Source organism: Plectropomus leopardus, chromosome 19 (assembly GCF_008729295.1).
Source record: "Plectropomus leopardus isolate mb chromosome 19, YSFRI_Pleo_2.0, whole genome shotgun sequence".
NCBI lineage: Eukaryota > Metazoa > Chordata > Actinopteri > Perciformes > Serranidae > Plectropomus > Plectropomus leopardus.
This window is the reverse complement of record NC_056481.1, coordinates 7,675,475-7,734,572: the sequence shown is the minus strand read 5'-3', so window position 1 is coordinate 7,734,572 and position 59,098 is coordinate 7,675,475. Positions and strand designations below refer to the sequence as shown.

At 37.1% G+C, this 59,098-nt stretch overlaps 5 protein-coding genes across 5 annotated transcripts in view; all 5 read left to right on the top strand.

The window, feature by feature from the left end:
- Positions 1-1,891: 1,891 nt before the first annotated feature.
- LOC121958874 (matrix-remodeling-associated protein 7-like) lies at positions 1,892-7,730 on the top strand. The gene is given in 5 exon segments (XM_042508034.1): positions 1,892-2,320; positions 3,543-3,789; positions 3,901-4,003; positions 7,617-7,690; positions 7,693-7,730. Coding segments are annotated over 5 exon segments (726 nt in total). The 5' UTR covers positions 1,892-2,056.
- Positions 7,731-8,210: 480 nt separating this feature from the next.
- LOC121958436 (alpha-N-acetylgalactosaminide alpha-2,6-sialyltransferase 1-like) lies at positions 8,211-22,135 on the top strand. Its single transcript, XM_042507344.1, is given in 10 exon segments — positions 8,211-8,504; positions 9,508-9,766; positions 9,974-10,136; positions 11,529-11,558; positions 11,561-11,690; positions 16,590-16,728; positions 16,812-16,915; positions 17,790-17,873; positions 18,452-18,551; positions 20,041-22,135. Coding segments are annotated over 10 exon segments (1,311 nt in total). The 5' UTR covers positions 8,211-8,406; the 3' UTR covers positions 20,245-22,135.
- A 6,628-nt stretch (positions 22,136-28,763) lies between these two features.
- On the top strand, positions 28,764-37,704 carry LOC121958434 (5-hydroxytryptamine receptor 3A-like). Its single transcript, XM_042507343.1, has 10 exons — positions 28,764-28,842; positions 29,553-29,713; positions 29,952-29,996; positions 31,537-31,646; positions 32,759-32,928; positions 33,608-33,768; positions 34,069-34,279; positions 35,167-35,331; positions 35,638-35,723; positions 37,152-37,704. The coding sequence occupies exons 1-10, from the start codon at positions 28,791-28,793 to the stop codon at positions 37,368-37,370; spliced, it is 1,380 nt and encodes a 459-aa protein (XP_042363277.1). The 5' UTR covers positions 28,764-28,790; the 3' UTR covers positions 37,371-37,704.
- A 570-nt stretch (positions 37,705-38,274) lies between these two features.
- LOC121959138 (5-hydroxytryptamine receptor 3A-like) lies at positions 38,275-50,574 on the top strand. The gene is made up of 12 exons (XM_042508327.1): positions 38,275-39,118; positions 42,420-42,488; positions 42,688-42,738; positions 43,994-44,196; positions 45,357-45,401; positions 45,543-45,652; positions 45,822-45,991; positions 47,115-47,272; positions 47,817-48,027; positions 48,114-48,290; positions 49,467-49,552; positions 49,664-50,574. The coding sequence occupies exons 3-12, from the start codon at positions 42,699-42,701 to the stop codon at positions 49,892-49,894; spliced, it is 1,431 nt and encodes a 476-aa protein (XP_042364261.1). The 5' UTR covers positions 38,275-39,118; positions 42,420-42,488; positions 42,688-42,698; the 3' UTR covers positions 49,895-50,574.
- Positions 50,575-52,740: 2,166 nt separating this feature from the next.
- LOC121959031 (5-hydroxytryptamine receptor 3A-like) overlaps positions 52,741-59,098 on the top strand; it is a 7,268-nt gene continuing 910 nt past the window's right edge. The window contains exons 1-12 of the mRNA XM_042508212.1: positions 52,741-52,780; positions 53,097-53,174; positions 53,285-53,362; positions 54,442-54,602; positions 55,056-55,100; positions 55,261-55,370; positions 56,153-56,322; positions 56,513-56,673; positions 57,260-57,467; positions 57,588-57,767; positions 57,957-58,047; positions 59,004-59,027. Coding sequence (XP_042364146.1) covers positions 52,741-52,780; positions 53,097-53,174; positions 53,285-53,362; positions 54,442-54,602; positions 55,056-55,100; positions 55,261-55,370; positions 56,153-56,322; positions 56,513-56,673; positions 57,260-57,467; positions 57,588-57,767; positions 57,957-58,047; positions 59,004-59,027 — 1,346 coding nt within the window. The remainder of the gene's footprint in view (positions 52,781-53,096; positions 53,175-53,284; positions 53,363-54,441; positions 54,603-55,055; positions 55,101-55,260; positions 55,371-56,152; positions 56,323-56,512; positions 56,674-57,259; positions 57,468-57,587; positions 57,768-57,956; positions 58,048-59,003; positions 59,028-59,098) is intronic.

Below are 59,098 nucleotides of genomic sequence, written 5' to 3'. Positions count from 1 at the left end.
ACTAATGTTTGGTTAAAGTGACATAGATTTAAGCTTTTTATTCTAAAAATATTAAATGAAGGAGTAGATCATTTTCAGAATTTCTTAGCTGAAATATTTGCTGAAAATTGAGTTTGATCAATTCTAAAAATGATACATAATTTTAAATATCTAATTTGCAAATTATGAATATAGTTTTCTCATATTTTTCCCCTGGCTTTTTAAAAATAATTTTCTAAATCTACTAATTTCTTGTAATTTGTGGAACATTTCTTACCAAGTTGACCATTGCCTTTTTTTCCCATGTTTTAGAAAGAAATCAATTTGCTCAGGGTTCAAGGGTTTAAATATTTGTGAAAGGCGTCTGAAAGTGGCACAAAAAACAATACACATAAACACAAAAGTGATGTAGCTCCAGGTTTCAAAGGGTTAACTCTACTCTACTTGCTTATAGTTTATTGTCCACATTTTTTCATTCCAAAAGCTTTTTTTTTTACAAGCACAGTTGAAAATCTGACAGCCCCACAGCAGCTCAAACCGTATGCAGCCTATCAGACTGTGTCAAAAAGCCAGCAAGCGACCTGGCAAAAAACATAAACAAAAACAAGCAAACAACCAAACAAAACTGAACAAGCAAAAAACAAAAGCAAAAGTGGCAACAGCACCTACAAAAAAATAAAAAACCACAACCAAACAATGGACGAATACATACAAATTTGACTTAATAAATAAATAAATAAAAATTAGGATTAGAGGGTTTGGTCTTACAGATCGTAAAATTACTATCTACCTGCAACAGGTGAATTTATGTGCATGAGTAACTGCATGCTTTATCAAAGTAAAATGTTTTAATGTGGTAACTATTTCATCTGTTGTTTTCAGGACATGGTTACTAAAAAGGATTACGATATTGGGTTCTATTCATCTACTGTGCCTGTATTCATATAAAATACTTTTTCAAGTTAAGCTATTTTTAACATTGCATCATATGGAGCCAGATCAAGGTCCAAAGGTTTGTTAATTTGAAAAAAAAAAAAAGACAGAAAAAAATTTAACTGAAAGTTTTTCCACCTTGAATTATTACAAAAAAATCTGAAAGTGAAAAAAAAAGATCTGAATCTAAAAATATAAAATCCACAACTGAAATAGTAAGACCTTAAATATTAAATTATATGGCCTATAAGTGAAAATCAGTTTATTTAAAAGAATATCAGATTGAATCAAAATTATATTTAAATTGAAATGAACCTTTTCCTATACATTTATATTTTTAAAAATGTCACACACACACACACACACACACACACAATATATATATATTCAGGATCAAAACTTATTTTCAGTTGCAAATTTAATTTTTTTCAGTCTCAGAAATTAATATTATTGTTATTTTGAAATTAATAAACCTTTTGGCCTTATTCTGGCTCCATATAATTAGTCCAGTCTTGAATGTGTGAATCCCTGCTGTCTCTCCGTTTACACAAAATCAACTTTTTGGCAGCTAAAAAAAAAAAAAAAAAAAAAAAAAACCAGCAAAAGCTACAGACATCCACTTACGATGTTGTTGGTGAGACAATCTTGACATTATACAGAGGACAGGGTCACGCAGGTTTATTGTCCACATTAAATCCCCGGTGCAGACTGATTGGAAAGTGCGTCCTCAGGTGAGAACACCTGTACTCCTGCACCCTGCTTGACTTTATCAGCCTGCGCCTGCAGTACACGGGTCCTGTCACAAACCATTAAAGCCTCCGGTCTGTGCGGTTCACTCACCGTTGATGGGATTAACGGTAAAAGTTGAGAGCTGAGCACGTTGCAGAGTGACGTGCCAGCGCACCTGATCCGCCCGGCGGCGTGTAATGCTCTGCAGACACGGGGGGGCGGGACCGAGGATGTGACGTGCCGCTGGGAGAGGAGATTGTACCATATCCCGTAAATGCTGCTCGTTAACGCCGATGTTTGGTGGGGATTATTACAGGCGGCGTGATGGCCAACTGTGAGTGAATGCAGCCGCCTCAGGTGAACAAAGAGCGGGACAGAGAGTTACAACACACGCCTAATAATCATCCGCTGCAACATGGATCTAACTTTTGTTTTATCGGCTGTTATATTCACACTTCTCGCCATCGTGGTCGCGACGTCTGTTTTTAATGGCTCCTCTCCGACAGCCGATTTTGTAAACTATTTCGGACACAGAGGAGACGGGGGATTAGACCAACCGGGGCTGAGGCAAAATGGCTATTTACCGGACAAGAAGAAGAAGAAGAAGGCGGAGGACGACTGGTGTCAGATGAGCAGCAGCTCGCACGATCACTGGGATGTAGTGAAATCTGTGCTCTCAGTAAGTAATCTGAGGTTTTTTTTGTTTTTGCATTATGTAATTCCCCCTTAATCTGTTTTACTGACTTCCCCTCCCACTCAGATACAGTTTGCATGGTCAGTCAGAGGTGGATGTATGGAAGCAAATGAGAGGCAAAAGTATTTTAATTTTAGCAGCCACTGAATACTTTATATTTGAATTTAAACACAACTGAGTGAATAGCATTGGAAAATAGTATTTTGAAAACTGTGTATCCAGATTTATTTGTTCTGAATTTGCCTCTTTGAAACTAATAATGAACTTGCTTGATTTGGAATTTCAAAAGCTGATTTAGAGTATATTTCTTTGTCATTGTGCACAAATTCAGTTCCAAAAATTCTGATTTTTTTTTATTTAAGAGTCAGCATGCTTAAATACAATTGATGCAATTTAGACTTAAAAAGAAAAATCAAAATAAACATTAGTCTAATTCTATTGGTCAAATTTAGATCCCAATTTAATAAATAAATAAAAAAACAAATAAATCCAAAATTGAAATTCTTTCATTTGGATTCATGGATCTGAACTTGTAAATACTGAATATGTATATATATATATATATATATATACATATATTTGAAATAAAATAAAAAATAATTATTGCTCTGATTTGCTTCCATACATTTCCACCTCTGTGGATATTTCTTGTAGAAGACATCCCACTCATCTTTGTTGGGGTGCTAAAAATAACAGCCAACAGTTAGAATTTAAACAATATAAACTTGCCACAACCGTCTTATATTGTGACCTTTAGCCTGAATTGGTAGAAAAAAGCTTTGTGGTTTCACTCTTATTTTGAAGTCTTGGGTTTGACTGATAAAAAACTGGCAGGATGAGATGAGCCTCCTCCTCACACCTCTCAGGTCAGGACCGTCCCTGGCCTGTTTTTAGCCAATTAAATGCCTGTTGGGGATATTTGGATGTCTGCCTGTAGAAAGATCAAATCAGCACTCGGGGGAGCAAAGTATGAATCGATAACCTGACACCTGCGCCAAGTGTAGACCAGATCAGCATCCAGGAGAGGTGAGAAACACAAGTAACACGAGGAGCTAAATCTCTGCAGCAGTTTCTAATCTGGGCCTACCTGCAAGAGGGAACGCACAGATATTTCATACGTTTTTTAAAAAAAATACACTAATTTCTCAAGTTTTGGGGGAAGATTCTGGTTTGATTCCCCTCGCCTGACCCCGTAATTCTCTGACAGGATGAGGCACATCCCCACCCTCACTCTGAAGAACTGCCAGCACCAGTTGAGTGCTCCTCCTCCACCTCCAGCCTGTCCGTCCCCAGGCCTGGATGTAGACGGACGAGCTTAGAGGTAGACTCGTCGTCCGAGGCCTCGTCGGGAGCGAGCCGTAGGTCATTTATTGGGCTCTCTGATAAGGAGCTCCTAAAGTGTGCTTTCTCATACCCCCAGACTGAAGGAGCCACAGAGAGCCCGGGGATCAACGGTGAGCACTTTTACCAAACTGTTGAGTAAAATATTCAAATAAACACAAACTTTTTTTCCTTCAAAATAACAGCTTGCTATAGTTTTTTAATAGAAGTTTATTCTTCATCAGATAAATTGGGAACAAATGATTCCTTGAAGTACGTCCCTGGAAAGGCGCGATCCCACCACCTGCAAATGATGATGTCCTCGGAGGAGCTGGAGGAGGAGCAGAGGTCAGTGCAAATTATAAATGTGGCTGCCGTTCTTAATATGGCGTCCTCTATAAAATGTTTATGAGTATAGAAGCAAATAAGAGACAAGTATTTTAATTTTAACAACCACAGAATACTTAATATAGAAATTAAAACACCACTGAATTCTCAGCATTGAAATATTTTACAATTAGTTTGTTCTGAATGTGTTTCTAAATTTAGATTAAAAAAATATTACAATGTCACAATAATATCACAATAAAAAAAAATACACTCTGCCTTTTAAAAGAAAAAAATCTGATTTTGACCAATGAAATTTGAGACACCAAAAAATCTTAAACTTGAATATTTGGATCCGAATTTGTGAACGTCAAATAAAAGTATATTCAAATTCAGTTTTTGAAGAAAGAAATTTCGTATTTTAATTTCAAATAGGTGAATTCAAAATTGAAAATTCACAGCATTTAAATATTTTACTTAAACCACATATCCAAATTAGTTTTTCTTCCTCTGAATTGACTTCTTTGAATTGAAAATATTAAATTTCTCTAATTGCAGATTTAATGTTCACAAATTCAGATATGAAGATCCAAGTTTCAGAATTAAAAAAAAAGGCTTGAATTTTTGAACACTGACAGAAATAAATACAAATTCAGCTCTTGAAATTGCAAATCAAGAAATTTCAATTTTTTAATTTAAAAATTTAATTACATTTTTTAAAAATTCAGAACAAATACATTCAGATACATGGCTATCAAAGTAAAATATTTCAATGCTTTGAATTCAGTATTGTTTAAATGTCAATATTAAGTATTCACTGGCTCTTAAAATTAAAATACGTTCGTCTGTTATTTGATTCCCTAACGAGCCATGAAACAGAAATGATCATGGAGACCCCTCTAAAACTTTTTTTAGTGGGTGGTTAGTTAATTTATCGTAATTTTAGCCTAACTGTTTTTTTTTTCTGAGAAAAATGTCAATATTCCCAACAGCCCCATTTTTTCCCCTCTGCTATTAGGATTTAGCTTTTTCTTCATAACGATATCCTGCGTTTTTGTTTGCTGACAGTAGCGTCCATGTTGTCGACTTAATACCTGAACGCCAAGAAAATTGTGTTCACGACTTCTCATGTCGCAACTACAATCTCACATGATCCATTTGACGGCAACAATAAACGATCATCCACAAAACAACATGTAGGGAAATATTTTGTGCCTTCTTTCAGAAAGTAAAAGCAAATAGAAATGGAATAAAAATAAATATATGAAATAAAATAAAAATAGTTTACAAAAAAAAATATAGTGGGACAGTAGGACTTTTTTTCACAAGCGTTCAAACAAAGGTTGTTTTTTATAAATGGCTTATAACTGATCTAAAAGCATCCGTAAACAATGTGTTAATTATTGTTCTGCTCAGCCGTTTTGTACGTTTTGAATCATTATATCTTTATTGAAAATGTTTTGACCTGACTGGGCTATCTCGGTTTAGATATGTTATGCAAAAAGAGTCCACTAGATGCTGCTGTTTCTTTAGAAATCTTTGATGGTGATTGATCATAAATGTTGTTAAATAATACTTTTAATTGCATCCATAATAAATAATTTAGTGAGTATGTTTCTAAAGCCATGCTCAACTAAATGGTTGAATTGTTATTTGCTAAGATAATAAATGTACAATTTTTGTGAAAAAAAGGATGGATTTTCACTGTTTTTATACCATATATTCAATGTTATTCAATGTTATACTTGTTTAAAAAAAAATCGGTATGTTTTTTTCAATTTTATTTTTTTTTTACCATATCTGAGATACTTTCAAAGTACTGTGCTGGTAAATTTCTAGAATACATACATTCAAAATAATACTAGCTGTTAATGCTACTTATTCCATGGTAATTTGATATACTACCATACTGCAAGAATTACTTCACAAAACACTGCATACACCTTCACTTGTGGTTTCTGGGTTTGATATCCCCCTCTGTAAAATACTAATTTCTTTGCCGTAGTTTTGCTAAAAATATATATTTTTCATCCATTCTAACATTTCCATGAAGTTCTCTTGTTTTTGTGTAGCTGCTCTGTCCTCAGTCCAGTGTCGTTTAATCCTACGCTGTCTTCACGTGTGTTTGTGCGTCGTTGGCGATTCACCCCCTGTTTATCTGCTGTATCAGCCCTCCTCTTCAGGCTAGACTGAGTAAGGCGAGATTGAGTCTCTGCCAGGCATTAGCTGGAGGATGAATGACACGAGACTTAAAGAAAACACTAGAAGCATTCGGAGGCTGCTGCTGCTGCTGATGCCAGGGGATAAAATGGAAACGTAACGAACCTGCATGCCCTGCTCTTATCATTGCAGGATACACTCCAACGCAGACTTTAACTGTCTGTAAGCCTGAAAAAGGAGCAAATGTGTGGTAAAGTATGAGTTATTCTCACCCGTTCATCTCAGGGAGGTCACTTTCTGGCCATTGTGTGAAAAACTCCAAAGTTGTTTTGCAGTGATTTTGACCTCATTAGGGTTTTTTTATTTTTATCCCCAAGTGGCCATGAAGCGACTGATACACATCCCACGACCCACCCCCCCCGCTGCCCCCATTATTCCACATTAGACGTGTGCTTCTCAGGTGTCGCAGCAGGTGTTGATTGTGTCTCCAGTCGCCGGCTCTGACAGAAGAGTGTTAGTTAATCCTCTCAGGACGCTCCTCTCTTCTGCCACAAGGAGGACTCAGTGTGACACAACACACTGCTGACATGACGGTCGCTTCCAAAAACCGTTCGGTCATGCTGGAAAAGACGGTGTTTGTGCTATGAGAGGAGGAATAAATCTCGTCTTATGTGATGCCAGGCAACACTGATAGAGGACCTTTACAATAATCAAACAATATTCTTCAAATATTGCACATGATCTTTCACTCTTATCAGATAACTGCAAGTCCTGTCCAAAAATCTGTCTTCAATTTGGTGAAAAATTGATCCTGACAAAAGATTTTAAAAAGCCTTAAATTTAAGTGTCTGAGACTTGTAGATGCCATGTAGATACCAGCATTGTCTATTTGTCTAATATATATGTGTGTGATTATGTGTATATATACGTAAATAAATTTAAATAAATAAAACTTGATACGGACTATTTGTGTATATATACGTATATATACACATATAGTACGTATCAAGTCCTGGAGGGAATTTTAATCAGATTTTGGCTCCTTGAACTCAAGAATGAAATGATCACAATTTATATTTATATTTTTGGCAATAACTCAAGAATTCACACCTTAATTATAAACCCCACCCCCCCAAAAAATTCACAAATGTCTAATGATGAAGTGATGACATCTTATATGCAAAAGGTCAAAGATCAACTTCATCAAAATGTTCTGCAAAAACACTTTTTTTTGCCATCACTAAAAGTCATATCAGAAACATAAGGGGAGACATTTGGTCAGGTACTGAATTAGTGACACTAATTTTGGGTGTCGTGCTGATTGTAGAGATCGTCCGTGCTGCCGTGGGAAGATGCGTGTGAAACATCCATGTTTTCACAGACATGGATGTTAGTGCGTACTATAGCACGGTTGTAATTATCGTTCTGGTTCTTTCTCTCTCTCAATGTTTCTTAAATATATTTTTCTTCGCAGGGTGCAACGTGAGCAGCTGACTGCCATCTTCCAGCTGCTGAAAGACAACAAGGAGACATTTGGGGACGTGTCGGAAGAGACATGGAGGAGCAGCTCAGGCTTTACTCCATCTGAGACTCTGTGTGTTTTGGGATCCATCCTCTGACATCATTTCTTAAACCAATGAGCGCTACTGATGGACGACGACCTAATACTTCAATAAACTTGTTCACAGTATTCATCGCAAGCTGTACAGTCCACTCAGCAACCATTCATGTTTTAATACTTTGTTTGTTGTATTTTTTTTGTTCCACATGCCACGTGAGGATGAAACCAAAGCTTCTGGATCTTTTCCAGCACAGAACAGGATTTTCTAGTTATCCATAAAGGACTTTTGTTTGTGTAGTTTTATATTATGATAAAATTAAAAAATGTGTTAATTTATGACATAACTTTTTTTTTTAATTCAATTTTATCATAAATTCTGTAAAAACTCCTGTAAAGTTATTTCTGCATAACCTTCCCTCTGTTGTGTAATAAACCACATAATGTGTCACGGTGAAGCTGTGTGTGTGTGTGTGTGTGTGAGAGAGAGAGAGAGAGAGAGAGAGAGAGAGAGAGAGAGAGTAATCATGGGTCCATTGTGTATTTGTATCAGTAAAGTAGGCTGTGGCCCTGCCCAGTGAGGTCTAGTGACAAAGTGTTTATATTGCATGTGGATTTTCCACCTTGGCACAAATACCAAGTGGGAAAGCAAACAATCACCAGCTTTTAATTTGAACAGCAAAGTTGCCGGTTCTCAGTCTCAGGGATGACGCTCCCAAAGACCAGGATTTTTTCTTTGATGCTTCTCAGCTCAATTTTTGTACTAGTTCTATTATCATGGGGACTTTTCTCAAGAAATATTAGGTAAGTTGTATTCAGACAGACTTAAGAGGGAAGAACTTTTCTGTATTCTTGTCTTTTCTAAAAAAATGTTTTGTGATTTTTTTTGTATTAGTATAACAAAATGTAATGTGCATTATACTTTGCTTTACACTTTTTATAGAAACGTACTTTTGCTGTTAATTAATAAACAATAAAATTAGATTTGTCTTTACAAAACGGTAAAGAAAAGGATGATATTGTGACCTAAAACAAAACTAACCTCACAAAACTTAAATCCCATAGCTGGGGTTTCAGCACTTAAGTTTCCAGATCACAGACGGCCCCCTAATTCTCATCAGTTTTACCTGGATCCTTTAACCCTTTGAAACCTGAGCAGAGTGGCTTGATGGCTTGATTTCTTTCAAAAACATGGGAAAAGAGCAATCAGCAATTTAACAAGGAATTAACCAAAACATTTGCATAAATAAAGAAAACAGTTACAAGAAAATTGCCTAAAAATTACCAGTTAAAGAAATTTTTTAAAAAAAGAACAAAAAGGAAATCACCTGAAAAAAAAAGCTAAAATCACAAGAAAATCACACATATATATTCTAATTTTAAATATGTATATAGATTTTATATATATAATGATAATAATCATAAATATGGGTTTAAAGGTTACAGGACATTTTTCCCTATTATTAAAAAAAAATATCTAATATTTCTCTCGTTTTAAAAATTCATTTTCTTTCCACATTTTACCAATTTCTTGCTTGTTGTCTTTTGCTCATATTTTCGAGGTCGCAGGGACAACATGTAGAAACTTCAGAGAAAAAAAATAAATAAATAAAAAAGGAAAATTAGATTTTTTTTTTTGTTCCAACATTTATGCACTTACCATTGTCTGTATTATTTTTCAGTTGCTAATTGTATTAAATTGTCCTCAAAGAAAGCCCAGCCCATTTCCAGGAACAGCAATTTAATTTCCAAAGTGCCTCGCTAATTTTGTTGCATCTCTTTGTTTTCTGAAAATCTTCTTCATCAGCTTTGCTACTGTCTCAGGAATAAGCAAACACATGTATGAGGATATAATAGGAAACTTGACTCCACACGCACATGCAGCTGAAACTGTTGATTCCACTAAAACAAACCCAGTGACGAAGCAAAAAGCGGCTCAGATGAGCGTCTCACATGCAGTTGTGGCTGAGACTCCGATGCCCATCCTCAACAGAAGCTCCTTTAAGAAGTGTCCTCAGTGGGATTTTGATGATGTCTATAACCAGGACGCTCCACCCAGACTGTGGGTAAGCATGCTGTGGCAAGACAGGACAGAATAATTATAAATGCAATAAGTCATTTTTTTGTTTGTTTTTTCCCTTAAAGCAGTTATAATTACTGCAATTTACCAATATGTTGCAGCAATCTGTTTGACCTCTTGCTGTTCATCCTTTGGGAATCTTAGTTTATGCTTTTTTACCATCATAATTAACCATTTTATCCTGTGTTCTCAGACCTGTGCCGAGTCTCTGAGAAACTCTGAGGATGAGAGCTTCAAGAAGGCTTTCCTTCCCAACATACGTCTGTTTCTGCACAAGGACAACATCAACATGAGCGAGTGGAACCGGCTCTCACATTTTAACAATCCTTTTGGTTTTATGCAGTTCCCCTACAAAGGTAAGCTTTTCTGTGTAAGACAGGTGTGTCAACACTGTATTTCATAATCACTATGTGTGGTGTGTTTGTGAGGCAATGGAAATGTAATTATGGTGGAGGCTTATTGTTTCTGTTCCAGCTTCCTCTTCTTCCTCATGTAGAAACTACTAATCTTACTTTTTTTGTTTAGCATTATGAGCAAAACTTAAACGTCAAGTTTTAAAACCTGCTCCAGAGATCTTCCTGCAGTTTTGTGCATAAATCATGTAAAGAAAAACATTTTTCTTGAGGAAGAATGATGGATTTTTGACAACATAATGAGAAACTTACATTACAATGGATAACGAGACGAGCCGATGCGTCAAGTGTGCCCACAGAGAACTACCACCTTGTGCTGGCTGCCACACAGACGCTGGTGAACAAGAGCAACTTGATTACCATCCGTAATAAACCTGTTTGTTTTTAACAGGTTTATTAATGATGGTAATCAATCAAACCAAACACACAAACCAGCCTGTTCTGCTTTCCCCAGGTGGCTAAAAACTACAGTTGCTGCATGTGTAATAAATGGGTCACAGCATTTTGACTTTTACATTATTAAAACAGCTTTTGGAAATTTTGAAAGATGCAGTGGTTAACTTATGTTTAGTTTTTAGTCTTTTTAAAAAAATTTTTTTTACCACATTGAAGAATTGACTGTTTATTGTTTTATTTTTTATTTTTCTATAGTTACATCTTCTATGTAAAGCTTCTTTGATGACTTATTGGTATTGTTTTTAATGTTATTATTAATACTGAATAATTCTTAAAAACACTTAGTTATGTTTTAGTTTAAAATAGTTGGTTGGGGGGCTAAATCCCTGAAGGAAAAAAATCAATGTCCTTGTAAAAATAAGCTCTTTTTTTGTAGCACACGGGTGTCTGAAAAGCTACTGGAAACACAGCAATGATTTACTAAATAACAACTGGTTTTGTTTTGTTTGGGCCTGAGCAGTGGTCTGCATCTTGGCAGGCGTCTCACCTAAGTGACAAAGTCAGCTCATATTGTTTTTCACTTTAAAAATCAATCTTTTTTTAAAAAAAAAAAAAAATTATTAGAAAATACAAAAAACACCCAAAATCAAAATTACAAAAAAAGAAATTAAAAAAATCACCCCTTTAAACCACCAAAATTATTAAAAATGAAAACATACTGAAACTCAAAATTATTTTTTTTAAAAACAACAATTTTCCATTGACTAGACAAGAATAGCAGTTTATTTATCATTTATTTATAGATCCCATTATCACAAAAACATATACATGTAGTGTTTTTAAGTTCCCCATTTCTACCTTCCCACAATTTTCAAATAAATCAAAGTTTGTCCAGGTTTCAAAGGGTTAAGTATGTATGTATTTGGATTGTTTTTGTAGAAGTGATGAGTGCAGTGAAGTTGATCCCGAAGCAAAAGAGCCGCTGCTCTTTCCAAAGCCAGGCAATGGCGGGTGTATCCGCTGTGCTGTGGTGGGCACCGGGGGGATCCTCAACGGCTCCAGAATGGGGGAAGAAATTGACGCTCACGATTACGTTTTCCGGTAAGAAAGAAACCATTTTTTTGTTCCGCCTCCACTGTGGGGCAAGAATATTTAAAAACAAATTGACAGATAAGTCATTGAAAAATGATATTTCTCTGTGCAAAGTAAAATATCTTTGCTCAACAGCCGTCAGAGGTGGCCAAGACAATATTTAGTTATGGCAGGGACCCTTTGTTAACATAATTTATGCACACATCGATTGCAAGATGGCATAAAAAATCCTCCTGTGTGTACAGCCTGTCGACAGTCACCATCCGTCACATGCTACTTTCTAGTTTAAATATTTCCCATTTATTTTAACATAAAGAGCATAGAGTATTTAAAGCTTTATTAGTCAATCAACTCTGTTGTCCTGTGGGTGCAGCGCAAGCACTGAGCAGTAAAACCTGTATATAGACTTAATCCCAGCTGACTAAAACAAACTTTCTATCATGGGTAAGTGATAAGTGTGGTGGAGATTATGGGTGGTTTCTACAGTTTGTTCAGTGTGGGTCAATAAGGAAGCCACTGCAGGATGCTTGAATGTTATGTTGTGATAGTGTGTTTAAAAAACCATTTGTCTCTTTTGCACTGCTGCTGCTGCTGCTGCTGCTCCGTTAATAATATCAGTTGAACTCATTCGTTTAACCTTTTGAAACCCGAGCAAATTGGCACGATTTCTTTCAAAAGCAAGGAACAAAAATGTATCCCTTACAGATGATCAACAAAAATTTTAAATAAATAAATAAATGAATAGATAAAATATGTAATGGGAATAATAATAATAATAGATTTCCGGACATTTCCCCCATTGCTTTTTTAAAATTATTACCCCAACAACATTTTCTCTCTTTCTCTTTTTAAAACAAATTTTCACGTAATTTGCTTTCCCTAATGTCTCGCAATTTTTGGGAAATCAGGTTTCAAAATGCATGTGAAAGGCTTTTGGACAAAGCACAAGAAAACAGAAGTTTTTCAAGATTTCAAAGGGTTAAGCAGTTTTTATCTTCAATGCCTAACACCTTTTTACAATTATAGCCCCCAAACTATGAATGAACTTTTACAAAAACTGTCACATTATTCGTACAGAAATACATTTGACAGAAAATATGTGTGAGAAAGTCTTATTTCTCTCAAATTGCTTGCTCGTAGTGACAGGGGAGTCTCTAAAAAAGTGGGATCTCTTTGACTTCAGGAGAATATCTGAGTAGTTCTGACGCTGATTAGTGAAGTTTATAGGAGTCATCATCTCCCAGGTCACTGATACACTATACCTTTGTCACTGATATCTCCTCTCATTTGAACATAGCATAGTTTCCACACGTAAAATCAAATTAATTTCATAATTCTACAGCAATCGGTTTTTGTTCTGGCTATCTGAGTATCCCTTTGGGAACCAAATTACATTTCAGTTTGCACAATCACCAGCATGACTGGATTGTGAAAATTAAAAATTGCAGTCTACAATGCTTGTACTAATGCAGGGCTGAGACGGCAAAACCACACCCATGGTTATTTTAAAGTAAAGTTTTAAAGTTATTTTCATAAATGTTACTAACTGTAGCTTTAAAGTTAAGTTCCCTTTAACTTCAGCATCCTAGTTGACTGTTTAATGAGGAAACAGTGATGTTTTTGTTGCATGTAAAAACAGCCAAAGAGTTTATACAACATTACAAAAAAGACAAGAAAAACAGATTCAACCTACAAAACACACGACCTGGAGAGAAACCTAAATTCCAGCTGTAAGGAGACCTTTGAAGGTATTTAAATGTTTCTGTGTCATTACAGGCTGCACGGAGACATTATAAACCTGTGATTAAGTGTGATTGCAACATGGATTGTGTGTGCTGGAAACTGTGGAGTTTTTATTAGCACAATCAGACCTGCAGCAAACAGTGTTACTGCTGCCAGTGAGGTGTATTATGCTCTGTTTGCTTATCTTGAGGTCAGAGGTCTAGGAATGATTACGTCTCGGAGTCAGATGAGTAAAATATTGATACTAGGCTCACATGACATGGACTGTGGCCCTTGGGAGTTTTTTTGTGATTAAAATACAATAGGTGAGGAATGTTTACTGATGAATGTATAGATGCTTGTACCTATATAAGAAGATATGCATGAGTTGTAAGGGAGAGATTCACATTGGTCCCGAATCTTCTCCCAGGCAGACCATGGTGCCTGGTCGTGCAGCCTGTGATTAAGTGTGATTGCAACATGGATTGTGTGTACTGGAAACTGTGGAGTTTTTATTAGCACCATCAGACCTGCAGCAAACAGTGTTACTGCTGCCAGCTACAAGAGAAGAAAGCTAATAATGAGCAAGTGTCATAATGAGTAAACCTCAGTGAGTGAAACCCTTTAATGTCCTCCACTAAGAAAAAAGCTGTGGAATTATTTTTCATTGCATCTGTTGGAGCTATACTTACAAAACAATAATAACAATAACAATTATTTTTTAGATAAAGGTCTCTACTAGGCCTCTAATAGCAAAACACACGGACAGGGAAGGAGCAATCAGCAGAGTTTTATTGATGATGTGGTTTGGGGGATGGGGGCCAGGGACTGTGAGAGAGCAGGGGTTATCCGAGCTCGAGGAAGGAAGGCACTGGAGGAAACACAAAGAAAGCACGAATGAGCACAAAAATCTTGATCCAAAAAAGCACAAAACACTAGAGACATTTCTCAGAAGAGACAGCTGATCTACCAGGGCCGGCTCTACACAATTTGGTGTCCTAGGTGCCCTAACCCTAACCCGCACCTCCGCACCCAATAACGACACATGTCACTGTTTATTTATTTGTAATTTAATATATATATATATTTCTAGAAAGAAAACACTAAGTGAGGGCGCCAGTGGGCATAGAAAATTATTATTTTATCATTATTTTCCCTCGAGGAAAGAAAGGTGGACTGGCGGTGTGGCGGCGCCCCTCCAGCAGATGGCGCCCTAGGCAACCGCCTTTATCGAAAAGTGATATAATAACATAATTCTCTGCTGTATAGTTGCTGCTGGTTTTCCGTCATACTTTTATACTTTGACCATAAAAACAGGTATTAACTTGAATTCTATGTGGCATTTAAGAAGTCTTAAAAGGCTGTAGTTTGTAAGCACTCAGCCAAATCAGAATGACGTTATCAGAAGGAAGGTGTGATGAAAGATGAGTTGCGACATTTTGACAAGGAACAAGGAACAATGATAGTAAGGACTGATAATAGCCTGCCAGTAATTCGGCTGGCCCCAAAATATCATGGGTAAATGAAATACTCTCGAAACATTGTGTCGGTTTTTGCTTCCCTGTTCTTTCAGAGAGGCTGAAAATATTGAGAAACTACTTTTGACACAAATATTTAATCACACAGGTGTGGTTTTTATTTTTTGTGTTTCTTTTCTATATTCAGCTTCTTTGTCTATGCATTAAAATACAAACATTAAATCACTTATGTGTGAATACTTCATGTATGTAAACCAGATTCTGATTTATACAAATTTGAGGACTTAACAAAAATGGTTTTTAAGTTGATTTGGACGCCGGTGACTCATGACGTCACTTGGACTTGAGTATTTTGTATTGAAATATTTGATACCTTCCCCTAAACCCGAAGATTAAAGAGTACGTGTTGAAATGAACGTTCAGTTCACAGGCAGCAAAATGTGTGACATCTGCGGCACTCGTGGATGTATTAAAGAGAAACTGCACTTTGCTTTGTGATCAAACTGAAGATTTTAAAGTAGCCTTAATTGTGACCATCCAAAGTCACGCTGTGTAGAAATGATGCTGTTAAATGAGCTCCTTGATGTGCTACACTCTTAAAATAGGAGAAGTGCTCAATGACACTGATTTTTAGCAAATTTGTAACCAAAAATAGGGAGAAATACATCAGACTTCAATTGGATTTTATTTGTTTAGCTCTGTTCATATGAAACAAAACTGGAAAGCAAGGGGTTTCTTTTAATAAAACCAAAACCCCTCCAAAATAAGAGTACTTATTAAACCCAGGAATTGAGGAAAAGCAACCATAGGTGAGGAAACAACCGAGGCAAGAAAAAAACTGTAGATAAAATAAATAAATGCTCTTAACAGCTGGCTAGATAAGAAATAAGTGAAAGGATAACAGCAGAAAATAGAATAATAAATGTGTTAAAAATAAAATGATAAAATGATATAGCATCTAGTAAAAGTTAAATACACTAAAATGTATTAAAAATAGTTAGTTAATAATTAAGTAAATAAATAAATAGGCTAAACAGTTAAAGTTCAATTTAAAGCCAGACGAGGACATTTCTAGGATTTAAGGTTATTTCTAGGATTTTTTGTTCTGCACCGTTACCAAGAAATAATACAGAAAGTTCAAATGGACTCAATAAAGGATTCATAAAATAAAACCATCAGAGTCTTGTCCACATTAAAAGTATTCAGTCTGCGCAGAAAGTAAAGTCTTTGCAGTCGTGTTGAAGTCATGAGTCAGATTTTGTTTTTTGGGTTTTTTTTTTGGCACTGCGTTGTGCCACAATGGTTCACAAAGACAGCGAAATAACTTTGGATGAACTCAGTGTGTGTGTGTGTTTTGGTATTTAATGCTGTTTAACTGACCCAGAGCTAGTCATCCAACCATTATTCCTTTGTTTGCTCACCTCTCACAGCCTTGCTTGAACCAGCCACCAACCAGCCATTTTTTTTAAAGAAATCAAAACAATTTCCTTAGGTTTCAATGGTTTAATTGATATTTTTTATATATTTTTAATTTTTTTTTTTTCATATTTGTGTTTTGCATATACGTAACCTGACAGTTACCAACAACTGCCGTCATATTTGATCATGCAATAAACTTGATTAAGATTCTTTGTGGGTATCATATATATTGGTTTCTGCTTTATCATTGAAGGCCACTCTATTTTTTTTTTTTGTGTGTGTGCGGCAGGATGAATGGTGCAGTCATTGATGGTTTTGAGGAGGACGTAGGAAACAGAACTTCGGTGTATGTTCACACAGCCCACTCCATTACAGCATCGCCATATTTCTTCAGGAAGTACGGATACAAAGCTGCCCCTCACGACGAGGTACTCAAGCTCGGCCGTAATGTGCAATGTTGTAATGTGTAGTTTGTACCCGCCTTCATCTTTCATCCTCTTCTTTTGGGCAGGGTATAAAATACGTGATGATCCCTGAGGGGATGAGGGATTACAATTGGCTTCGGGGTCTTCTGAGAGGAGAAAGGATTGTTAATGGCTCATATAAAAACACAAGGTGAATATCAACTCTCTGTATGCAACAGAAGAAGGCAACATGCACGCACAAACATAAAAATACAGTATGTCCCAGGGATACCATTTTTGCAAAATACCAGGAGGCCAGTCACAGCAGCCCCTTACATGTTTGTAGGATCTTAGGACATTTTTGGGTTTTAAGGACATTTCTCAGATTTTAGGATGCCTCTAGGATTTTAGGACATTTCTCTGATTTCAGGAAGTTTCGAGGATTTAAGGATGATTCTAGGACTTTTAGGACATTTCGAAAATGTTGGGAAATCTCTACCATTTTAGAACATTTCTTGGATTTTATGACATTGATCAAATTTTAGGACAAGCAATGTATGACATTTCTAGGATTTTAGGACATTTGTACGATATAAGGACATATTTGAGGACATTTAGGATATTAGGAGGTTTATAGGATTTTTGGATGTTTTTCAGGTTTAAGGATGTTTCAAGGATTTCAGGACAGTTCTCTGATTTTAAGATGTTTCAAGGATTTTAGAACATTTTTAGGATTTTAGGACATTTTTCTTATTTTAGGATGTTTATAGGATTTTTAGGACATTTCATGAACTTTAGAAAATTTCAAGGATTTTAGGAAATTTCAAGGATTTTAGGATGTGTTTTGGATTTTAAGACATGGGGCCAGCTGGCACCCTATCAGGGGCCAGATATTAAATCGAATTTGACTGATGAGTTTCTAAAGTTACTTAATGTACCAAAATAGTGTCTTGAGTCATAAATATAATTTAATTCATTCAGACTCCAGGGGATATATTAACTGCTGCACGGACAATAAATGAAAACAGCCAACTTTGCAGCTTTCTTTCATCATCACCACTGACTTTTGTATTTCAACCCCACAGACCGAGGACGTACTACTCCGGGCAGTACAATGAGTCCCGCTTCTATGTTCTGCACCAGGATTTCCTCAGATATGTTCGAAACAGGTCCTCACACAATCCTACACAACTCTTTTAGTTTTGATGATTCATGATTACAGTGATAACAATCAACTGTAGAATGTAACTACGTTCATTTACTCGTGAACTTTCAAAATTTTGAGGTGCACTTGCACTTTTTTGTGCTGCTTTCACTCCTACATTTATTTAAGAACTTTAATAATACCAAATATAATAAATAAATGAATCATGATGTGTTGTGTTTTAAGACAAAGCTTAAAACTGATCCCCAGGGGGGTTTTCTTGCTGAACAAAATGTTTAGGTAACATAAAATGTTGTGTGCTACAGAGCTTACTTTCTTCAATAATCCAAAATCCAGAGGAAAAATCCCGTAGGCTTTTTGACAAGGAAACCAGGGCGACACTAACTTCTAGGTTGGCCTACAAAAAAAGTCAGCACTGTATGTGAAGCAGAAAAACAAAATTAACAACAATAAATAAAATGTTTGGTAACATTACAAACGACAATGTTGTCGTCAATTTGGAGTCTATAGTTTGTCTTGTCTCATATGTAGATTTTTAATGTGCACTAACTCTGTTCATATGACGCCGTTTATTGCCCACAGGTTCTTAAAGTCGGCTCATCTGAATGCTTCATACTGGGCAATAGTCAGACCAACCAATGGGGCATTCGCTATCTTCCTGGCTCTGCACACCTGTGACACTGTAAGTTAATATTACTTAAACTTGTCCACATGCTAGAATAACGTGCAATCAACCCAAAAACAATAATGCCTGTGCAAATTCAATGAAGTTCTTTTGTCATGTTGGACACACTAATGCGAATTCAGAGCATTGCTGTCAAAGAGCTTAATGCTCAGTCAATTTTCCCTGAATAAACAATGGTCAATGATGACAAGAACTACATATAAAGAGTGAGAAAGTACCTGTTGGTGAGCAGTAGGGGTGATGGGTGGGTCATTATTATGGGTTATTGTTCAGCTGTTCGTGTCCGATGTGAATGATACATTCTCATTGGTCAGTACTGTTCACATATGACACGCTAAGTATGTTCCTGTGGCTGCTGTTGACGTTTACACCAGTTTAATGCATTGTACATTTTCAAAATACGCTTCTGTCTTTACGGGCAGCACGGTGGCGTCGTGGTTAGCACTGTTGCCTCACAGCAAGAGGGTCCCTGGACGGGATTCGGTCCATGAGTGGGAGCCCTTCTGTGCGGAGTTTGCATGTCCTCTCCGTGTCTGCGTGGGTGTCCGGCTTCCTCCCACAGTCCAAAGACATGCAGCTCAGGTTGATTGGTGACTCTAAATTGCCCTTAGTCTCAGTCATCCCTGTTCCTTAGGTGTGACTGTGAGCGTGTATGGTTGTCTGTCTGTATGTGTCAGCCCTGCGATAGTCTGGCGACCTCACCCTTCTGCCCAATGACAGCTGGGATTGGCTCCAGCCCCGCCCCCATTACAACATTTGTAAAACACCTTGAATATATTTCCTTTTGCAGCAACAAAAGCATATTGCAGCAACAAAAGCACGCCTGTCCAATACGGGCTTTCCAACTGGCAACGTTTCAGCTGCATTATAAACTGACACTGCCTGGTGGCGCATCATACTGCCGAGAAATGTGGCTTGACCTTGAAATGAGAACAAGCTGATGTGAAACCAAAAGTCATGGTAGTTACCAGACTTTACAAAACTACACAAAGTTTGTACGTTTACGTCACTTGCATCCTGTTCATTATTATTTTAACCAAAACCTTGTTTTCATCCGAAACTAAATCAAGTGTTTTTTCTTTTCTAAACCAAACTGCGACAGTTTTCCAACGTTAACATGTTTGAAACTACGACTGTTCGTAATAGACTCTGCTTTTGAATCCTTTTTGTGTTGCCAGCACAATGTTTCACGCCCACCAGGTAATGCATTTTTAAGAGGTCGTGTCATATATTTCTGTGAGAATATGTCGGCAGTATAAAATCATTTATACAGACATTAAATCTCAATATATATCTTTACAAATTCATAAAAGAAGAATTCCACCTGTAGGAAAAAGAGTTAGAAGATCAATGCTCTATCTAAATCTCAGCATGAAATTAAAAAAGCATATTTAAAAAAAAACAATGAAAAAAAAGCTTTTTTCTTTGAAATCTTTTGCTGGTGTGTTATTCTCAGTCGTCCCTGTTCTGTTTTTGTCATTCTCAGGTGAACGTTTATGGATTCATAACTGCGGACTACAAAAAATACAACAACTACTATTGTCAGAAAAACATCAAAACTCGTGTCATTTTCTATGCCAATCATGACTATAACCTGGAGATGAAAACATGGAAAAAACTACATGACAGCAAAGTACTGAAGCTATATCAAAGACCGGACTCAGAACCAGAGACAGAAAAGCCAAGGTAACACTGACACTGTCACACTGAGAGTGACAGTAATGGCGTCTGGAATCTAGGTCATTTTTTTAAACTGTTATTTTCTTATTCTTTATCCAAAAGATATGACTTTTCTTGATTTTTAAAAGATATATATTTGACCCTCTTTGATATAAATGTGGTGGACATATTACAAGTAACACATCTTTTTCTCTTTTATTGTAAATCTGTATCTTTTGTTATGTTTTTATATTTTATTACTTTGTAAAGCACTTTGAATCACCATGTTGTATGAAATGTGCTATATAAATAAAGTTGCCCTTTCTACGTGCACACAGTTTAGAAACTATTGACTCCAACATGAACATAAAGTTTAACCCTCAGTTTTCTTGTGCTGCATTCAGACACCTTTCACTAGTATTGAAACCTCTGACAGCTCAAATAAAATTATTTTCATTTCTTTCAAAAACATGGGAAAAACATAATGGGCAACTTGGCAAGAAATGCCCCACAAACTCAAAAAAAAAAAAAAAAAAGAAATAAAAGGAAGAGTACGAGGTGTCTAAAAGATGTGGGTAGTTTCATGTAATCGTGTTTTCACATTTTTTTGTTGTAATGCAGTTGCTGTTAATCTGTCAGTCTGTTTCTGGTTTGTTTTTTGTTCATAAGGCAGCACATTGTGTATTCTGTGGCTATAACCTTGTGTAACATCAGATAATCTGAGTCATTGTAAACAATGTTCATACTGTGTGTGGCTTCATCGGTTACTTCATCCTAAGTGAACCACAGTCAACAGTTATAGTCAACGCAACTAGTTCCAGTATATCTGATGGGACGGGTAACATTTTCATGCCATCAATTTAAAGAATTAATCTTAAATTAAATGTGATCAGTTGGTCTGATGGTTGGGCCACCACTAGTCATAAAGCTTTGTCTAGACGTTCATGGTTCCCAGAAGATGAAACTTGATTATTATGATGATCTCCTGATCTGTCAGCAGTTTAAAGAGTAACTTATGTTTTATTTCAACATGTTATATGTTTAAGTGACTAAAAGGAGCTACAATTTTTGAAACTGGTCCAGCATTGAGCAAGAGGGTGGCAGCTGGCAGTTGTGAAACAAGCTGCAGTGTAATCAATCTGGGCATTTGTACATCATCAAATTACATCCACTAAAAATATTTGCAGGATCTGATTGTTATTGTAAGTGTCTGACAACACGTAAAAAGAATTCCTTCAGAAACAAACCTTTTTGTTTAACCACAATCAGCCCCAAAACTGTATTTAAACCCACCAGACTCAGTTTAGATAAACAATAATTTAAGGATGTATAGAGCCAGAATATTTTCATATCTAATTGAGCGAACTAAGTGTTTATTTCAACCAAACAGGAGTTGGTGATTGTTGAAACAGTGTTAATATGAAAAAAGAATATTTTTCTGAGTTTTATTTCGTCTCTATCTACTTTGAGTGAAGTGTGTTTTACGATGATAAAATTACTGTTTGTCTAAATGGAGTCTGGTGAGTTTGTCTATAGCAATTTTGGGGCTGCTTCAGGTTAAACAAATGCATTTTGTTCTTTAAAAAAAGGTAATTTCTGAAGGAATACTTTCCATAATGTTGGCAGACAATTATTACAACAATCTGAGTCTGTCGGTGGCAAAACAAGCACATTTAATGGATGTAAACTGATGGTAGACAAATGCCCCCAGTGGTTACACTGCAGCCTGTTTTTCTGCTAGTCTTCTCATTTAATACTGGACCAATTTTTTCAAAAGAAATGTTGTTCCTATTAGTCACTTAGGATGCTAGTTAGTTAGTTTTTAAATCTGAAGATATGATATACTTAACCCACAGCTAAGACAATAGACTTAAAACTGGAGATGTAATAATTTAAATATATAATAAATTCTTGACATTTGATGACCCAAGAAAGTCTTTTAATTTAATCAAATAAAAAGGTAATGATAATAATAATAAAATAATAATATAATAATAATAATAATTTAGTGGTGGGAAATGTAATAAAACATATCCATTAAGATACAGCAATAATAAACTATATTAGATATTAGGGAAATTATTATTGCTGTATCTTAATGGATATGTTTTATTACATTTCCCACCACTAAATTAAAACACAATTAATTTAGGTAAGTAGATTTCCTGAACAAAGTTACTGAAACAGATAGCACCACCTGCTGACTTATTAGAGATACCACCACAAAGTGAGAGTAAAGTAAATCACCTGATCAGATAGGTCTCCCAAGAAATAAATGCAATAATTAATTAACATAAATCAATTTATTGCAGCCCACTCCCAGACTTTTCAGGGGAAAAAATTAATACATTAAGGTAAAACAAATGTCAATTTATTATTTGCGTTTTTAAAAAAATACTTTAATGCTTTGTTTTAACAAAAAAATTGTATTGTAAAATATTGTCCTTTATAGCGTTACCTACTTTTTCACTAGTAGATATGCCCCTTTCTTGTTTATTATTATTATTTGTTTATTTACTTATTTTAATGAGACATATTAGCTGATGAAAATGTGATATTAATGTTTTGGGTTTTATTCTAGAATGTGATAAACTATATAAGTATTCTTTTGAATAAATAGTTTGACATTTTAGTAAATATGCTTATTAATTTTCTTTCTGGGGTAGATGAGAAGACTGAAAGCCTAAATTGTAGGTAAATAGCCAGCAGCTGGATAGCTTAGCCTAGCAAACTAGAAACAATGCTAAAGCTGACCTGTCTCTCTCCTAAAACTCACTTTATTGATCAAGAAAAAACTGCAAATTGCTGCTTTTACTCTTCTATTGGTGTGTGGATTAAGTAAAGGAAATATTACTTTTTAATTAGTGAACCTTTAGGTTCTTTTGGAGCCAGGCTAGCTGTTTACCATTGTGTACAGTCTTAAGCTAAGCTAAATCAGTGCTAAGTTATTTTTGCAGTCTACAGACAGATTTATACACTTCAGTTTGTGACTTTTTCTGCTTCTAATATGTGAATATATACAGTTATCAAAGTGTGACCATGTTTAAATATTATTAGGGGACCATTTTTGTCAGATGTGTGATATAACGGAGGTCCGTAAGGGTCATATTTGCTATTTAGGTCACAGACTCTAATGGTAACCGAATGCGATGTAACACCTGTGACCAAACATCCGGGTCACAGCAAGGAGTGCTGAAGGGACTGAAAAACCGATCCAAAATTTATGAATTTTTAAAAATCAGTGCAAATTTTAATCCTTCCCGTCAAAAAAAGTGTTTTATTTCAATTTAATATAATAATTGAGTGTTTACTTTTTGCCAATTCAAATGACGGCTAATGGTCAAAAAGAGGTCAGAGGTGAGTCAAGCTACCTGCTGCCGTCATGGCGGATAGTCTTATCGTGGAGCGCAACAAAATAAGTACGAAACGTCAAAAACTAGAGAAAAACGATGCTGTAAAGGCCACCACGAAGGTAAAACACCGGTTAAATTACCTAAAAGTAACGGAATTGCGCTGAAAAGTGGAAAACCTGAAAGTGGATTTTACGGACCTGCTGTGAGGAATGTGTGGACTAACGTTACATAACTTCTAACAGGTAAGTGGTTAATTATTATTTTATCTATTTAATTGGACTGTTGCTGTGTTTCCGGAGCATAAAAACCTTTTTTGTGATGTCGAGTGGGCTACATGTGTGAGCTGTGTGAGTGGATGGAGTTGTATCTCCTTGTTTTCTGATATTCTTATACTATTTTGTAAAATAAAATAAAATAAAATATTGCTTTGATACAAATCTCAGTGTTTACTGTTACTACGAGGCTTACCCGAAAACAGTATAGAAAAGCATATTCAAATATATAAAGTACATCCAATAACTTTCCTAAAAAGATAACAAAACAAAATCCCTCTGGCTCTGCTAATAAGATGAAGTAAACGTCTGAATAATTTAGTACTTTTTTGAGGTTTTTAGTTTAGAATTTTCAACGGTGGTCGGGTATGTTAAAAATATTAAAGGAGGTTTGTATTGTAAGCCAAATATATTTTATGTATATAATACTTTGCCAAATAATAATCATCAGTCATTACTAATTATTAATTAACTATGTATTTCCATTAGCCCAGAAACTATGATATTAACAATAAATAATAATATATCAAGTTTAATTAGTTTGACATCTTTTTCCAAATGTTTTGACTGTTTTGGGTCAATGCAAACAGCAGAAAGTCAATAGCTGTGTTTGGTGTGTTACCACAGGGGGCGTTGTTCTGCATAAAAGCTGCAGGCTTTGAGAAGTCAGCAGTTCACAGTAACCTATGGCTTTATACATTTGTCTATTTGTCAATGAGTGTTTCCTTATTGGTGACATGAATGACCGGTAATCTAGTTATTAGCTACAAACATGGGCAGATTTGAATCGATCTTAGCATCCCTTCAGGAAATGAGAACATAGACATCCTGTGTTGCTCAGATAAGGTTCTGCTGAACATCAGCAGCTGGCTTGTTTTGCCTAATTCACATCGCAATGTACTGTATATGTTTGTATGTACATGTGTATATGTGCTTGTGAATTTACTGTATGTGTATGAGATATATTATTAATGTGTTTGTGCTTCAAAACGTTTTTTTTAAATTGTTGCATCATGAAGTGAAGGCTTCTTTATGTTCCCTCTGTGTGTGTGTGTGTCAGTCAATGGGCCTCATGCAGGAAGCATTATACACATATTTTCTCTTATATTTGTTTGTATCAACTATTTGATCTTATCCTGTTTGTAAACAATCTATCGTTCCCATTTATATTGTGCATCCCCAATTCCTACCTTGCTTTTTCTTTCCGTTTTTTTGGATGGACAGATGATTGAGGACTAGGTATGGGGTGATGGCTGCAAGGTAGATCAGACTCCAAGCTCATGTATTGTAGTTTGCATGAACCATAATAACACTCATTTTATCTGTTTGTCAAGAATTTCATTCCAAAAAGTACATATCTTATAAAAGTGATGCAACAAGGGAAGTTTGCTCTTTTAGTGCAGTATTTATCTTTTCTCAGATTCTCCCCTGCATTAGTGAGTTAGCTTTCATTGCTGATGTTATTCATAATTCATATTCTCTGTGGTTGAGACCTAAAAGTATCAATAATTAATTTTATCCTGTGGCTGATAATTAACGTTTCTAACTGTGAGTCAGAACCATGTTGGTTGGTGAGTGTTTGAGTCACTTTTAACTGAAGTGACCCCCGTTTCAGGACACGACTGCAGTGTAATGCACAGTGTTAAAATGTGGGAGCACTGTCCTGTTGCAGTCTGATCACTGGATAGATCATTGAATAAAACATTCAAAAATCAGTTTTGAAAAATGCATTGAAATGCATTTTGGGTATGGTTGCACTATATCGTTTTTTTGCTGATATCCATTATGCTGATATATTTGCTCTCATTTGGCAGATAACTGATACCGGTATTGATATATCCACTTTTTCAACTTTGCCTGACGGAAAATGATAACTAATGTGTGTGTCCAGCCACCACAGTAGTAAATATTCAGAATCGCGTTGCTGATTATCTTGTTTGGTACAATTAAACAGGCAACAGTGGGCTATGAGAAAAATAACTATACAGTGAATTTGAGATTTCGTCTGGTATTCGTTGGTATTTTGTTCATCCTCATGTCATTATGACGCTGAAGTTTCTGATTTAGCTGTTAAGGGGAGAGTTATTCTCAGCTTTTTGCAGACTCCTAGTGTGTGGTGAAAGCATGTGTGACGTTTTGATTTTAAAAAAAGCCTCAGCACTGTATGAAACTCATTTTTAGATTTGTGAAACCTTAATTCAATTTCTGAAAATGTAAAAGAGGAAGATTTCACTGCTTTTTTTTTTCATGTAGACCACATTGAACCATGATGACATCAAAGACCACTTTCCATAGATGGGTTTAATCTGGACAGAATTATCCCATGGAGGCTTAATATAGTTTAAACCCACTTTCAAATTTGTGAAACCTTTATTCTGTCAATGAAAATGCAAAAAGGGAGATTTCACTGCTTTTTTTCCTGCATCTAGACCACATTTGTCTTGGTCCTGATTAAAATAAACACTATACGTAATCTTGTAAAATCTACACATGCCCTCCCTTTGGCTGCATTTTCACAAATAGAATAAAGATTTCACAAACACCAAAATACTTTTTAGCCTCTAAAGGATAATCTTGTCCAGATTTCAAAAGTCTAAGTATAGTGGGTTTTGAGAGAGACCTGGTCCATTGTGGTCTAAATGTGAAAAATGCAATGAAATGTCCTTTTTTTGCATTTTTGTTTTTTGTATAATTTTATTTGATTTTCTCTGTTCCCGTGGTTTTAATTAATTGCAAAACACGGTGTCCCTTAAAATGCTAATATTTGTAAACTATGCACACATGCCCACTTTTGGAGTGTTGATCAGACAAAGCAAGCTATTTGCGACAAACAATTAATTAATAGCAATAGAATCCAATGAAAAAATCATTAGTTGTTCATAAACTCGAGTGTGAGCAGGGAAATTCATTAAAATACAAAACCATTCTTTCAGAATCAAAACTGCATCAGCGAAAAACACTTACTGTCCAAAAACAGATGTTTTACATAAATAATAAATCAGCATTAATGCCCGGCTGCCCACGATAAGCCTGGCACAATATGAGTGGGTTTAAATGGCTTCACTGTTCATAATGTCATTACCCCGTCATTTTGGTGATCAAGTTCCGCTCTAATTGAGTTTTATCTTCTCATCTGATGCAGGCTGCTCTGCCTGATTTACAGTTAAAGTCTGTTTTGTAACTATGTCCTCACATGTCCAGACTTACATTCACTATCCTTCAGTTGCCAGTGTCAAATGGGCAAGCTGTAAATTCATATTATGTCTCCTCGCTGATGGACAAACCCTCTCCACCTGCCCTTAACTTAGTTTTATTATTTGTTTTGTTCAGTCTCACCTGCGTCAAGAGTCATTTGAGGCCATCATATGCGCCACACGTCCCCCCTCCTCTGTTAAAGGAGAAATTCACAACATTTGTGTGAAAGCTATGTGTCATCATCCTATCCAAAAGCTATTACTTTGTTTGCCAAAACATAGCTTTAGGTGGCACAAGCTCTTTTTAAACAAAGGTCCCGCTATATGGTCGCTGCTAAGTTCAGTCTTTATGCCGCCTTTGCTTTTTTACACAGAGACAAACGACAGCATCACGCTGCTCCAGTGTGCGATTTAAGCACGGTTTACTGAACCATGAGAGGCTTGGCGGTCTTGACGTTTAACACAACAGAGTCCACATCTAATGTTACATGTAACATACCTGTCAGCAGGGCTTTCTTAATATTCACAAAAATGAATAAACAATAACAATGACACAAAATGTCAATAACAATAATTTACTGTCCCTGATAAATGGTGGCTGAACTCTCCTTTGATGGATGGATGAATGGGTGTGTGATGCTGCTTCAGATGTATGCATGTGTTTGCTGTACATGAATCCCCTGCTGTTTTGGCTCCAATGTCTGGATCCACTCCAGATGACAGGAAAGGATCAATTTATCTGTGTTCTTCTTTATGCACTGTATCTGCAGTATTGCTTATTGTCCTTTTATCCAATGATCCGTGATACATGTGCGCAACCAACACGTGTGTTGAGTTTTACACTTAGCACACAGTAAGGCATTTTATAGTGTACGCTTCATGCCTTACAGTTTACACTGCTAATGTTATTATACATTTATTTCTATTGTTTGTTACGTAAACTAGCAGTCCGGCTAACTCCGGCATATTTACATTTGTATTTTATACTGATGTTCAGTAATATGCTGTGTGTCTTTTAAGTCATCATTAAATAAATAAAAGCAGAAACATGTTAGTTAGACGAAGAGCTGCAGACAACAGCACTGCACCTCTGCAAAAAGCTCACCTCCAACAGGTAAACATCTTTAACCTGCCTGTTGTGTGATGGAAAAACACTGACTGCATCATAACAGCGGACATTCAGACGGGGCTCAGCCAGCTAGTTGCGGTGCACCTTTGAAAACGCTTGACAATAGCATAACGATTGCGTTAGTCCTGCCCATGCTGCTAATTGGTTAATTGTTAGTCCTCCTGTGGCGCTCATTGGTTGTTGTTCATTTCATCTGAGGAACCGCTGTTTCATGTCGTGATGCCAGACCAGAACTCTCAACTTGGACACAGTTTAGTGGGCACATTTAAAGGTGTGGACCCAGGCAAGCCTGCTGTTCTTCATGCACCAACGATGCTGCCGGTTTGCAGAAGAACAGCAGGTTTTGAGGCAGCCCCCAGAGAAACAGAGACCACTAGAAAAAATATGTTGGTTTGTGTCACTCGATATATATTCCTCTCAGAAGGGTGAAGATAAGGTTGAAAAGAGGCAAACTCATCCTATAACTAATTTAAACATCAATCCCCGCTGTCCGCTGTGGGAGGGGTTTCTCATTTCAAGCAGAGGCCATTCATCCAGCCCAGCCCTTCTCAGCTCAAATGAAAAGACAGCATCGCAAAGCTGCTCTGGTCTTACAGCAGCGACTTACAACACACCTCGAACACACACACATGGCTGCAGATATGAAACATGTTGCTTTTCTCCTCCTGATCGTCTTCACAGGTAAGACTTTGTGCACAAGCACGTTTTATATATTTTGATGTGTTTGACCTCAAAAAAGTGTCTAAGCAAAGTAACAGTGATAACTTGAGTTGAAAGTATGTGTTTTTATCATGCTAGCAGTGTTTATGTCTGAATTATAAACTGTTTCAGGAGCCTGTGAGGGTTAGTGTAAGTCTTAAACCAAAAATAGTCAAAGCAACCACGCTATGACATATTTTGTTTGCCTGCTTCACACTGTTGTTTGGAGGAAAAGAGGGCTCCATTTAAAGGAGAAGGAGTAAAAGTAAAACAGATCACTTTACATGGACCAAAACTCCAGAAGCCCTCCTCTTATCATAACATCTGCCTTTCAAAATATGTACACAAAAGATCAGTCTAATTACCCTTAATCAGCCAGCTAAGAATATAACAGAAGAATGTTTTTTATTCTGAACTTGCAAAAGAAAAAATAAAGACAATTTAAGGATAAAAATAAGGGCTTTAGAATCTATTTGGAGTTTTAGAACAACATGTATGTAAGATAAATCAAGTTGAAATAACAACAAATTATAAAAAAGTAGGTTGTACAAAAGTATGTTATATAGAAGAAAATAGCATCCAGACATTTCAAACAAATTCAAAGGCACTTCCATGAGTTGTTTTAAAGGGATATTAACACATTTTCATATAAAAGGTTGAAGAAAAATCTTACTTCTGATGCTTTCATGCAGGCAGGTCGTCCTTTGAGAAAGTGTGCAGTTACCAGGATGTAGTGGACTACCTGAACCTGACCACAGATAACAGTGCTTTTAAAGTGACCCGGCCCGTTCTGGACCACAAAAACCTCACCATAGTGAAGCTGGACATCATCCTCTACGCCATCCTGGCTGTGGTAGGTGCTGCGTGACTGATTCATCTGTGACTGATTCATCTGCTCAGTGTGTGCCGTTCAAGTCTGATTAATGTCATATGAATTGTGATGTTTTTGTTGTAACGTGTTATGTATTTTAATGTATGTTATTTTCTGTTCTTTTTGACCTCTGTAAAATCTCTTTGGGCTTCTTGAAAAGTGTTCTGTAAGTGAAATGTATGTTATTATTAATATTATTATTCTGTGTGTGTCTTTCCAGATGGAGAAAACACAAACTTTTATTCCTTTCATTTGGGCAACAGTGGTGCGTTGTGATTATATGTATTATTTAAATGTCTCTTTTTTTCCATCTGTCACTTACAGACCCTGAGACAAGTTGGGCCGCTGGCTAGCATGCGTTATAGGGATGTCAAACCCGTTTTTGATCGGAAGGGTTATTTTGAGTACACGCCTCGCCCGATCCTTTGTTTAGCAGTCAAACACAATTTACACATTTTGCGCCAGATATTCACGTTTTATTGTAATGCTGCTACTCCAATAAGAAAAAACTATTTTTTTTTAAATGTTTAAGTTGCAACACCACAGTAAGTGGAACTGAAATTTTTGTGGTTCATTTTTAGTGAACTAGCTTTCCTATAATGGTGTAATAAGACCGATCTTTATTTGTTGTGACTGGTAACATTAAAGGTAAGCTGTAACTATTTACTACTTTGAAGTGGAATTATAATTATATTAGTAATAATTCCTAGTTTTTTTTCACTTTTATTACAATGCTACACTAAGTGGATTTGAAAGCAATTTCTAAAGACACATTTTAGTTTGTTCATTTTATTTTGTTTAAAAAGTAAATGCGGGACTCAGTGGAGTTGAGGGCAATTTCTAAAAACAAATTTTAGTTTGTTTACTTTTTAGTTTTGTAAAAAAATAAAATAAAAAAACCCGTAGGAAGTGTTTGGATGCAGACATTTTTTCTTGTATTGCATTGCTGAGTTAAACTTTCAAGCATATCCAGTGGAACACACTTGATTGATTTCAGGAAATTTAAAGTTGTTGAAGTGTGCATTGTGCAGTTGTGTTATCCAGGTGAATACAAGTATGGGATTGGGACTTGCTATTTGCAGATACCCGAATGATTTAGATCAAGATCAGGGGCAAAAAAACTTAATGGGGACATCCCTAGTCTGTGGCCCTCGTCGTTATGGAGTGTCCCACACTGCTGGCCCTTGTCGACCCTCATCGGCTTTTTATTTTCAGTGATTCAGCGTGTTGGTGAAATCACTCTGGTTGTTCAGCTCTGTGCGTGAAAAGAGAAACGGAAGTAAGGAATGTAAACAAATGGCTAAAGTCAAGAGGAAGTGAGGTCGAAACAGACTTGTTGTATATTGTAAGACTGTTTTTCTTTAGCAGATGAGCTCTTTAGCAGAAACATTTCCTGGTGGTTTGAGTTGTTGTCTGCTGCCTTGTGATAAATATTTTTGTTCTCAGTATTAGATTCTTGTGTCTTTAATGTGCTAATTGGCTAACTAGTGTCTCAGAGGTCTTCTGGTTTCCTGTTTTGAATGACATTACAGACAACTGCCTTCTGCCTGCATGTGTGCAGAACATATGTGCTGGTTGGCAGTCTGTTCAGTGCGCTCATGTGTAACTTTTTGGCCGAGACTTGACGACGCGAGGCGACACAGCAGGAAGCTTTTGTTTCTGCAAGTTCTCTGATGTCGGTTTGGTGTGTCTGGGCCTATAGATAACTCTCTGGTTGGTCACCTGTTGTTCTGTGTTTTATTTCAAATGTGTCTGCAACACTCTGTCTCTCATCTTTTTGGTAAGTCATTTTTAATTTCCTGCAGACGTGGAACAATGAACGCATCTCATGGGATCCGGCTCAGTTTTGTGGAATCACTCACATTTCAGTTCCTAAAGATATGCTCTGGAAACCAGACCTCTTCATCTATGAGATGTGAGTCTGCAGCACACACACACAGAGGCACACAAAAAGACACGCAAAGACAAACACAAAAAGTGATTTTAAAGGAATAGATAGACATATAGGTGAATTATGAGAAAATGGGCCACTGCTACAAGAAATGCAAAGTTAATAACGGTGAGGAAGAATATTGTCATACTGTATTTGAAAGTAGGGGTGGGTGATGTGTCGAATATACTTGAGGTATATAAAATGTCTATATTGCGAACATCGAGTATAAATTGTATTATTATCATAAAGTACTTTATTTAACTTCATTATAATTGTATTTTATTAATGGATGGTTATTTTTTTGTTTTTTGTTTTAGTATTTAACATAGTTTAAGAGACATTTAAAAATATTGATATATAGATATCGTGTATCATGATACAGCCTTAAAATATTGCAATATTATTTTAAAGCTGTATCATGATACTTATCTATATATATACATATATCTATATTACTTTAAAATTAAGTTTTGTTTGGATCAGTGCTTTACAAAATATTACTGTAAATTGAAAACTGTTTCATTGTTTTTCTATTTACAGTTTTATGATGTCATGATTTTACAGCACTTCGCTGTTACGCAGACATTTTTTACAGTGTTTGTCGGGTATGACACAACGCCAGATTTTACCTCTGCAGTAACGTCCAGTATTTCGGATTTTTCTCAGCAGTCCTGTTAAATTTTTGGTGATGAGAGAGGTTCATGCAGCTCAGCTGGAAAAAAGTTGTGGTTCAGTTTATTTTCAGACAGTGTTGCCTTGAACCACTTTGCACGGGGAATCAAACGTGCTACGTCCAGCACAGCGTTTAAACATGACCTGTGTAGCTGTTAAACATGAAGTAATTTAATAGCTTGGTTTCTGGTGATTTCATACACTCTGTGTTTGTTCAGTAGATTAATGACCTCACTGTTTGCTCACTTTTATTTGAGTACATAAAACACTATTGTGAAGAGGAACAACAAGCAAACACTTTATCCTGAGATGGTCACAGGAGCAGCTCCATTACTGATCATTCAGTTCATGATTTGTGTGCAGCAGTGTGTGGTTTAAATGCTCCACAAACACAACATAAAAGGTTTTTGTTTGTGTCTCAGGACACAGAAGGATGACTCCCCTCAGAATCCGTACATGTACGTGTCCAATGACGGGAAGATCAATTCTGAAGAGGACATGAGGGTGGTCAGCACCTGTGAGATGGACGTCCACAAGTTTCCCTTCGACACGCAGAGATGCAACATCTCCATTGGATCTGCAATCCACTGTGGTGAGGGGGGGAGTGTGTGTGACTGTGCTAAAGTCTGTAGGGCTCATTCATGAAACGCGAGCAGGAAGAATTTGTATTTAAACTGTTTTGTGTATTTATCAATATGTCAGGAGCTCAGATCTCTCCGTAATTACAAAAAAATCTACACCTGCCTCTGACTGACTCGTAGAGCTTGCGTAAATAAGGAATGCACATAAATGTTGCACGTCATTTGTAGAAATGACAGTTTCTATTAGTATTGTGCTCTCTTTTTACACAATACACAGATGCTGTCAAAACACGTAAATTAAACACGACAAAAGATTAGACATATAACAAATTTAGCAAAATTAATTTTCAGATATCAGATTTAAGCTTCAGATAAAGTTTCTTAAAAATGTGAATAGATAATTTAAATCAGTTTAATACATGCATGTCTTAGTTTGTTGTGACTGCTCCAGTGGAGGCATGCCGCTGCCTCCATCAGGAATAATTCTGGATATATGATGCAAGCATTCATGAACGTACACATCTGTATACGATCAAATCCTGTGCCGTTCATGAATCTTGTGTAGATTTTTATTATGAAGATGTTTTATGTCCAAATTTACTGACAGATTTACTCACATTTCACATGAATGAGACCTAGAGTTTTTTATCTTCACTTCCTTTCACTAAGACTTATTTCCTCTCTCCTCAGTCGAGGAGATCCGTCTCTTTCCTTTCTCCAACTCTTCTCGAGCCACGCAGTTTTCCAGAGAGTTGATGATAACTCAGGGAGAGTGGGAGTTCCTCCAACTGTCTGTCATCAGCCGCAATGTCACCTTCGACGATAAACAGTGGGAGCAGCTCATATACACTGTATGTGTGTATTTACATCTCTCTATATTCACCGTTCTTATTTTAGTTTCCCACAGCTCATTTAAACGTCCAGTGTTTAGGATTTAGAGGCATCTATTGGCAAAAATGGTCTTAAATATTTATAAATCTTTTTTCATTAGTTTATAATCACCTGAAATTACAAAGCATTGTATTTAAGTTACCTAAGAATGACACTGAGTAAGTTTGCAACGCCAGAAATGTCATAATTTCTGTTGTCATTGTTCGATGTTATCTTACTTTTTAACTTCCTTGTTTGTTGTTTTTTAAAAAAATATTTAGTTCACCATCAAGAGGCGGCCCCTCCTTCATGTCATTAACTTCCTGTTGCCCATCCTGTTCTTCTTGAGTCTGGACCTCGCCTCCTTCTTTATCGCTGACCATCGAGGAGAGAAGCTGGGCTTCAAAGTCACCGTGCTGCTGGCCATCTCCGTCCTGCTGCTCATCCTGAACGACATCCTGCCCTCCATGTCCAACAGGACTCCGCTCATAGGTACTTACTCCTGCTTTAAGAGCATATTGCAGCCCATTCACCAGAGGAAAATGTGTCATTGTACGTTGCAAAACATGGATATGTTACATTTGCACCCTCGTATTTGTGTCATATCAGTGTTTCTTTAGTAAAGAAGTTTATGAACTGCATTTGTCAACGGGAGGTCGAGGGAATGGTGTGTTTCCAAGACAGACTACTGGTCAACACCAACAAAAAAGAAAAACTTGATTGATTTACAGAATCAGGGCTTTTTCTAGCAGCTTTTTAGACCCCACACATGTTTTTTTAGCAACTTTTTGATGTTTTTCCAGGAAGGATTATGGTACAGAAAGCAATTGTTTTTACTAAGACATCACTGTTTTTCAAGCAGTCGTTTGTCCCCCAAGACTGGAAATGAGCTTTTCCTTACCATTAGTGCCAAGATAGTGTCACTGAAAGCATTTTTTTTAACAGAGGCATTGCTCCACTCCAAGCGGGATGGTGCCACAAAAAGTGTTTTTTTTTTTCTGCGTTTCTTGCTGAAATAACGAAAAGCGGCTGTGTCTCTAAGACATTGCTGTGCTGTAACAAAAATGATTATTTTACCAAAAAAAGCACAAAAAGCATTTTTCATTCTTTTTTTTTTTCGCAGAGCATTGCTGCTTTTCCTGCTCACATAATGGTACAAAAAGTGTTTGTTTCATTAACTGATAACTGAACTGAAACAATGCTGAGACACAAAGTTTCAATATCTGCTGCATAATAATATGCAAATTTAACATATCTGTAATTTTCAGAAATGCCAAAATCTATTCTGGCGATTTGGTTGCCTTTGTTTACTGTATTGTGATTCAGGTGCACCAGATTCAGAAACATAAAGTATTTTATTGCCTGTTTCCTCCTCTCAGCGACCTACTGCATCGTGATTTTTGCTCTGATGCTGCTCAGCCTGCTGGAGACGATCTTGGTCACGTATCTTATGGAGAAAGACTCTGAATCCCAAGAGAAGCTCTGGCTGAGGGACAACTGGGAGGAACAACAGGAGAAACTCAAAATCAATAACGGTAACACAGGTGAGTCACTGAGGACAGAAGCTGGTTTTAATTTAAATCTATAATCTTAAAGGCCTTGAAACCTTATTTCCAGCATTTCATTTCCAGCATATGAATCCAAATCTTATAATTGTTGGTTTGCTTATGTTGTGAAGGGCTTCACCCACACAGTCCTGACTCTTAACATAACTAGGGATTCTTTTTTTTCTTTTCACATTTAGTCACAAAAATGTTAAAATCGAGAATTACAAACATTTTTCAGTGTTTTTTATACACATCATGATTGTGAAACATATTCTAAGGGATTAACTTGCTGTGTGTTTTCAGAGGAGAAAAGACAGATCTGCTGTTCATGCATCTGCGAAGTGCCTGACGGTGAGAAACAGCGTGAGCTGCTGCCGATGTCTGAAGAGGTACAGACACTATAGGTTGAGATAAAATATTATGATGACAAGATGGGTGGACAAAATCATGTAGTTCTCATTGGTGTTTTAATGCATGATGTTTATGTCATCACACAGTTTTTTTTCTTACTGGATTACGATCTGGTGTCTTTAGTCATTAGTTGCTTTTACACTGCCTGTTCAAGGCGGGATATTGTGCCATTATTCTGCCTCGCCGTTCTGTATATAAGGTATAATCGGGATGGGAGGAGTTGTCTCGCCTTTAAGCCGCCACTGGAGGTAGTAAGAGCACAGGAATTGTGTCTGTACAAACAGGACAGTGGACAGGATGGGTGTGATGTCTTGGCGATGTGTAATTTGTGCGACCCACTGCATCACATTTAAAAAGTTATTAGCATTGACACATCTGCAAACTCAGAAAACAGTGAGGTCCTGGAGCTCCTTACCCCCCGTGCAGAGGACGAGATCAGCCACTGTACAACAGAGAAGGTAGCGAGCCGACATGTATGTTGCATAACACGTGAAGAAGTGTTGCTTACACACTGTACTTCCGCATTTTCGTATTGCCCGCCCCCCCATTCAGCCACTGTGGACACAAAGAGCATAGAAGTAGAACAAGAGACAGACCTGCCCCTCTCTCTGCCTCTCAAACTTGCCTGAGACTCAATAAAATTGTAGAACTAGGCAGAAGGTTCTCACTTTGAACTCCTAAAATAGCACCGCTCTGTCAGTGATTTCGGCGTGACACCAAAGCCACGTTTCGTGTCCAGCTGGAACGTGGCTCAGATGAGAATGCGATAAGACATAACCGGTGGACTCAGCATTGTATGTTGGTGGATGGCAGGAAGGCAGCGGGCATGTCCGCATGCAATGTGCACAGGTGGCCTCACTTGAGAACACAGCTGGATGTAAACGGTCGCATGTGCTTGTCAGGAATTATAATACAATACAATAAAGGCCAAGAAAATTAGGATCAGACAGTAAAATAAGTGCTGAGCAAATGTAAACCAAGGTTTTGTCACTGAGTTTAATATTTCTTGCCACAGATATTATCAGAAACATGTTTTTATCTTACTTTTTTACAAATACAAGTTTGTTTATTACCAGTTGGCTGCCATTGTGTCGAACAAATGAGGTCGCTTTACGTCACCTACCAGTGTATATTGGTCTGATACGATGCAGTGTATTATGGTATTTTTTTTTTTTTTTTTACCTCTTGAGCAAAAGCAAATGTTGGGATTTCCTCTGGTCATGCAGCAACAATTTCATTAGTGTTTGCATATTTTCTACTGCATAGACCCAGCCTGACACTTCCTCCTCTTCCTTTAAGAAATGATAACATGGGACTCTTCATGATTTTGTCCACCTGGCCTTTAGTACAATAATACATGAGTAAACCCTCTGTAATGTGACTCTGTGACTCCTTCATGTTTGCAGGTTAACAACAGCATCCAGTCACGAGAGTCTCACGTGTTACTGCTGATCCTGCAGGAGCTGAAGGAGCTGCAGAAGAACCTGAATCTGAACCTCAGCTGCAGACAGGAAAGAGGGAAGTCCAGTCTCTGGGCTGCAAGAATCAACAAAGCTTTCTTAATTTTTTACATCACCACAGTTTCACTATTTCTAACCCTCATCTTCATTGCATGGAACACATAGAAATGTAAAGTAATACCTTGAATTCTGTATTGTACCTTTTTGTAAACAGGTGATGTCTACAAGTGTTGTTTTGTATTTATAGCGTCTTGTGAATCTGTTTTATGTGGTTCAGATGAGCTAACTTTTCCACCGTTGAAAGTGAAGTAACATGAGCCTGTAGTTGTGTGGTTTCGAGATTTATACAGTTGATGAAAGCTTTATTTATTTTTGAAATAAGGAAAGCATTACCGTAGAGGCCAGTTTTATTCAGTGCTTCTGAATGTGGTTGTATAAAAATGTGATGTGGAAATAATCACTGTTTATTCACAGCAGCAGATACAAGGATAATAAAGGTAAATGTTTGAATTTCAAAAAACAGGGCTTGTAAGGTCATGAAAAAACTTGAAAAGTCATACAATTTGTAAATGGCTATTTTAAGGGCCTGGGAAAGTTGTGGAAAACTACATATACCCTGGTGGATTTTGAAAAGTTGTGGAAATCTGTTACAGAAACCTGTATAATAATACGTGATGTGTTCAAGGACTGTCGGAAATGTGAAAATCAACAATAATTATTGTTTCTGACATCAGTGGTGTCACTCACACACCACACCAAAACATTTTCTTTAGAAACACTGAGAATCTCCAAAAAAAAGCCCAAATCTTTTTTAATTTAAATTTTTTTTCCACAAAAATTAACGGTAAAATAAATACAAGATACAGCCATTGAAAGTTTTAAGTCCCTCCCCTAAAAAACACAAGTCCCTCCCCAGTCCTAACTCATTATTCACTGCCCTCTTCACTCTCATAAATAACAAACAGTCCCTTAGTTATATTTTAATATTCAGTTTGTTCTGAATTCAATATTTTAAACTAATATTTATTTTAAAAAGCTATTATATAGTAATAAAAAAGAACTGACAATGAGTGTAGACGGTGGCTTCAGAGAATGCATGGTCTTGAAAATTTGCCTCAAAGTCATGGAAAGGTCATAGAAATTTATTGGTAAAAATGTGTAGGAACCCCGAGACAGGAAAAACAATGGATGCTGTAAACTTACTGAAATTTTTGCAGGCTAAAATAATCAAAAAGTAAATTTATAAACACATGTACAAAGTCCTTGTAGGTTAGTGAAACATCAACTGTTGCATTGATCTAAAAGCCCCCAAAAAAGGTGGATATACTTGTATTATTGAAGGTGCATCTGTGTCTGGTGATGCACCTCGCTGTGGTCACAACCAGCTCCCAAAATCTTGTGTGTAATATGACACGGATAGAGACAAATCTAATCTGATGTAATCCAATCTGAGCAATCGATTGTAAGAGATCAAAGAGGAAACTTTATTGCCTCTGGTTCAATCCTTCACTGATGTCATATTTTCGTAATATTTCACAATATCCACCCAGACAAACAGATCTTTCTCTTATGTCCTGTTTCACTCCACTTTCAGCTCACAGCTAATTTCACGTCCATCCTCACTCTGATAGCCTTTATGCTATAAACACCTTATTAGAAAGGAGGTTCTGGTGTTATTGCACTGGCTGCTCATCACTCAGGCTGCCTAGAAAATGTCCCCTCAGGCCCTTTACGTGTTTTATTCTTTCACCACATCAAATCACAGTGGATTTTTGTTTGTTTTGCTTGTTTTTTTTTAGCCGTGCTAGCAGGCAGTGTCCGTCCATCACTTTGGTCCAGACTGAAACATCTCGTCAACTATGGATTGATTGACATTCCTCAGAGGATGAATAACTTCAATGATCCTCCAGCAGGTAAAAGTTTTCACTCATTCTGTCAGATATCATGTTTATAGAAAGGTTTAAAATGAGATTTTGTTCAGATGCTGTTGTGACTTTTATGATCTCATGACTTTTCTTTTTAGCTGCATCTTGAGGTTGACTTTTGTGGATTGGACACTCAACAATTTAAGGCCTAGATTAGCCTGAAATTTGGTAAATACCGTGGCGTCATGTCAAAGTTAAAGTTAAATATTACGCTATTTGGTGAAAAAAAGCAAGGAAATATATTCAGAAGTATAAATCAATTCACTGCCAGTTTCTGGGTCACCTTTGGATGAATTTTCTGGTTTGGATGTATTTGTTTTAAAGAGCAATGACATTCCCCTCAGCTATACTTGATCAGAAAATATTGGTACACGTAAGTATTGTAAAATTATGGTTTTTGATACTGTATTGATTCTTAAAAACAATTCTGATACGTAAAGCAAAACAGAATGATGCACTCATGCCATCAGGATGATTTTACCAGGCTCATGTTAAGTTTTGTGGCAGTTGTATTTTGTGTTATGATAAACTCCCCGACCTCTACATCTGTCAGTGTAGTAATCTTTCTCCAGCCATTAAAGATAAGATTATTAGTCCCATTATGGAGAAATTGCATTGTTACAGCAGCAAAGGGATATCAAATCAAGCTATGTACAAGATAAACAGAGCAGAAGAACAAAATAACTAGTAAAAAAACAAGATGCAAAAATAGAAATAGGAATTGAACAAAAAAATAGAAATGGAGCAAAGAATGTAAAAGTAAAAATTAGATGCAAAACTCAGTAAAAAGAAAATACACCAATTGCATATGGAAAATAACTTGACATGGTGATAAATTGCATGTAAGTTTGACTATTTTGCTCCAAAATAACTACACATCACTGGCATAAGCACCAAGAACACAGGCTGTAAAACAGGCAGAATGGAGTACACAGCAAGCTACAACAGTTTTCCTCAAATATACGTTCAAATAATTGCAATATATTGCTGTTTATCGAATTGTAACACATTTTTTTTTTGACAACGGGTAATTCAAAATTTCCAGCAAGTCAGTTAGTAGCTAATCGTCCAAGTTCAATGTGACTCCCGTCATCAGACCCAGCAGCGTCCTCTGACGGTGTCTTTATGCTGCCACAAGGTGGTGACCTTCTCGTTTTGGAGAGAGACAATTTCAATCAGGTTGGGATAAACCTAAAATTGATATAAAACAATGATTTCACTGTCATGGCAGCTTCAAAATGTAAAACAAAAGATGCATTTACCCATAAATACAAAGTTTGATCTAACTTCACTGTGTTAATGATATTGAAACAATCATTCCTCATAGTTGGATTATTGTAATGGTCCATTAGAAATTATTAAATAGAGTCCACCTTGTGAAAAAAATGCAGTTGCGAAATTTCCAATCCAATGTGAATGACCTTACAGTGGCAGGCCGTCCGTTTTAAGATCGATGTTAAGGTTTTACTTACTACTTTCGAACCCCTTCATTACCTGGCCCCAAAATATACATCTGCTGTCCGTTTACCTGGAACCAGCTAAAAGTCTAAAAGGAACATAGCACTGAGGGCTCATCAGCTGTGAAACAACCTGTTGGAGGAACTCCAGTTTGCGTCAGTATGATCTTTAAAATCACTTTTAAAAACTTATTGAAAGGCTTTTCTGGAATTTCTTCCTGAATTTTGTAGGTTTGTTTTTATTTGAGTTACACCGTACCTTAGTCTGGATGTACAGTAGCATTTAAAGTTTTTGTTTGTCATTGTTATGAAAATAACATTTTGTGAAATTTGCTGAAATTGTCACTTTATCTACATTGGGTGAAAAAAATAAGCTTCCTCTTTGACCCTTTGACCCCTTGAGCATCTAATGGCATTTGCAAGAATCCACCGCAGCGAAAGATAAACAACCAACTAGAGCTGAGGAGTCCCTAACGCCTGGGCCAAACTGCCTGCATCAGCAGTGTGTGACGGCCACCTCACTGCCAGGTGTGCAGTGTTCATACAGACAGCGTTGTTGCTGCAGCGCTGCAGCGCTGCGGCAAAGCTGCCTGCTGTTGTAACTACTGAATTTCCACAATTAAAATCCAATACTCCACTAATGAATGGAGCCACGCAAGCAAGCGTATTATCAACAATACGGTCATGTAAATATTTTGCAATAAAAAGTCATGTGTTAACAAAGGAAGGAATTCAGAACAGAAATGTTGTCTCAGGGCTTTTATTTTGAAATGGAAACAAAAGGTGTAGTTATAAATTTTTGGGGATATTTTTCATTTCTATGACAGATATTGAATATATAGTAAAAGGCAATATGTTGTAAAAATTATCATTAAAGACTATTTTCATGTGGGGGAAAAAAACAAGACCTATTTTCCAGAAATTCCGCAGCCGTGCAGCAGCCGTGCAGCAGCCGTGCAGCAGCCGTGCAGCAGCCGCGCAGCGCCTGAGTAGAGCTACTCATGCAGGCAGTGTGGAAGCTCCAACCTGTTAACATGAGGGCCAAACCCCCCCCCAAAAAACAAGATGTTTTGCACACACCGACAGTGTGATATAGGTGTAACCCAGCTGTCAGTCATGTCAAGTGCGGTCAAACTCAAACTAGGCAGCCTTGATCGAATATGAATCAAAGACTCTCTTACTACATTGCGTATTTCTCACCTCAGATATTTTCAGGAACTTATTTTAGTGTATTGTTTAGCTGTAAAATTAAGTTTTCTCCAGTCGGTGCTGCTTCGTTTCTGCTCAACTTTTCCAACATAGCAGCAGGTTCACGATCAGTGGTTGATTAACAGCTGAGAGACCCCTCAGCTCTGAGAACCAATTAAAATAAGAGGAGGAACGTCTCTGTGTGGATGCGATGACAGTTTCAGCAAATGTTATAAAGTTATAGTTTATAGTTTATAGCTTTAAGTCTTCCACTGCTCTATTTTAAGTTTAAATTCAGTAACTGTTTCTACATTTTCCTCAGTGTTTTATGTATGATTTTTTATTATCCATAGTTTCAATTTATTTTGTTCTTTATTTTTGCAACTTATAATTGCCTATAGTCAAACATTAACAGTGTTTTTTTTAATGTGTAAATCACTTTGTAATGATGGTTTTGGGGAGTGCTATACTAAAACTTAACTGGTGACAACAGATCAATAGAAGAATAATCCACATCAGGGTTTCAGGTGCCACTGACTAATGTATTTTTCTCCTGGATGTTTGTGTGGGCTGTTTATTATCTGCAGTAACTGTACTTACTTTTACCGTTAAACATAATTACAGCGCATTTTTGTCTCCACCAGGGTCCTCCTTACCCGCCCCCCCCAACCTCTAAAAGACCACTAAGGGATGCTGTGATGACCACTTAGGGAGTGAGTGGCATCTCCAGACGGCTGTCAGGCTAATTTGTTATTTTAAAAAAAAGATCTGTAATCCTGTTTGTCCGGCCCTCTTCCAGTATGAGGCAGCGGTATTATTACCGCAACAGACTTAGTGATATTCTCAGACATTATAGGGAGGACGGGGACACATAAACTGGTGAGACGTCTCACTGACTGTGGATTCTTGCAGGTGTTGCAGTCATGATGATCGCGAGTTTCTTCTTACTGCTCTTCCTCACAGGTAAGACTGGATTATAATGCTTGGCATGGTGCGTTTAGGTTTATCCTAAGAAATGTTTGGTGACAAAATATGTTTTCTGAACATTCCTGTGGTTTGTTAATTTAATTTAATTGTTTTGTCTTAAGTGTTGTACTATGCTGACCTTCGCAGTTGCGTTAAATTGTCATGTATCTGCGTGGTATTTATAGTGAAGAACTGAAGGAGCGGTGCTTTGTGTCCTCCTGCTGACAAATGTCAATTCTAGGGGTTTCGATATAAATGTTTATTTTTAATGACATTTTCAAAAAAAATATTTCAACAATAAAAAGGAACATTAGATAGCTTTTTCTATCCTAATAAGAATTTGAAACCCATATTTCACCTGAAAATTGTGCCTTAATGTGAACGACATGCATTCAGCAGACAAATATCTGATGAATCTAAAACAGACAGCCCCACTTAAACTTTATTGTGATTATAACTGCAATAATGTTCACATTTAAAAAGCATTAGTGGATTGATGACATAAAACCCTGCAGCCCCACTAAAGCCCATCTCATAATGGCCTTTCAGTGACCGCAATCACGGGATATTAATGCAGATAAAGCTGTTTGTTTATGGTTGATGATAGATCGGTGGTGGTGGATACCTACCCACAGAGACTAATGTTTGCCATTTCTTTTAAATTATACATAATTGAGACAGGGTTTGTGCAAGGTGCTTGAGATACTTGAATTTTAAATTAAGGAATTTCAGTGCAAGAATACCTTTTTTCACATTTTTTAAAACTTGGTCCTCGAAAAAGTACGTGAATGAAACTGAGGATAACAGAAAGATAATTAGTTTAGACATGTTACCTAAATGTTTTAAACTAGGAAGCCAAGAACGGACACGCTTGCAATTATTTTCTCATGCCGTATGATGGGTATGAGAGTAGGTAAACACTAGTAAATAGTCGACGCCAGGATTTGTTCGCCAATCTGCAAACACTGGAGCAGCATCAGGTGCTAGCACGAGGTTTGAGCTGTGTTTAGGCAATAAGTTAGTAGCGGTGTTTGTCTGACTGTGGATTGTGGAGCAAATTTGCACAATTCACTTGCACCAGATGGTTGTGGAGAAAAAAGATTTCATCCTTGAGAATAAAAACAAGTTTTTGAAAAAGTGCCTGAAAGTCCTTGAATTTGACTCACCTGTATGAGCACTGTTTAAAGCACATACCACAAAAACAACATCCAAGTTGATAAGAGTGTGTTTTTGATTTCTTCCCTTTTTTAAGAGTATTTGCCACACAGAGTGTGCCTTTATGTTTCTGCTGTGGATGGAGTCGTCCCTGAGCAGAACTGCAGTTATCAGGATGTTTTAAACTACCTTAACCTGACCAAAGACAACGAGCTGTTTTCCACGGCCCGGCCTGTTAAAAACTACAAAAATCCCACACGAGTTTCCCTGGAAGTTCTGCTCTACGCCATTCTAGATGTGGTAAGGGGTGAATTTTTCAAACATTAAATGAAAAATCTTATTTCTTTTGTCAAAGGATGCATGTCCTAAAATTAGTTAGATTGTGGTAGTAAACTGCCTGAACTCTGAGATTTAATGCTGCTGATGTTTGCAGACATATGCTTAATTAATATATATATATATTTTTTTACTTAAATGCTTATATTTTGTACCCATACTGGCCAGATTTTAATGTTGAATATTTAGTATTGCTTACATTTGTAACTTATTCTGAATTTAAATATGTGTTTGAAGTTTTTCTTAAATTTCATGCATCTTTGAGGAAGATGCATTTGCAATTTCGTTATGATTACGTAATGACAAAAGTACATGAAAAGCATATTGGACAATGGCAGACATATTTGTCCAATTTGCCCCATTGTTGCTCATTGCTTATGTTGCATTTTTTAAAAATAAATTAAACCAATTGGCTTGGATCTCAAACATTTAAACACTTATGAAAAGCATCTGAACACAACACAAGAAAACTGATGTTAATCTAAATTCCAAAGGATTAGAGATGGTTAAGAAAAAAAAACAGCTCTGACTTGGTATTGCTCTGTTTCCGCTGTTGGCTGTTTCTGTGTAACAAAATAAATTGTGATTTAAACCAGATATTTATTAGCTTTGCCAGAGAGCAGTTACTGCAGGTTTTACTGCGGCCAAACCACAAATCTTTTGTTTCACAGAGTTGTTTCCAGATGAGAATTATTTTAGAAATTCTCAATTTTGCTATTTGTCTGTCGCTTGATACTTGATAAATGATTATTGCAACAAAATTAGTGGCAGTAATTGTTTTGATACAGCATGTTGGATCAGTTTCACTGCAAATACAAAAGAGAAAAACAACAGACGCCGTAAACCAGCACGCACAAAAGGGAAACATACTTACGATGAAAATAATCAAAGCAAAAATTTATAGTATAATTTATAGATATTTATAGTTTTAGTTCAGCTCTGGACTTATCAAAAATTATGTTCCAGTAAAAAAACACTGTGTATTATATATGCAGATCCAGATTGTAATGTTATAATGTCAAAATTTGGAGCCTTTTACAGCTTGTGTGGAGTTATGTGCTGCCTAAGAGGTTTCTAGTCTGATAGACTGGAAGGATTTTCAAGACATATTTCTTTGTTTACAGGTTGAAAAAGAGCAGAAATTCATTCCTTATGTTTGGACTGTCATGGTGAGTTCTGTCAGTTTATGACCAAGGCTGAACTTCTGCTGTGTTTTTTTAAATCATTTTTTCTGAGAGCCTTTCATTTGTGTCTCACTCTCACTTTCTCTTAACGTTCCTGTTTTGTGACTCCTTGTGTTTTTTCTGTAGAGGTGGCACAATGAATACATTTCCTGGGATCCAAAGCAGTTTTGTGGAATTAATAATGTTTCTCTTCCTACTGATTATTTGTGGAAGCCAGATCTCACCATTGAAGAGATGTAAGTGTGAATGCATCCACACACACACATGCACACACACACACTCACGACTGTACTTCTACCTGTGTGAGGACCCCCATTGACATAATATATCTATTTTTAATAAAGCGTCCTGAAGTCTGCCATCATGTGTGTCTCTGTTCACACGTCTCTGTGTGTTCTCATGCAGGACAGAGAAGGACAAAGCTCCTCCGAGTCCTTATCTCACCATCAATAATAAAGGTGATGTTGAGGTCCAGAATGACCAGGTGCTGGTCAGCACCTGCAGGATGCACACTTACACGTTCCCCTTCGACATACAGAGATGCAACCTCACCTTCAAGTCTGTCATACACACCGGTGAGTGAGTTGTGTTTGTAAGAGTTTATTGTAACGTGTGCAAATTGGTGCGACAAGTGAGAGAGGTCTAACGTTGGGGGTTGATGCATAAAAGCAACAATGTGCGAGTGTATACTTGTGTATTTCTCATTTTCAGAAACTTATTTTAGTGTACTATTTAGTTGCAAAAGGAGAAAGTTGGTCTGGCTAGTGGGCGAAGCTTGGTAACTCCGGTTAAAGGTATCCAACATGTTGCCTGGGTCACAAACTTTCTCATTTTACAGCTAAACGGTGCACTCAAATATGTTTCTGAAAACTTTTGAGATGAGAAATCAGTTTCATTTAGTGCTATGTGAATATAATGACAGTTGCAGCAAATATAAATGTTTTTTTCAGCAATGGCTCAAGGAACATGACAAAGAGCATTAGGTGTCGACCTGCCCTCTAAATCATCCAGATCCCAACCTGATTAAGTATCCATGGGACTTGCTAGTAACCCACCTCGCAGCCCACAGGATTAAAAGGATCCGCCTTGACAGGTCAGAGCCAAGTCTAATCCAAGGAGACCCCACTGTGGATCAGGAGTACCTCTACGATATCAGGACGTCCCACAGACACTCAGTCAGATTGGGAGCTGGGAGATTTTGGGGCAGGTTGCAACATTGGGCTCTTGGGGGGGTGTCCCGGGGGGGGGGGGGGGGGGGGGACTGCCATCAAGGAGTGCCATTGCCATGAAACGGGGTACTGCAACAGTATTTGGGTAGGTGGACCATGTCAGGTGGCATCCACATGAAATCCAGGACCCAAGATTTCCCAGCAGAACATTGCTTTGTAACAAGATGATCAATTTCATTCATTCATTTGAATGTTTTGGCTCATATCAAATTTCCTTCTCTTATAGTATGAGGACATGTCTTGTGCTGCACTTTTGCGCGTTCTCAAGATCAGTTGATGCTAGATGCTGGCGTGTATTGGTTATTCCAAAGTGGTGTTGTCCTGGGGTTACCATGTCAGGCTCGGCTGTGAATCAAACTCACACCGCCTCACTGTCTCCACCACACGCCATTAGACTCCTCCACTTATCATCCATTCCTCTCTTATCTCACCTCAAACAACCTTACAGTTCTTTTATCTCCCTCCTCAGCAAGAGACATTCAGCTCCTGTCGAGTGACAACTCTTCAGAGGCCACAGAGTGTTCTCGTGAGGTGATGCGGACCCAGTACGAATGGCTGTTTCTCAACATGACAGTCACGACCAACAATGCCACGGATATGTTCGGCCAGGACATTGTCATTTACTCTGTGCGTATGACTAGACAAAGATGCATACTTGCACAAAATAACTGTCATCAAGCACTAAATTTAAGTACAGATTTGGATGGTTGTAGTTTAATATTTCCTTTGTTCTTTTATTCATTTTTTGTATCCTTCCATTTTTTTGTTCTTTCTCTCATCTTGTCCTGTCTTAGAAACTTTGTTTTTACCTTTATTTCTTCTTACTTTTCCTTCTTGAACAGCCACTTACATTTTTTTCCTCACAAGCATTTTTACTGTAAACATTTGAGTGTAGAGCCACTACTCCTTCACGGTACTTTTGCTCAAAGAAGTATTTCACTGCTAGAAGGATGGTCTTTTCATAAAACTGTGCTGTCTATGCCCTAGAAAGATGAAAGGTAATGACTCTTAATGAGTCTGTTGTTTCCTTTGACACTGCAGACTCGAGCATTGATTGATTGGTTCACATTACCTTTTTGCTGCAAGATTTGTACTACAATTTTTTTCAAGATACCCTCTAAAATGTGCAGGAGAAACATCAGCCGTCTGACCCTTGAAAATCATTTCACAGATCACCATGAAGAGGCGATCTCTCCTCTACATTGTCAACTTCTTGGTGCCCGTCATTTTCTTCTTGTGTCTGGACTTGGCATCCTTCATGATCTCCGATAACGGAGGCGAGAAGCTCAGCTTTAAGGTCACTGTGCTGCTTGCCGTCACTGTGTTGCAACTTATTCTGAATGAAATTCTGCCTGCCTCGTCCAACAGGATTCCTCTTATAGGTAAAAAACTATCTGTTATTGGAGCTGGTATACTGACTCATTGAGTAGATAATTGTCCACATTAATGATGCTGCCTTTACTCTCAGCGGTCTACTGCATTGGTATTTTTGCTCTGATGCTGCTGAGCCTCCTGGAGACAATTTTTGTGATGCATCTGATGGAGAAAGACTCTGCATCTCAAGAAAATGAGGCAAATATTGACCAAAGTGGGAGCAAGGACTGTAACAAACAGAGCAAAGACAACATCCACAACAGTCATAGAGGTGAGACCTGGAGCCCATTTGCACCAGCTGGTCAAGAGTTTGAAATCAGCTTAGCTACAGTGTCTTTTGTAGTTACTGGTCCTTATCAACGACTATGTAAAGACAGACAATGTGTCTCCACTTCACCACGCTTTTCAAAAGTGAGGTCACAGTTTCCCAGATGTGGCCACTCCTGGTGAAGTTATTTGGCGCCAGATTCTGTGCAGAAGTGATTCGTGTGGTAACAAGTTCCCACTGGCCGACCAGTGGAAAGCAGCGCCATTGATCACGAGAAACCAAACTGTCAAACACAGCTGTCAAACCCTTATCAGGAAAACAAATACTTGGACAAACATCAGTGTGATGTTATCCAAAGTTTCCACAGTGCTGGAAAACCCTGGAAAAGTGATAGAATTTTGCAGTCACATTTTATTTTATTTGACATGTTTCTTTGATCTTCTAATTTGACTTATGTCCCCTCTGCTAACATTTAGAGGCCGTTGTTTGTGACCTGTACTGCAGCACGCCACCAGAGAGTGATCCAAAGTGTTTTTGCTTCACTTTTGGGGAGCTGTCATGTTTTCCATCTTTATTATACAGTTTGTGGTCCTTATGTAGTTAGTTAGTTAGTTGTTAAAAAAATGTTTTTATTGCCTGATGTCTGTCATGTCTACTGTTTTCAAGGTGACTAAAAAATATGACTCGTGGATCAGTACCTCACTTGGTAGAGCCGGCGGCTCATGTACAAAAGGCCGCAGCAGCTGCTTGCTCAGTTCTAACCTCGGCCCTTTGCTGCATGTCATCCCCTCCCTCTCTGTTTCACACTATCGCAGTTCTGTCAAATAAAAGCAAAAAGCCCCCCAAAATATCTTAAAGGATAAAGTAAGATTCGTTTACTGTAAGTTTAAGGGTAGAGGAGGTAGCTGTTATGAAACGCCGACCACAATCTAACCCAATACTTGATTAAAATCCTGTCTATTAATGATAAACTAAGAAGAATTTAAATGCCTTAAATTTCAAAATTTTACACACAAACCTAGAGAGGGATCGATGAAAAGCTGGTGCAGCCCAATCTAGAGTCATTGAAGCTGTTCTTTCTCGTTCTTTACTGTTATGATGTCTTGTAGTTATTGTTTTCCAGTTTATACATGCCTGGTAATTGTATAATTATAAATTTTGGGATAACTGTCCTTTCAGAGGTGCACAAATGGACTGAATGCGCGTGTATCTATGATGTGTCTACTGGTGAAACTCCCTCTGAACTACTGCCGGTGGCCAAGGAGGTTAGACTCGAGATGCACTTCAGTCACAATGAACACAAAATCCCAAATGTATCTGCTGATAATGTGACAATGTATAATTTTATAAATCACTCTAATTATCAATTTTTGCAGGGCAACAGCAGCAAACTGACAGAGGAGTACCACGCCTTGGAGAAGCTCTCAGATGAGCTGAGGGCGATGGAGAAAACATTGTCACTGCTCCTCAGCAACAGAAAGGAGAAGGAGAAGCCTGGCTACTGGACCGGAGTGGCTAAAATAGTCAACAGGGTTTTCTTAATTTTCTATTTAACAGTGGTCTGTGTGTTTTTAATTGTTATCTTTATAAAATGGAATAATGCATAGATGTAATCATCGCTACATGATAAAAACATGGCTGTTTTTAGAGAGGAAACTTTTTTGATTTCTTTGCATCTCCCTGTATCATCAGCACTACATGGACCCACAGGGAAAAATCAAAACATAATTTAGCAGTGCTCCAATTAAGTCATTGATAACTTACAAAAATATTGCATGAGTCCGCCCTCATTGTCCCTCTCCCTCTCTTTGTCTCACAAACAGTTTGGATAGAGCTGGTGTGTCTGTCCTCAGTCTGGACATTACGCTACTATAATGCATAAAGTTTGCGGGTAAGCTGGTCAATAACACCTATTTTATCTATTCATTTTTTTCTCTCCTGATGCTACTAAATGACAGCTCGTTCACTTTCTGAAAGAGGTCAGTACTCCTCTTTCTTCAGACTTTTGGTTGGTCATTCTTGACTTAATTCTCTCAAAGACTTCTTTATTTCTCTGTTTGCACATTGCCCTGCAGTATCATACCTTTTTATGGGGATTTGCGGCGACATAATTTCAACTTCAGAGGACAATGGGATCATTATAAGAACACGGGTGTGAACACTTTCACTGTTAAAAAAAAAACAGAGTGAATCTGACGCAGACATTTCTTATGAAATTTCTAAAGAACAATTTTAAGAAAAATCTTAAATATAGATGAATGCGGTGCAGTGTCAATCAGAATCACACCTGCTCCTACCTGGACCTACCTGATCCGTTAGTTCTTGCAGTGCTTAGCTCTGTATGAGTGCTGAGGACTGAACATATTGCTCTGATGGAAAATGTACACTCATAAAAGTCTTGTTTTCTGCACAGCAGTTTTCACAAAGCTGATGAGGAAATGTGTACTTTGCTGTTCATATATTTAGTCCTATGGTATTTTACAACTGTTGTTTGCATGTTTTACACAGCTTTACATCAACATGTAACGCATATATACAGAATGAACAGGTCTGGTTGTGTTGTAAAATGTATGTACACTGATATTATTATAACATTTATGTCTTTTGCTTGCAATATTCAGTCTTTATGATACATGCTCTCACAGGTTGTTGAGATTCTTGCATTTATGTCAAGAGTTTTGAGTTTTATCCTCCGGAAATAGTAATGATAGTAAATGATAGTAATGGTAAATGCTGCTCACTGAAGCCGATATCATGTCAAGATGTATTCATTCATCAAACAGTTTTGTGACTGTTGTATGTGTAGTACTGGCTATGAAAATATGTATGGGAAGCTCATATTACACAATTAAACAACTAAATAACATTTTTTCTCCATATGCAACCAAACACATTTGTTCTTGTTCTTGTCAGTTGTGGGGACCACCAACTTTTTTTCTTCTTGTGAGGACCACCTATTTTAAATGGAGGCAGTGTTGAATTTTACTTTGCAAATTACTGGTGTGCTTGGCAGTAGATCGCATTTCCCTGTTTTTCATTTTATCTCCATTAATTAATAATTATAAAAATAATAATAAACTTAATTTACAGAGCACTTTTCATACAGGGGAGGCAGTTCAGAGTGATTCACAATAATAGATGCAACACAGAAGAAAAAAAAAACCCAGCAATATTAAAGGACAGGCGATGAGAAGCAGGATATAAAAGTAAAAGTTAAAAGCACAGAGACCAGGAAGAAGAGTCAAAGTAAAATAATTGATATAAAGTACCAATTACAAAAATTACATTGATTAAAAGCCAGACTAAATAAATTTGTATTTAACTGTTTTTCTTTTTTTTAAAACGAAAACTAAAACTTTTCTTATAGCTTTTGGCAAGATATTCCATAATTTTGGAGCATAATTAACATAAATTGTGCTGCTGACATGTGTCTAATTGTATGTATTTAAAAACAGCAGCAGGAGACCTGAGAGCTCATGGAGGACTATAGATTGACAGAGAGTCTGCAATGAAGACTGATCCCAAAGGGACAGCCCATCCCTGGCTGCTTGGCAGTCGATATCTCTGTAATACAGTACATCTTCACAAGCTGCTGATAGGGCTAGTTCATTTTTTGAACATTTTAAAGTAAAATTATGTACAAATTTTACACAATGCACCTTTAAACAAAGAGGGGTAGGAGGGTGCAACAAGGGAGGTAGACTTTAAGGTTACAAGGCTTTTTCCAGTTTACACTCTTGTTAGTGTAGTATAAATTAGGGGTCCTGGCTGTTTTAATGGTTGGAATGGGGCACTGATCATTTACAGCCCTATCACCAGGTATGAAGTATGGTGAATGTAATGCAGTGTGTGGCCAGCAGGGGGCTAGTACCAGAGGAAGTAATTTCAGATGGTTGTGTAGAGCAAGAGCTGGTGGCCAATATGCTCTTCAGACATGACAACATATGAAATTACATCATCTCCAAAATTCAACTCTTACCCCAATTTTTGTGATGTCCTCTGCAGGAGTAAATACTCCCTTAAGAGAAATGTAATGACACATGGCTAATGAAGCAACCTGAGTGTTGCTGCAGATTTTCATTAATTTTCCAGAGCTGTAAGTTGGATTGAGTTGCTTCAGGTTTGAAAACTTCTATGGATATTAGGTGCCTTGCACTTCTGAGGCTTCAATCATCTGTAGCTACAAACTCCACACTGAACTACTTAACTAATGGAACTGAACAGCCTCAACAGTGAAAGCAAAGACGTAAAGAGCTTTTGGTTTAATGGCAAAATTGATTTGCCCACAGGTCCTAAGTACCCTAAGTAAAGTGGTTGTTAGCAGTTCCTTGGGGCTTTTTTGGTCATGAAATTTGCAGAAGTGCAAGGCAGTGATATCATTGCTGCCACACACATTTCCAGTCAACAAGGAGAGGACAGGGATGCTCATTTACTGTTCAGACCTTTTACATTCATGATGCTGGCAGATTTCCTCCTTTTGCTCCTCCTAACTGGTAAGCTGAATTAATTCTGTATGATTTATGCAGTTGTAAAATTTTCCTTTGCCTCCCCATACAAAGGGGGGGTGATAGAAAAAAAAAAAAAAAACTGAAAATATCAATACTATGAGCATTCTTCCAAAACTTGTTCACAGAGTGGTGTGGGGATAATTTAAAGTATCAGGGTGACTGGAGAGAGGCATTGCTGTAATTAAGATCTCAACTTAAAATTATCTACAGATGCACTTTATCTTATGGATGAAGGTAGAAAATGTGTGTTCATGGAAATGATACTAAATCGAAAGAGCTGTGTGCTCTTCTTTTTGTTAAGGTGGATGTACTGCAAATTCCTTAGAGCAACCAGAGCTTCTTGATGATCAACTGGAGAAATACCAGAGCTCCGGGGAAGGTATGTACAGGAAATAATCACTCAAGAAGTGCAGAGTAATTGTTTGTTCCTGTAGCTGTAGCCCTGTAAAAAAACCCACTAGAGCTGACCTGTAAACTCTTTTCTGTCAGGTGGAAGTACCTCCAATAATTCAGAACAAATTGAGCTTTCTGATGATTACTTGTACTACTTCGAGGACATCGCGGAAGGTACGTACAAACAATCAAAAAGTGCACAGTAATACTTAATGCGAATATATTAATCCTGCAGTCTTCTTTATAGAAGTCTTAAAATTTAAAACACTTTTGGATGTCTTTTAAGACATTTTGCATGTGTAGCAATATAACTAAAAAATATGTTACTGTAAACAGCAAATATGTGTAGAAAAAGTATTTAAAGGTATACTCTCCAGGGTGTCAGTTTCTATTTGTAAACATGCTCACCAGAAGAAATGAAAGTAAAAGCCAACCCCAGATTCACTCTAATTTGGGAATTTTGTTGTGCTATATTTGTGTTTTTCTGGTGCTGTGTCTGTTGGATGCCTACGGCTTATGGTCTGTCACCAGTTTGCTGCATTTTATAAAGCCCTGAATGCATCTGAGCACTGTGGGGGAATGTGGCCATATATGCCCTGGACACAGAAAATTAGAAGAAAGTAAGAGACCACAGGCAGAGGGTAGTCTCTGCAGAAATATACGCCACCATGCAAGAAAGTGGGTTAGAGGTGAAAATCCTGCAGTGTAATTTTAGACAGATGTGGTCTGTTGTGAATGCATGATGACCGGCTGGGCTGTTGTTGTTAGATGCAGTAGTGTGTAATGTGTATCACATTGATCTAAATGGTGTCCTTTGTAAACTCAAAAGACTGTAAAAATGCTCAAATCAAAAAATCATTACTGGATTGGTTTCATAAAACCCTACAGTCCCGCCAACGGCCATCTCTTAATGGCCTTTCAGTGACCACAAACTGGATATTACTGTAGATATTTACGAGCTGGTGTTTATTAAGTTCAGTGATTAATTCAGAAGGATATAATGCCTACCCACTGTCATTTCCTGTAAATTATACATATCAAAGCAACACTATGAAACTTTTAGTTTTTTGTCGAGTCGCATTCCCAATATGTCAGATGCCAGTGTTTTGGGCTGGTGCTTTGGTCCGAGCATCAAGTATTTGATGACCTTAGAATGAGACTCAACAACTCAACTAAAAGTTATATAATGTTGCTTTAAGAGCACAACAAATAAACTTTTTAATAAAGCAAGTGTCTTGATGTTTCTGTTGTAGATGAGGTGGCCTTTAAAATTCCCTGTGGTTATCATGATGTTATAAACTACCTGAACCTGACCACAAACAAGGAGCTATACACCACATCTCGACCTGTTAAAAACTTTAAAGACATAACACGGGTATACCTCACAATGGAGATTGATGACATCCTAGATGTGGTAAGTTTTGTCTTTTTTTTCATTTTTTAAGGAATACTTCAACCACAAAATGACTATATGTTTATCAAATACTCACTGTGCATTACCTTGAATTTGTGAAAAAAAACTTTGTTTTTCTTGTATGCATCCACGGTAAAAGAAGAATCCCGAACCTTATGATTTAAAACACTTGCGCATAAACAGTTTCAGAATTGATGAGACAGTCATGCTGATTGGCTAATGGCCAATCTAGATGCAGATGTCTAAACACTGTCAATACCTATCATTTTAAATGTAAAGCACTGTACAGCCTTGTCCTGGTTTGTGCTTTTACTTATATTGCGCTCATAAAGAATATATTAGCTTCAGTGTTGTTTGTGTCCTCAAATGGATATGAAACGTTTATAGTCTGCTGCCGTTATTTCATGTTAAAACTGAAAGATTTTGACACATACTGTATTTCTTTGCTTATAGAGAGAGATTGACCAGACTTTGGTCCTTTCTGTTTGGATTTATATGGTGAGTACTTTCTGAGACTAACAGCCATTTTTGATCATCCCCACCTGTTCATTAGTAGAAAAAAATATTTTTACTAAACTACATCTTTTTCTTTCTTTCTTTTTTCTTTTCTTTTCTCCCTCCTTCCTTCCTAATCCCCTCCGTCCCTTTTCTTGTATAGGGCTGGAAAAACTCCCATATAATGTGGTTTCCACCTGATTTTTGTGGACTTCATCATATAGTAGTTCCCACTGAATTGTTGTGGAAGCCAGATCTGATTATTGAAGAGGTGTAAGTTCTAATGTGCTTGCTCTCACACTTACAAATCCACATACACTCACAGCAACCACTGTTGTTTGAGAGTCATGTTACGATCCAGAAATTACACAAAAACTGAAGCATTTGAATGCAAAAACAGTTATTGTGCAGGTTTTAAACATTTAAACACACATTGTTTAAGTTAAGATTCTGTGTGTAGCATTTTGTGGCATAAAGCAAGTTTCTGAAGCAACTAGAATTTCCAGAAAGTGGGCATTACAGTGTTAAACATCAGGCAAATCTGAAACAGGTGACAAATGGGAACAGAATTATTATCTGATCAGGCAGATTAAAGCCAGATGTGAAGGGTAAGGATTCTGCTGACACAATCAGTTCCTCTCACGAGAGGAGAATTGGGTCAGGAAATAAAACCTGCTTGTAAAACTCTAAAAGAAAGGGTAAGCCTGCTAAAATCAAGTTTTAAAAATTGGACCTTTTGGGAATGTCACAGTCAGCATGGATAATTACATTCTGGAGGTAACACTGTTTAGCTAATATTTTTAATATTCCTCCTACTTGAATCCCTGTCAGCCACTGGAGGGAAATCATGGACATTGAGGATACTGAATCTATTTCTAGCGGGATTGCAATAAATTGGGGGACTATGACAGAGACGCATAGTCCCAACATCCTTTACGGATTGGTACTTTAAAAAATCAATTAAACAATTACTGGGTATAGAGGTTGGAGAATTCGGGGTAACAACATCCCCTGTTAGTAAAATTTCTCCCTAATGTTTGTGTCTTTTCATACAGGACAGAGAAGAACAAGGCTCCTTTAAGTCCGTATATTTCTGTTAGATGGCATGGTACTGTCGAAGCAACTAACAACCATGTGTTGGTCAGTACATGCAGGATGCAAATTTATAAATTCCCCTTCGACATTCAGAGCTGCAGGCTCTCCTTCAAGTCAGCTTTACATAATGGTGAGCTTGTAACCTATGAAATGTTAAAGTTTCTAGATATTAATACTAAGTGTTTATATTTGAATGCATATTTTTCTGTATTAACAGTTAATTGTAACATTAACACACACAAACAGACATCGCCACATTCAGTCCTTCTTTGTTGATGTGATCAGAAGTCTCAGTGTTTTATGTTTACTTTTTACCTCAGATAAGGAAATAAAATTTGAAGCCATTGTCGATACTTCAGAGATCGAGATGATGGAGAACCAGTACGAGTGGCTTTTTATCAATATGACAGTCGCACAAAAGACAGTCAAACAGAGAACCATAAACGACTTCAAATACAACCAAAGCGTGATTGTTTACAAGGTAAGTATTGAGTACATTTTACTATCATTCAGTGGTAAGTACTATTACTTAAATCTTCAACAGGGATAAGTTGAAACAAATTATAAATCCAGCAGTTATGAGTAACATTATCATCCACTTGGGGTTTTTTCTGGTGACCGCGCAAATGTAAATCCAATATTCACTCTTGCACCATGATCTCGATGAATACTCTATTCTGATGAGCTTACATGAGCAGTGCAGTTCAGGGGTGGCTAAACTGTGGCTCAAATACAGATTCAACATGTTGTTTATATTTTCGTCTATCAAGCGGTCTACACTTAATATACAACAACATTATATATGAATTGTATGTTATCATTAGTGCCACATGGTGGACACAGAAATTGGTGTTCAACCCCACAAGCAGTGTCTGATATTCATGAAATCCCTGAGCTGCTTTAACTTATCTCCAGTAAAAACACCAAGGCCAACAAACTGCATGCAGGTGCAAGAGCTGGTTCATGAGTAGATTACCTTTTATGTTGCAACCAGTACTACATAGTTTCCTTTCTAAAAAGTATTTAAGGAAGATCAACCACTTGACTTGTTCAAATAACAATCACAGATCACCATGAAGAGGCAGTCTGTCCTCTACATCGCCAACTTCATACTACCCATCCTGTTCTTCTTCTGTCTGGACTTGGCCTCCTTCCTGATCTCGGACAGAGGAGGCGAGAAGCTCAGCTTCAAGGTCACTGTGCTGCTGGCTGTCACTGTGATGCAACTTATTCTCAATGATATTTTGCCCTCTTCAGACAGGATTCCACTTATAGGTGAGGAAACTCAGTGTCAACTTCAACTTCATTTCAGTTTGCACTTCATATGAGCAAGAAAACCACATATAATTAGTCAATGTGTTTTTCCACATTAATGATATTGCCTTCTCTTTGCAGTTGTCTATTGTATTGGGATTTTTGGTTTGATGATGCTAAATCTAATGGAGACTATTTTGGTGATGTATCTGGTGGAGAAAGACTTTGCACCCCAAGACAATGAGGCAAATAACGACCAAAGCCCAAGTGAGGACTGTGAAGACAAAGAGGGCAAAGACAACATACACAACCGCGGTAGAGGTGAGATGAATTCTACAAACTTCTGGATCTCAACTTAATCTACAATTGCTGTTCAGTTTGCTACTGCTTTGATTGGATTTTGCTGCTATGTTTTTAATAGAGACAGATTTGAAATGAATGATGCATACTGGATACTTAGATCAATATGAATACACTATAACTGCCTTTGTGTCAAAAATGTTCTGTCAGGGTTCAAGAAATGTACTGACTGCGTCTGTGATGTGTCTGCTGATGAACCTCCATCTCAACCGTTGTCTGTGACCATAAAGGTAAGAATTGGGTTACACTTTAAAGATTTGGTTCACCTAATTTAAAAAACAAATAAACAAAAAACAAGACAGTATAAAAACACTTCTACATAGGGTTTTGTTTCTGGAAAGACATGATGCAGTTTAATTATTTTGATGATATTTTTAAGTTGTTTGAGCTCAGTGTGCAAAATTTCACTCACACCCATTGTAGTGGGATGGAGGCAGCAGATATCTCAAAACCAAAACAACTCCAAAACTGTCTACATGAAGGGATACCCCTAGGGGTAAGAGAGAAAATGTTTGTATATAATTTAATTGAAACAACCCTTTTATTCTCATGACAATGGACACAAAAACTGAAATGTTAAATGTCACACCTTACTATCTTTTATGGTCCATGTTGGAATAATGCTTGATGAGGTATGAATTTTAAGGAAATCAATGGCTGATGGAAAGATGTGAACTGCTATTAATTCCTCATAATGGACACCTTGAAGGGCATTATCCTGTTTATACCATGGTCCAAAAAATTATGACAAATTGTTTTTATTTTTATACCTTTTGTAATCAAAATCTAAAGTTTTTGACAAGCCATTACTGTTTTCTGTCTTTACTAACTCATAAGATGCTTGTGCAATGGAAAAGTTGTTCACTGCATCAGTAAATAGGATAAACCTTAGAAACACAGTGGCAATGAGAGATATTTCTAGTCTGCTCAGATCATGGAACCCTTTAGCTCAGCTTTTAGCCAAAAAGCTAACGTTTTGCAGGCCAGATTCAAAGTACATAACTATGCATATGGTTGACAGACAGGTAATTTGATGATATATTTTTCAGAAGAAAAGATGAGCTAGCTATCCAGGCATTTCATTTCCTACTGTCTACCACAGCCTAAAGTATAAGTGTAATAGGGTAAGTGCATTAGGGATGATGTTTTTTGTAGGCTGATAGAAGCTAGTGTTACTTTTGTTCCCTCAACAAAAAGCCTACTGGATTTTCCCCCTGGATTTCGAAACATTTTGAAAAAAACTAACACTAGGCTATAAACAAAGTACACTTCGGTTGCATGACTTGACATCA

Coding starts and splice junctions, on each gene's coding strand:
- LOC121958434 (XM_042507343.1), top strand. CDS start 28,791: ATGGCTGCAGATATGAAACATGTTGCTTTTCTCCTCCTGATCGTCTTC. Junction 29,714..29,951: donor TCTACGCCATCCTGGCTGTG/GTAGGTGCTGCG, acceptor GTGTCTTTCCAG/ATGGAGAAAACACAAACTTT. Junction 32,929..33,607: donor TGGATCTGCAATCCACTGTG/GTGAGGGGGGGA, acceptor CTCTCTCCTCAG/TCGAGGAGATCCGTCTCTTT.
- LOC121959138 (XM_042508327.1), top strand. CDS start 42,699: ATGATGATCGCGAGTTTCTTCTTACTGCTCTTCCTCACAG. Junction 44,197..45,356: donor TCTACGCCATTCTAGATGTG/GTAAGGGGTGAA, acceptor CTTTGTTTACAG/GTTGAAAAAGAGCAGAAATT. Junction 49,553..49,663: donor TACTGCCGGTGGCCAAGGAG/GTTAGACTCGAG, acceptor CAATTTTTGCAG/GGCAACAGCAGCAAACTGAC.